Consider the following 61,042-nt stretch of genomic DNA (forward strand, 5'->3'; position numbering starts at 1 on the left):
CGTTGTGCGCGCGCGTGCGTTGAACTTCCTTCGCACCGTACGTAGCCAACCGTGCTAAATCGGAGGTGCGGGGGGGCAGGGAAGGACGACAAACTAAACTAAACACAAAAAGCAGTTGTCAAAGAACTGGCGCACGAATGCGTACATGCAGCGTCTCGCCGCGCATTATTTAGCGCAGGGGCGGGGAATGCAATCGTTTCCCAATGCAATAATGGGGCACTTGTGCGATAGGTCGCCCACACGGAGTCACCGGGGGTTTGATGCCTGTAGATAGGAGGCGTTGTACTACTTCGTAGGTTTTAGCAGTTTGTGTGGGGTAAAGCTCTCGCCACACGCTTACGGGGTTGCGCCCGCGCGTTGCTCTTGACCCCACGTCTGACCTTTCGCTCGTGCCGGCAGCTTCTTAAAAAAACTGAAAAGTTGTAAACGCAACCCTGCCCGTACGTACTGACATCCTGCACACACGAGTCCGCACGCATGCCTGTACAATTGATTGTATACCGCTAAAGTAGGGTTTACTCTGGTTCAAGGTATATCGGTTAGGCGCTGGACTTCATAATCAATCAGCATCTTTACTTAGACTGGAGGAATCCAATGAGCTATGAACCTCTTTTTAACAGACGCCCGGTACATAAACGACCGGACCTGTACACATTTACTTTGACGCTACGCCGCGAGCATCCCCGACGCCTGTAACCACGGCGACTTGAGCCGGAAACACGACTGCCGTTCACGGTCGCTCGCTCAAGTCGCCAACAGAGACGCCGTGAAGGGCGTGCCGACAAATAGCTCGAACAAAATAATGGGCCAAACTTTTAACCGTGAACCCGACGACAATCATTTTCAACTTGTAACACACCGCACGGTGTCCGCCGGCTCTCAAGAGTGTGGTTAATGCGGGCCTGATTCCTAGCAAAAGGTTTCTATTTGGTGTTTGAACATTGTTTTCACCTGAAGATGATTGCTTGTGTTGCGATCGAAACGTCGTGATTTTTAAAAATAATTTTTCTATCTAAATGACTTTACCGAAAGACCCAAAGAGTATCTTAACGCCTGTTTTATTGTCAGAAAGGGTAAAAACCGATTCTTATTTTTGTATACTTGTTGTTGTTGGTTGTTGTTGTTGTTTAAGATTGGTCCAAAAGTAACGATTTTGCAGGAATTTCTATCGCCTATATTAAACAATTTAAATAAGCAGGACAAGAAGCATCCATAACGTGATCCGTCCCTCTACAGAACACATATACAAGCAATTTAGTCGTCCAATTTAGCACATAATCCAGCGGCCTCAATTCGAGTATCTCTTTTCTCATTATCATCATTGCACAAACCACCGAAGGCCTTTCTAATGGGGGTGTCATTTCTCCACAGTGCCTTGGTTGACTCTACCCGAGCACTCCACCGAGTACTGGACAGCGATTTTAATGTCAGTCTGACATCTGTCTTCCAAAAGACTTTCCCTCATCTGTGTGTGGATGAAGAGCAAAATGTCTACAGTGACTGCAACATTTCAAAAGACCCGTCAGCCTCTGGGGCTACTGCCGTCTAAGGTGTTAACACCAACTAAATTAAATGAATGCACTGCGCAAGGCACATACTTTATCAGAAGTTGTTTTGTTTCAGGTGGGCCTATAGCCCATTGTATTTTCCTGACATGTTGCTTGCATTGTCATATGACTGACCTCTACAGTTTGAGAGGTCCATCCCAAGGCCCTCCACCATCAAAGTCACACAGTCAGCTAAACTTTTACCAGTGCGACTCTCAATTGGCTCAAAACCCAAAAATCGTTCCACCACATTCCTGCTGCTGTTGACAAACCGGAATATGAACGTCAAATGGTCCACATGTGACAGGTCTGGGGTGGAGTCAACAATTATTGAAAAATATTTGGCATCCCGAATCTCATCTGCTATTGTTTGGAGAGTTTTTCTGACCCATTAGCTCAATGAGTTCTTCACATATTGTCGATGACAAATAGGACACTGCGCCTCTTCCTTTTCCGCCAAACTTTTTAATATGTTCAGCTAAGAATGGGTCAAATTGTGATAGCAATTCTCGGATGCCAAGGAAATTACCATTATGGGTTGACCCATCTCCCCTAAACGCGAGTCCTCTTTCACCCAAGAACTTGATCACTGCTACAACTCTTTTCAAAATGTCCCTCCAGTATTTACATTCCGCATCAAGTTTCTGCATGAGATCTGCATCTATAGGAGGCCTCGCCAAGGTGAGGTAATTTACCCTTTTTACCGGGTAAAAGGGTAAAGGTGTCGACATGCCAAGGGGTAAGGTAAAGGGTAGGGTAAAGGTAGCGAGGAAGAATTACCCGGTAGGGTAAAGGTAGCGTGAAGTATTACCCGGTAAACACCTTGTTTACCGCTCGCTAAAAGCGCAGTCTGTGACCTCCATTTAAAATTGGAATCATCGAGAGTATTCTATACTAGCTTTACTACCCGGCTTCGCCCGGGACTTAGATTCTTGTTTTGGATTAATACACGGCCTACGCGGAGGGTGGGGGGGGGGATGCGTGACGTCAGCAGGCACACTGCGTGACGCTGCCGCATGAGGGTGACATCACAGATGTGACGTCACCGCTCACTTGTTGTGCAAAATATATACATTATTGTGCCCCCTCCCAAAAAAATATCCAAAAGTCTATTTTTATACTTTTTTGCATTGTGTACAGTCTGGAAGCTACCCACATGCCAAATTTAAAGTGTGTTGCATGTCAGGAAGTATGCTAAAGATTTCGAACAGACACACATATTCACAAATTTCCATTTTATATATATAGATGAATAAAGCGCTCTACCTAGCATTTACCTGTTATAAACCTTTTTCATGTGTAGTACCCCCCAGTAATTACCCTGTAATCGGGTAATTTGTATGGGGTAAGGGTAAAAGGTAGGGTAAAGGTAGGCTCGTTGCTTTTGACCTTTTACCTTTCCTCACTAAAGGGTAAAAGGTAAGGACACAGTGATTGTATTGTGGTAAGATAAAAGGTAGGATAAAGGTAGCCTCGTTGTTTTTACCTTTTACCTTACCTTGCCGAGGCCTAATCTATAGCACTGCCCTTTGTCCGTTGGTGCAAGATGCATGCATGATCTGTGTTCTGCACTCTTTTCGCGTTTCCCTATTCTTTCTTCCAGTCACTAAACCCCTGACTAAAGCCACCTTTTGAGGGTGAGTACAGTAGCCACTGTCTAGAAACCGTCTGCCCATTTGGCAATATACAGTTCAGAAGTTCATTGTTGAAATTTCTAGTTTTTCCACCAAACGCTCTATCTCGGACTGAAGCTAGGTACTATTCACTGCGGTTTTGGAAGGGGACTGCTCCTCTTTCAATAAGCACCGACTTAACAATGTCACTGGAAGTGCTTTTCCATAATGCAGGGTCAGTGACCACATAGCACCAGGAATGGCTTTGTTGCTGATTTGATTCTTGTAAACCGCCCAACTGCTCCTGAGGTGGAAATGATGGTTATTGGATACCATTAGCTGTTGAGGGTTTGCTTTCAAAGAATGGCTCTGGGGGAATGACAACATTACTGAAACTGAAATAGTGCTAGTTCCTTCCTCACAGCTGACAACAGTGCTGCTGTCATCATTATTACTACCAGTAGTTCTCAACAAACAACAAGCGCTCAGTCTCACTAGCTGGCTTTTTAGTGCAGCTAATTTGGTTTAAGCGCAGCTAGCTGGCAAAAATGACAACTAGCGAACTAATTTCTGTTAACAAGCTGAATCACATGGGCAGCTAACTAGGGAACATGCGCAGCTAGCTAAAATAAAGGGATAGCTAGTTACGGTAAGTCAAATAACGAATGGCTTGCCATAATACGACGCCCTTCAAACTGTCCTGTTATGCAGAATGAACTGACTTGTTGGTGAATATTGTATCATGTCACAGCGTATTGTAGCGTGTCAACGAGTGGCTCTGTTGTACAGAAGCACTGGACTCTCCAAAAGGCTCTCGTTTTCAGCATGCACTCTATATGTACCAAGGGGCCCAGGTGTTACGCTAGATGTAAGCACCGAGGGGCCTGGGGGCCCTAGTGGTCAGCTCACGCTTGAAGCACGAGGTGCCTCACATTGTAAGCGATGCGGGGCCTGGGGGCCCTAGTGGTCAGCTTACTCTTTAAACACCAAGGGCCTCGTGGTCAGCTTGCGCTGTGCGCACTGAGGGCCCTGGCGTTCAACTTCCTTCGAAAGTCTTGGGCCACGCACCACGCGCGGCCTGAGGCTTGGAGGCCCCCTGGAAGTCGCTTCCCCCGTCTCGTTCCGTGCCAACCCCCCCTCCATTCCCACCCCGCCACGCTCTCAATCTCTCTCCGCTACTCCTCACCCCCCCCCACCGGTCTCCTTGTGCACAGTCCCCCCATCTCCGCTCCTTTTCCCCACCACTGGAACAAACTTCCCCTCCACGTCAAGCAGCGAGAAGCACTCTGCTACCTGTCGAGTCTCCGCTCCTCCCTCAAGTGTCCCCCCCCCCTAAACCTCTCTCCCCCCCCTGGCCCCCCATTCCTTCCCTACATTCCTAGCCCCCCCCCCCCCACAATGCCCCGTATCCACTCACCTCCCTCTCCGTACCACCCCCCCGCCCCCCCATTATTCACCGCATCGCTCTTTAGCTACCCTCATTGTGGAACAACCCCCCTTGGTAGAGAGCGTCCCCTTGGATCAGGAGTGGGGAACGTCCGGCCCACGCGGGCCACATGAGGCCCACGAAATCATTTGGTGTGGCCCTGCCAATTTGGTGTGGCCCTGCCAATTTGGTGTGGCCCTGCCAATTTGGTGTGGCCCTGCCAATTTGGTGTGGCCCTGCCAATTTGGTGTGGCCCTGCCAATTTGGTGTGGCCCTGCCAAGGCAACCGCAGGCGGGCCTCGAAATTCAACAAATCTAGGCGCAAACCTGGAAAAGCAGTTGCGAGTAGCAGCAACATCATCAATACCAGCTAACATCACACGCCTCGCCAAAGAGAAACAGTTCCTGCCATCGCATTAGGGGTGAGTAAATTAAATGTTTGACCAAATTTCACGGGCTAATTTTTAAGTTGATAATTTTGTATGGCCCGCGAATGATGTTAAAAAATATCCAAATGGCCTTTGGCAGAAAAAAGCTTCCCAGCCCCTGCCTTTGATGTTTTGCCAGCTGCAGTCTGCACTGAATCCGCGACCACCGCCTGCAATCCATTGGAATTACACCTAATTTCACGAACACTGCAACGAACTCTCAGTCCAGCTAGCCAGGGTTTTACTGAATTATCTTTACGTCTTCATTCAAAGTAATTAATTTTGTCTCGTCATGAGGCAATACTCGGGTTAAGGTAAGTCGTAGCCGATTCATGATTTTCGTCCGCTCATCATCCATCGTTAACTCAATCGAAACTTTGTCGACCAATATTTTCGTCACTTCATTTCATAATCAATTACGTGAGACCATGGCCATGGAAAAGTAGGCCAAATGCCTCCTCTGTAGCGAACTCTCAGTCCAGCTAGCCAGGGTTGTACTGTGTATCTTCACGTTTCGTCTTCCGCCTGCCGCTAATAACCTTACTGAGTGTGCGTTTTCATTTAGATTGCAGTCGTTAATACAGGGTGCTTAAAAAATATTAAAACTTTTATGGGACTACCGTTTTAAATGAATAATTCACTGTAACATGTACGTTGATAGCTTCAAAAAGTCACCAAAAAGTCTCTACTTGTTCGCCATCATTGTCAACAGATGCCTGGAATCTTCTCCAGGTGATTTCCAGAGCTCGGAGGAAGCACATCTTACCTGTGGTATTCTCAGAAGTTTTAGAACATTTTTGATGCACCCTGTATGTCTCGGTGTGCTCTTGTGTTTGGTGGGTTGTCCCAACCAAGATTAATGATTTTCCTCCACTCTTAGTTATCTTACAACCTCAACAACAACAACAGCAGCAACAAAAACTCCACCACTTCATTGACGAATATATTCATCACTAATTTCACGAACAAACATGAACACTGCAATTTTTCATGGTTAAGAGCGTGGGAGAATTGGGTGAAAACGTTTGGCCTCTCCATGAGAAGGACGACGGAGCTTCCTCTCGGCAGCTTGTGGAGGCCCTTCCACCAGCGGTGTGCGAGGACACCTGCCGTCAAACAAAGCCCCCCAATAGTCCGGGCGTGTTGTGAACAATGACACGGCACGATTCGAAATCGGCTGGCGGAGATATGAAGGCGGCAATCTACACCCGGAGTGTTCGAAAGGTGTCGTAATAACGAAACGTCGCTCAGGCCGGTACTGTTTCTGCTGCTGCTGCTCGCTGCGTACCTGTGTTTGACTCTCAGACTCAGTGGACACGAGAACCATCGGAGGAGAGAGGAGGATGAGGATGAAGGGAGCTGCTGGAACAGCGGCGCGGACCGGGCGATGGTGTCTCTCTCGAGCCGCGCTCCGACTGCCGACTTCCTCGAAGCGGAGGGGCCGCCCCCTCAGTACAGACAGCGGGGGAGGGGCCTTGCTAGCGCCCCTCCCATATTCCCTCCTTAGCCCCTCCCATCTTCCCTCCTTGGCCCCTCCCCATCTTCCCTCCTTAGCCCCTCCCCCTCCTTAGCCCCTCCCATTTTCCCTCCTTAGCCCCTCCCATCTTCCCTGCTTAGCCCCTCCCCATCTTACCTGCTTAGCCCCTCCTCCTCCCACCACCCCCTCCCACCACCCCCTCCTACCCCCTCCCACCCCCTTCCACCCCCTCCTCCCTCTTCCCCCTCCCCTCCTTCCCCCACCCCCTCCCGCCCCATCCATCCCCCTCCTTCCTACTTCCACCCCCTCCTACCTCCTCCTTCCCCCTCCCCTCCTCCCCCCACTCCCATCATCCCTCCCCCACATCCTCCCCCCCATCCTCCCCCCTCCTCCCCCTCCTCCTTGCCCCTCCCCTCCTCCCCCCATCCTGCCCCCTCCCCCCCATCCTCCCCCCTCCCCCCCATCCTCCCCCCTCCCCCCCATCCTCCCCCCTCCCTCCCCCCCATCCTCCCCCCTCCTCCTTGCCCCTCCCCTCCTCCCCCCCCTTCTCCACCCTCCTCCTTGCCCCTCCCCTCCTCCCCCCATCCTCCCCCCATCCTCCCCCCTCCTTCTTGCCCCTCCCCTCCTCCCCCCCATCCTTCCCCCTCCTCCACCCTCCCTCTTGCCCCTCCCCTCATCCCCCCACCCCCATCCTCCCTCCCCCCATCCTCCCCCCTCCCCCCCATCCTCCCCCCCATCCTCCCCCCTCCCTCCCCCCCCCCCCATCCTCCCCCCTCCTCCTTGCCCCTCCCCTCCTCCCCCCCCTTCTCCACCCTCCTCCTTGCCCCTCCCCTCCTCCCCCCATCCTCCCCCCTCCTTCTTGCCCCTCCCCTCCTCCCCCCCATCCTTCCCCCTCCTCCACCCTCCCTCTTGCCCCTCCCCTCATCCCCCCACCCCCATCCTCCCTCCCCCCATCCTCCCCCATCCCCTTTGCCCCTCCCCTCCTCCCCACATCCTCCCCCCTCCTTCTTGCCCCTCCCCTCCTCCCCCCACCCCCATCCTCCCTCCCCCCCATCCTTCCCCCTCCCCCTCCTCCTCCACCCCCTCCTCCCTCCTTCTTCCCCCTCCCCTCCCCTCCTGCCCTCCCCCTGTCATCGTAAACAGCTGATTACCATAACAATGGGTAATCGTAACATCTCGACTTAAAGCTTTCGTGACTGCAATCATTCATATTCCCGGGGTCTTTCGGTAAAGTCACGTAGATAGATCTTGACCCTTCTGATTCCTGAAGACGACCGCTTGTGTTGCGATCGAAACGTCGTAGTTTTTTTTGTTATTTTCTTTGCACCTATCACGTAGATAGGTTCAACGAAAATAACTAGCCAGCGCCTCCCCAGCCGTTGACCTCACCGCGCGTCACTGGTCGAGTTGTGTGGCCAACACAGAAATGATGATGGGTGGGGAACGTACCATGTCTGTAGGATGGATTGCCCTTCAGTAATATTGCACTAATAGATGTAAGACAGTTCAATTAGAACAGTGGTGCTTAACCTGGAGTGCACGCACCCCCAAGGGGTGCGAGATGTCCTTTCTGGGGGTGAAAAACGTGACCACATGTCTTTCGTAGGTAAATCATCGAAACACAAATTAAGCACGGGAACAGAAGTACAACTACTTTGTTACGTCACACCGATGTATTTATTTACTACGATGAGCCAAGAATGTCCGTGTGTCCCGCGCGTGACGTCACTCCACGTCGGCCAGCCCCCCTCATTAATACTCATGAACAGGTGACGTCCTCCACATGGACCCCCCTCTCATTAATAATGAGCAGGTGACGTCACTCCACATCGAATAGCCCCCACAATAATAAAGAGGTGACGTCTTCCAAATGGACCCCCCCCGCAATTAATTAGGTGACGTCACTCACATGGGGGGGGGGGGGGGACGAGGCACCTCCTCCCCCCTCCTCGGCGTCAACTTACAACCCTCACGACAAAGGCAGAACCCTCACGTCACGTGATCTCCGTAACGCTGTTGAGACATTGAAGTAAAAAGGAGGTCGTGATGAACAAGGGATTATGACCTTTACATGAAATAAGTCTGTCACCGCGGCCTTACAAATTGCACACGAATTGATGCAATGAATATCACGTCGCGGTCTGCTTTTGGCTTGCAAGTTTCAGATTTATTGAAATACACCCGTCCTTGGACGGGCAAAAGGCTAGTAAACATATATTTGTTTACGATTTAGAACCTAAGGGGTGCAAGGCTGCAGTAAAGGTTAAGAACCACTGCACTAGGTAGTGCTTTGACAGATGGCGGCCTTGCTGACGCTTTAAACATTTTCACACAAAAAATGTTTTTATCACCCAACGAGCTTCAACTTCATGTTGGACAGTTTACAGACTTGTCACTCCAAGGCTACCACAATTTGTGTTGCACGTTTTTTTGACACCCAAGCCTTTTGAGAATTTAAAGATAATTCCTCACAAGTGGGAAATTCATTCACCAAAACGTTGCATGCAAACCAACAGCAACAACGTGAACTATCGCAGAGCGTGCACAAGAAAAGAATGACAAAAAACCACAGAAATATAGTTTACCCATTATTGTTTATTGATGACCAATTGAGACCCAAATATACTGAGTTACAATAGTCGAGCCACGACCCAACGATGCTGCAGGCGAGAGTATTTGTGATGTTGGAGGTGATGAGTGGACGTAGATGGCGGAGGGCCCCGATGTGGTAGTTGCAGGACTTGAGTACGCGGTTGACATGGGTGTCGAAGGAGAGTGTGGGATCCAGTGACGCCGAGAAATCTCAGATGGTCAGCGAACAGAACGAATGAATCGGTGAATCAGTGATTGAGATTCCCGAGGGGAATGGGAGTGTTGGCAAGGCGCCCGTCAATGCTTGATTGGGTCGTTCCCGGGCAGTTGAAATTGCCGGGAAGTACGAACCCATGGGATGAAATGGGAATGGAATACAAAAGGTCAACACAATTTTTGTTCCTGGGTAGTAAGTGTTATTTCGTAATTGCTTATGCCGAAAAAGTGACTATAGTCAGTTGGGGAAAAGCGTCCGGACAGCCAGTGATCATGGCCAGGACGGGCTCCAAGCCCGCAACGCCACTTTCCCTGCACGGAGGTAGTGGAAGTCCGGCTCCATGGACGGTTGGGGCCGCGTCCGATTCACGCCGACAACAACTGGGCAGCGGTGGGTGCTGGCAGCGCACGTGCGGCCAAGAAAATAATAGAATAGAGTTATGAACAGGAGATGAAAACGAAACAGGTAAATAAATACTGGGGAGGGGAGTATAGAAGAAAGGGAAGACTGGATAACTAAGCTCGATGGGAAGGAGAAGACGCGGCGCTGGAGCAGTCGGACGGCAGCCAGCTCGCGCGGCGCCATCCAAATGCTAAGATGCCATCCTCTTCCACTTATTGAGAAACCTCTGCTCTTAAAATTCTCCAGGAACAGCTGGAGAACTTAAACGCTGTAGACTGGGCGTTCCTCACGTCGGCTGCAATGCTTCCGCAGCAAAGATGTGCATGCTGGCTGGCCGCACCGTGCGGGAGGATCCAGATACCCTGGCTTGCAGGCACACACACACTGCTGCTGAAGCCGTGTCGGGACACCATCCTGGGCCTTTGCATTGCATCTCAAGCATGGAGGCGACCAAGCTCAGCGTGCCACCTGGCTGTGCCAGGTCAGGCAGGACAATGGGATCCCGATCAGCAAAGCATGGACTGGTGCCTCAAGGCTTGGTAACTGTGTAAGGCGGACGCTGTGGCCTCCTCGCAAGGCTTAAGCGGCTTAGCAACTGATCAATTTTGCCCGGGTTTTCTCTGAGATGAGTCTTGAACAGCAACACAACTTCATAACCTAATTTTAATCACACTGGATTATCTTTATGAAACCACAAAACAGACATACAAAGAGGGGGGGAATATATTAACTCTTTAAACCTAAAAATGTGTTTTAATAAAAACTCCCACAACCAAGTAGTTCCCAAATTGACTAAAAGCTGATTTGCGGAAAATACCAAATAATTTAACCCTTGACGAAAGCTTACAGTACTTAAGACATGGTTTCCTTGACCAGGTGGAGAATTTGCATCGGTGGAATTGGTCAGCCTCGACAAGTTAAACACAAGCCACCCAAATGAAAACAAGGGGCGTGCAATGGTTTTCTTCATCCCCAACATGTTGCGGTTAAAAGCTTCAGAAATAATTTTGAATGGGGAAAAACGCACTATCAGATACAGAAATCCGAGTTGGCATGTGTGCTTAATTGTCCTTGAAACTGCCCGATTAATGTACACCACCCTTTGGCAAATCACTGCTGGATGCAGGCATCCCCATGCTGTGTTGTGTCATATGGATTGCTTAACCATACTTCACCATGCCGATCATGGCGAGTTGATTATATGGGACCAGATCACGTATTGCTCACCAAATGACGCTAACCATTTCCAGGAACTCAACTCACTGGGTTTGTGGGGCAACGACGCTAACACTGTGCCAGGACAGGCGAGTGTCGCCGCAGATCGAAAATCGTGTACAGTAATTAAAGCCGAACGATTATCGAAACGTACAAACTGCGCCGCCGCCTAGAAGCCTGGCACGCCTGCGTGCAGCGTGTCGAGCAGCGTCCAGTTTATATTATTCATGTCCAACATTGAATCGGTCCAGTTCTCCTCCAGCTGGGGCAGGCTCAGTTCATGCAGAATCTTCTCAAAGCTGTCCTCGCCACATGTCCAGCTCGCTCCATCCACACCACCGTTGGCCTCCTTCGCAGCCTCCGCCACCCCCAATGCTGCCAGTTCCCCCCCACCGCTGCCCCCACAGGTGCTTGCCCCGGCTCTCTCTGCACCGCTGCGCTTGGGCACCATCGCCGCCACCTCCGCCACGGTATCCACATCTGCCAACACGGAACCACGAATCCCTTTGCTGTCATTTTCCACGTCTGCGTCTTCCTTCTCTATCTTAACCAACACGATATCCAACGGCGCTGATGGTGCAGCGGCAGAGGTTGTTTTGTTCTCTGCAACGCAACCAGCTTTTATTGGGGTGAATGACAGACTGACTCTGGGCACGCGGTCCCCCTTTGCGCGCATCGTCCACGAGCTTGGCGTGACGCCTCTCAGCCGGTGCGGGGTGCGAGGGGAGTGGTGGTAGGCCATGGCGGCGGTGGCGGTGGCTGGGCTAAACGGCGAGGAGGAGAATGGCAGCGGTGGCGGAGTGAAAGGGGGGCTCCACGGGGAGAGCAGGCACGTGGGCGGCTCCGTCAGGTGGCACGGCGTTGAAGTGGTCAGGCTGAACCTCCGCGTCGGGGTGGCAAACAGCGCCAAGTCTGCGCACTCCGCGGCTTGTTGTCCATCAGGGTCTGCACGCGAGAGGAGATGGCGCAATCAGTCGGACGTGCCTTCTTCAACGGTAATCCTTATGCTCAAAGGAGACCATGTGAACATTCAATTTAATACAGTAGAACCCCTCTTAACGACCACCCCTGTTAACAACTAATCGCTTAACGACAGGACTCCATAGAGCCCAATGTATAGTGTATAGCAGTGTAGTGTAGAGTAGTGTAGTGTATAGTAGTGTAGTGTACAGTAGTATAGTGCCTCCATAGAGCTCAGTGTGTTCGCTTACTGACCGTTCCTCCTGTTAACAACAGCTGTTGTAGGTACAGTAAATATTAATTAAAGCATGTATTAACCATGTTTCTTTAATCGTCATGTGTTTACGTTGTTAGTATCTTTTTGTATTAATATCCATTGTTTAATTAAGTTTATTTTTTTATAGTTTAAATTAATATTATTAAGTACGTTTCATAGTTTAAATTAATATTATTAAGTACGTTTTTTGGGTGAAAAGGGTAACTTTCAGTGCTATCGGAACGAATTAAGCCTTTAACGTGTATTTCCTCTGCTCGCTTCATGGCCAAATCACTTAACGACCGTTTCGTGGGACCAATTAACATCGTTAAGAGGGGCTCTACTGTATTTGAAGCTAATTTTGATACAATTGATTTATGTAAGATTATCATTCTACAATTAATATCTAGAAGCAATTTTTTTTATACAATCGATATATGAAAGCAACATATTATACGCGTCAAACATATGGTTTAATGTAAAGTTAGGCGAAAGATTGTTGAAAATTATGTTTGGGTTTAAGATTAAGCTTTGGTTGAGGATTGAAAGTATGACCTAAGGTTTGGGTTGGAAGTTAGAGGTATAATGTTTGGGTTTAGGTTAAGGAATGATGGTTGAGGTTTGGATTGTGGATAAAACTATAAGTTTGGCTCGGCTATGGAGTACAACTCAGGATAATTATGAAGATAGATCTTGCCGGATGGTGACGCGGTTACTGCGCTCAATTCACAATCTGCAGATACTACCTAGTCTGCATCAGCAGTAGGCCACGCTTTCCCACCTGATGACGGACGATTGTGTTGCGCCCAAAACGTCGTGATTTAATTTAGTTGTTTTCATGTATTTTATTAAATTTTTTACCTACGTGACTTTACCGAAAAAAACAAAGAGTACTACCTAGTCTTTAGTGACTAAGAGTGGCTGTGGATTTGGGACAGGATTATAGTTGAGCATGTAATGTGTTTGATCCATAGCCGCATTGCAAGCATCAACACCTCCACATTAACACGCTTGGCTACGTGCGGTGCGAAAGAAGTTACATATATACACACACATACAAGAGGCTGGTCGTGCAGCCAATTTTACCTCCCCATTCGGTTCCAGAGGGATCTTTGACCACAGACTCCTCCATGAACAGGAACTCTGACGCGGGTGTAAGATGCTGGTGCGCAAGGCTCTGCTTGCGCAAGTGACCCTGCTTACGCCTGCACTTTGGGGTACGGTAGAGCGCTTGCTTCTTTGGAGTCAGGGCAAGACTCTCGCCATCACTGCCCACTTCGCTGCGCTGCCAGGTGCACGCCGACGGCTGTGGATAAAAGAAAAACGCATTTTTAAAAATACAGAGGAAATAACTTAACATCACCGCACGGATTCCCGAAGTCTATCATTATACAATCACACTACCAGACTGAAAACTAATTCCCTTCGAAATTGCTTATTGTGTTTAGTTTGTTGACCTTCCCCCGCACCTCCGATTAGCACGGTTGGCTATGTACGGTGCGAAAGAAGTTCAACGTACGTACGCACATACAAGCTCACAAAGTGAAAAATTAACCCGTAAAAACAAAGTTTTTCACTCTAAATCCTTTATATGCGTGGCGGCTAGAGTCCTCTCGTCCTCTGGCTTGAGATGGCTGCCACCTATGGGTCAGATGATTGTCTGCCAGCATTAAGCAATTAGTAATTACATATTTTTAAAAAATTCCCTAAACAGTGTAAAATTTTGGAAAAAAATTTTCACGAAAATTAATTGTCACGCACAACGAGTCTGTGTGGAAAATGTCAGCTCGATTGGATCACGGGAAGTGTGTTAAAAAACGACCAAATAATTTGCACGGTCGTAAGCAAGCAAGCAAGCACGCAAGCGAACTTAATATAAAGGATTTAAAAAAAGCACCCATTCCAGTGACTACAATCCCACACACACTCATGAGGCTACGTCACGACAACAGTGGTGGTATAGATCACGACGGCAGTGGTGCTGAAGACAATGTAGGTGATGAAGATGTCAATGTATTTCGAAGGGATGCCTCTCACCGTGGCTGACGTGCTGGAGGCCAGGCACTCGTGCACCCTCTGTAGCGTCGGCTTCTCTTCCTTCTCCTTCATCATTTGTAGTTGTCGCACCAAATGCTCCTTCACTTGTTGCTCTTGCTGGACAACTTGCAGCACACTCTCATCCCGTACAATCCACTTATGCACTGTTTCCTGCTGCTCCTCCTTCACCGGTTGCTGTTGCTGCTGTATCTGCCGTGGCTGCAGTATCTGTCCCACCATTTGCTGTTGCATTACAATCTGCGGCTGCTGTTGTTCCTCCTGCTGCTTCATAATTTTTGCTGGCGCTGTGGACATGGGTTGAGCCTTCACGGCACGGTTCAACGCCGTTGCGACCTGCTGCTGCTGCTCCTGCTTTATGGCAGCAACAAGCGTGGGCTGAATAAAGTGCAATGAGGAAGGCGTCAGCAGGAGGCTGATGGGCTGTGGCTCGGGTGGGCGAGGCAGCAGAGGCTGGACCCGTCGAGCTGACGATGGTGCTGGTGCTGGGATTCCATACGCACGCACAGACACACAACAGATCCACTGCACGTGAGCACAGAGGTTGTACGGGCTAGGCCAGCATCGTGTACTATAACTTGCCGTGGGAGCCTTTATCAATTAAAGGGGCGCCATGGATGCGAGATGATATCATCCTCGCCTGGTATGCTGGAGGTCAGGGGTTCGATTTCGACCCTAACGCCTGTAAATTTGGAGTTTGCATGTTCTCCCTGTGGTCACGTGGATTTTTCTCCAGGTCCTCCGGTTTTTCCTTCCACTTTTAGAAACATGCAGTGAGATTATACAGATTATATTGGTGCTATAAATGTCCAAATGATGGGCCACTTTGTTGAGCTATCATTTGTGGCCAGGTTGCTTCTGAAAAATAAGTTCATACCTCAGTGGGCTTTGCCTGGTAGGATGGGGATGGTTTAGTTGTATTTGTATGTGTTTGGGTGATTCGTTTACCTTTCTTGTACTCTGCGCGACTATCATGTTTTTTTCTTTCAGACTCTTCTCGACAAACCTGTTCTCCACCTGAAGACGGCTGCTTGCGTTGTGGCCGAAACGTGGTGAGAATTATTTTATGTTTTATTTAAATTATTTGATTATTTTCCTTCTACGTGACTTTACCGAAAGAACCAAGAAGATATCGTGGTTTTGTTCTGTTTGTTGTTGTAACGTTCTTAACCCTTGCCCCTACTGGACATCTGTGGAAAGGAGCTTCATAGCTCATGGGATTGCTCCAGTATGAATAAATATTCTGATTCTGAATGAGCGCATACAACAGACAGCCTCTTCTAAGGGCTCAACGCATGATCAATTGAAATAAATAGTTAAGAAACCGTTGAACAAATGGTGTACGAGAGGTGAGGTAACAATTGCCATACCTATGAGTGCACTGTGGTTCCCTTGCGATGTATCCTGCAACACATGGGAGCCATGCGGCTCGATTATTCATTCACTTAAAACCAGGGGATAGGCCGCTGAAGCAGAAATGTCAAACATGTCAACGCAACCCAAGATAAAACATTACACGAGAAGGAAAATAACAAGTGTGCCACACGCCATTCGTCTATTTTGAGCAGGGGTTGCATCGAGTGAAGTGTGGCCGGAGTTTGGCGACATTATAGTGGCACAAAAACGCTCACATTTATACACAAAGATAAAGATCCCCCATATAGCCTTAGCAGACTGTAGGGGCAAGTGCTGTTAGCGAGCACCTATGAAGGCCGCAACGGTACACGAGGGGGTGGGTGGCCAGCACCACGCCCAACCGCCTTTGTCTCCCTAGTGGTGATGTTTACACACTGCACCAGGTACTAATTTGAGGCTGAGTCGACCTAGGGGAGGCCCAGGACCGGTTCAGATAATCGTCACTGGTGTTGGCCGTGAGCGGGAATCGAACCCGGTTCTCCGGGTTCATAGTGCAGCGCGCTAACCGCTTTCACACGCACACTCTTTCAGCACCCCAAGGCTGTGAACGAATGCCTTATCAAAATTCTTCATGTCAAGATGCGAGACGCAATAAATGCATAATTAATCCTGGCCCTGGCCCTGCTGGGCTCCCAGCTAGATTCAAATGTCTTGTGGGGCCAGCGTGGCACGGTTTGGATCATGGCGTGGGAAAAAAAAAAAAAATCACCCGTAATTTTGAGGGTTCCATGTTGGCTCGGCATGGATGTGCTAGTTTAAAAGAGGAATAAAACAGGTTACATGTGGACAAAGCCAAGCATCTGTCTTACTCTGAACGAGGCGTGCCGCCTGTGCGTACTCTCATTGGACACAGTCCAGAAGGACTCCTTGCTTCCTGGCACTGTCTCGCGCACAAACATTGTGTGCAGCGACAGGTTGTGTCGGATTGAATTCTGTGGGCAGAGCAGGTGACAGGGGAAAAACACTGTGAGTAGAGGCAAAAACTTAAAATACAAAAACAAAACTTGACTTGCAAAATTAAGCTAAAAACTATTTTATTGTACCAGGTAAGGCCCGCTGAGCTATATAGCTCTTTTCAGAATCGACCTGGCCACAAATGATAGCTCAACGAAATGGCTTATCATGTGGAAATGTATAGCAAATATTCTAAAAGTACATTGTTTTTTAAATGTGGAGGGAAAAACCAGAGGACCCGGAGAAAAATCCACGCGACCACGGGGAAAGAGACATGCGAACTCCAAATATACTGACGTCATGACGGTCAGGATCAAACCCACGACCTCCTGTATACCAGGCGAGGTAGTTAACATCTCACCACCGTGGCACCCATTTTCATTTATTTAATATACCCGAACATCAGAAAGTGAGCGTTACCCTCCATCCTGGCCGTGCTGAATGTCTGAAGTACGGGAAGCGGTGTGCAATCCAGGCATAGATCTCGCGCAGACTCATTCGCCCGTTGCTGCTGCTGTTGATCGCAAACTGGATCATGGCCATGTAAGAGAAGAGCGGCCGCTCCAGGTTCGAGTGGTTGTCCTGATCAACCCAACACCGGAAGGGAGAGAGGGGGGGGAGGAAACAAGAAAACCCAAAACGCACATTTCAGTAACAATATCAATAATTTCAAAATGTGCACTCATATTTCATAATAATCTTTAGCGAGAGAAATAGGTCTGATAGCAATGATTGACTTTGAGTTGAAAACTACACAAAAATCACCATGCGTTTTGAATGTTTGCGTGTGCCCAATCAGTGCATTCATTTCTACAATTTAACTTGAACAAAGCATATCAGTGGAGGTGGGTCATTGCCCTGACCAGGGAATCAGCTAAGCCACGTGGTAAACTCCCATATATGTAATACTGGCTTTACTACCCGGCTTCGCCCGGGACTTGTATTCTTGTCTTGGTTTAATACACGGCCTACGCGCAGGGTGGGGGGGATGTGTGACGTCAGCAGGCACACTGCGTCACGCTGCCGCATGCGGGTGACATCACAGATGTGACGTCACCGCTCACTTGCCGGGCAAAAATATATCCATTATTTCGCCCCCCCCCCCCCCCCCAAATACAAAAGTCTATTTTTATACTTTGCATGTTGGGACGTATGCTAAACATTTCGAACGGACACACATTACCTAATTTCCCTTTTATATATGCAGATTTCGGTAACAAACATATAGCAATGGTCAATTCATGGATGTTATGACATGAAAAGCATATGTATTCAAACAATAACTTTCACTTGTAAAATTATATATATATAAAAATCATGACCCCCACCTTTTTATTATCTTGTTGTTTTTTGCTGTTGGCAGTGGCAGCATCGGTGGCCTCGGTGAAAACACAGCTCTCCACGCCCCTGCCCTTTTGGTCGTTAGCCACCTTTGCTCTACTGCACGAGCTCAGACTCTGCTCCTGCTTTATTGTCCTGTCCACGGCGGGGTGGATTTCGGCAACACCGGGCAGCAGACGATCTCCCTCGAGTCGACCCAGCCACTGTATGCTGGTTAGGCTTTTGTTCATCACGGCATCTTCGACATTGAACGACGAAGGTTATCAAAGAAAAACCTAACACAGTATACGTTTGAATCTTGCTATTGTGACAGTTGAATATGAACCTTATGGCGGGACCCCGGGGTCCCGAATAAACCGAAGTCAAAATCGCAATTAATAAATTTATTTTTGGCGACTCCGTCCCACCGCGCACATAAACGCCGCGACCCACCTGACGCGGATCATTCTGTTGTCATGTCGTCCAAGCTCAGCGAGGACGAATGCGCAGCAGAAACAAAATTTAGATTAGCGCATCGTGTAGAGCTCGTCGAGAGGAATAGATTGCCGTATCGTTCGCCTTCAACAGAAATTTAATGACGTCGCAACGCAGTTTATGCGAGAGCCGGGGGCTTATGGGACCCCAGGGTCCCGACATAAGGTTCATATAATCATCATTATCTTTAACCATGATTACATTTTGTTGTGATCTAGTGATACTGTAATTATATCCTTATCTGCAACGTGCCTGACATTCTCCATCGCCAAAAATAATCTCTCACCAATTAGTCTGGCTTCAAGAGGTTTTACTACATTTTCATGTGAGAAATTCAACTTAAAAAAAAAACTGAAACCGGCTCGTGTTGGAGACACTGTTGGTAGTGTATTTTATGTTCACTTGTATAATGAAACATCAGTTCAATGTTCAATCGATCTTTCAAAAAGGTCCAAGGTTAAAAATCAAATTAACTGATAAACTCTGCCGGTGAGACTTGCATTGCTTCACTCTCAGCGCCAGGTAAACAAATGTATGCCCTTTCAGACTCATTAAACTGCACCTTCCCCTCAAATCACAGTCGATCTGTTTGCATTTACGGCTGCAGATTGACCCACTAGCAGGTACCCAAATTAGCTTCCAAGACTAATATGAATCTCAGCAAGTTCTCATCTGCACCTCCGATAGGCACGGATGCCTACGTATGGCGCAAAACAAGTTCAACATACATACATCTGCTAATAGGGTTTTTCCCCTTTTTTCTGGCAACAAAACTGACAACTTTTGCAAGGAATCATGCTTACCTTAACCACAATACTTGCAGTCAAATGCAAGTATCTGGTCGAACACCATGAGACTAGGCTCTAAAGAAAGCTGTCTCTGGTGTGGACCAAAGAGTTTCAAAGAAAATGCATAAATCATCAGAGTATTGTTTTTTGTTTGCATTTGACTGCAAGTATTGTGGTTAATGTAAGCATGATTCCTAGCAAAAAGTGTCAGTTTTGTTGCAAGAAAAAAGGGGAAAAACCCTATTAGTATATTTTGGTACTGGCAAAGGAGGTCCCATGATGATACATACATCTGGATCGCTCAAATATAACAACCGCATTATGACGTACCTTTCTCGATGCCTGCACCACAATTGCCCACAGTCGCTGTCCCAAAGGCACGCGTCGGCAACTTCGGCGCTGCAACAAAGCTCGCGGCGTGGCCGGCGGACTTCATCGGGCACGCGGTTGGAGCTGCCATGTTTTCCTTTCCAGGAAAGCAGGTCCGCCCTGCGTGGCGCGGCACAGGAGGGTGTTCGAGGAGGATGGCCTTGCGCGGCGGTGGATTCAAGCCGGCACCGCTGCAATCTTCTTCCGTGCGGTTGTGCTGCTGACGCCGTGCGAACTCCGCCTTACCGCAATGTGCGCTTGCGACTCTCCCCACTATCGGCACCTGTGCCAGAACACAGACATGCCTCTTACACTTTGTTAAGTTCGGCAGGCTACGATTGTGGTACAATCCTAAATGACGTCAAGAGTGCAGACAGGTGTCGGAGCTACTGTGTAACTCTCACTCTCGAAAAAAGTTGTTGCTAGGGATTATGTCTTCAATCCGTGTGCTTCAACTGGTCTGGGATTGAGGTATCTTTATATTATTAATTATATTAATATTATTATTAATGTTATTAATCATTGATTTTGGAATATATGATGTAATTGTATTAAATATTATTGGTTATGATCGACTTGTAGTTCTGACCACTCATTATAATTCTCATAACTTTTTGACACCCAATGACCACGCTCTCTCATACTTGCTCAGTTACGACAAATCTCGAATCAAACTTAGGATATTACTATGTCATAAGTTGTTCTGTATTCTGGCTTCTGGTGACCATGACTGTATCAAGGTCTAATACTCTAGAGTTTGGATGTAAGTATGTAAATTATATGTTGCATTTAAAGACAAACTCCGTAACAGCTGCAAAAGAATGTTGAACTTATTTCGCACCGTACGTCGCCAACTGTTATAATTGGAGACGCGGGGGAATCACAACAAAAAAAAGCAGTTAAAAAAAATTCGTTTTCAATTCACATTTTAAAATGCATAGCTCCAGCGGCTTCCTAATATCAGGACAGGCATTTCAGCCGGCCGCAGAAGCGCATCTGAAAGCGCGCGACGCAGTGACCGTCTTTAAATATCTGACTTTTGAAGGATATACCAATACCTGGGAGCCAGCCGTGGCAACGTCGTCTCGCATGCCCCCCTGCAGCAAGGCCCCCTTGGACGGTGGGCATTGCTCCCCGTCGTGCGGACGCTTCCGCCTAAGAATGAGTGGCCGTGGGCGCCCCCTGTCCATCGCCGCTGCTGTCCACGTGGGGTTTCAGGGCTGCGATCTGCTGGTGCTGTTAGAACAGGTGGTAAAAAAGTCACGTGAGTTTAATAAGTGGCTTTAACGGTTCATAACCCTCATTATGATGGGGGGGGGGGCATTCTAGTAGAAGCAGTTTGACCAAACTCTAAAATTAAAAACTGTTTGAAATGTTTCGATTTAAAGCTGTCGTGACTGCAGGGATTCATCTTCTTGGTTCTTTCGGTAAAGTCACGTATAATGGAAATAATAAAATAATAAAAATAAAACATAATAAAATAATAAAAATAAAACATAATAAAATAATTCTCACGACGTTTCGGCCACAACGCAAGCAGCCGTCCACAGGTCTGTCGAGAAGACATTTCAGACACTGTCTTTCCGACAGACCTGTTCTCCACCTGAGGACGGCTGCTTGCGTTGTGGCCGAAACGTCGTGAGAATTCTTTCATGTTTTATTTTTATTATTTCCATTCTACGTGACTTTACCGAAATAACCAAGAAGATGTTTGAAATGTTTTGATGAACTATTTCAACCTAGTTTCACATGAATGGTTTAACCAAATCTTCTGAAATTAAAGTGCACAAACCACCATGCCGGGAGAATGGATCGAACCGGTGACACGTGGATTGCAAGTCCTGTATGTGCCAACCATAACTCTGTTTCTCAGTTCAACGGATAGCATTTCACGTATATTGCCAATCGTATCGATATGTGCGAAAATCATTGTATGGTTTTTACTGGGTTTTTTATGCGGCCATAAAGTAATAAAAAAGGAGATTTTAACCACCCGAATAGAATGAGACCCAAATTAAGCCAGTGCACATGGGCAGCTGCATAAGCACCCATATGAATGCCTGAAATATTAATTCAGCATCTGCTCTTCTTAGTTTATTTTTATTTTTCATGTCCTCACGAACTTCAAAAAATGGGTAACCAAGCTGCAATTGTTCTGTGCCAGGCACATCCTTCACCTGCAAGGTATGTATGTTGAACCTATTTCGCACCGTGCCAACAACAGTAGAGATGTCGCAAGGGGCAAGGTATCACACCCGACCTTTGGACTACGATTTGATCACAAAGTGGTTGAGGATTATAATATTCCAATCAGGCTGTCTCTTCTCACCAGGGACTATTGCTCCTGATGGATGAGACGTATCAACGCACTCTAGAGGTTTCCCCTCGGGTATGCTTAGAACTTGTTTGGAGTATTTGACTGCTATACATTTACACGTGATAAACCACTTCGCTGCGTATCATTTGTGGCCATGTCGCTTCTGAAAAAGAACTATATATAGCTAGGTGGGCCTTATCTAGTACAAATTAAAAAAAAAACTTTCATAGTTTTAACTTCGCCATCACAGCCAACACCTTTCCCTCGTAGGATGGGAGCGTTAAAGGTGCAGAGTGCGTGACAGCCCAGGGTTGTTGACTATTTCTCCGACGCTAATGAGCACGTGTTGCCATTGACAGCACCGCACGCCCTTTACTGGGTACTCTTTTAGGCCGAGTATTAAGCGTTATGGCGAGGAATCTAAGCTAAGCAGGCCTGTAGAGCAGGCATAACCAATATGGCACTAATGCAAATATATTCACTGCATAAACAAACACCGCTCCGTATAGACGGTAAGGTAAGCGAGTATAGTACCCCTTTATACCGGTAGTAGTGGTTAACACATCACACAGAGCCGCATGTGCAACCCGCCTCTTAAACTACTGTTATATAAACTACAGTACTAACCATTGTAACTACAAAGCTTACTATATAGTGGTGACAGCTACGGATGTAGCTCAAAGATAAACTCGGGATGACGTGAAACCGATTTGACTCATCGTTAAACTTGCTTAAAGAGAACTAATAACTCGACGCATCTTGCAACAAATCTGTAAAACGCTGGTAGGTGCCATGTGTTTACTGCTTGATCTAGTCAACAGCAGGCCGCGATAAGCTACTACGGTTCACGGATGTCACACAGGACACGTGGTGGGTGGGAAGAGCTTCATAGCTCTTCGGATTTCCCCTCCAGTCTAAATATTCTGATAAACCCGACGCAGTAGTATCGGCTCGTAACGGGGTGATTTATTAGGAGACACACAACACACACGAATAACCGACTGCGAGAACATCGCCACAACCACCGAGTTACACGCGCGGCGTTTCGTTTGCAGTCGAGGGAAAGGCGCCAAAACGTCCACTCGCTCGCGTCTGCGCTCCTTCAACGAAGCAACAACAATAACAACAACAATGACAACAATAACAACAGCAGCAAACCTCGTCTCCCCCGCCCGCCAGATGAAGGCAATCGTCTCCAGAGCGGTGGCGAGCGGCGGCGAAGGCCAAAGCCTTGCTGGGTTACAGGCGACGTTGTCGCGCACACGACGGCGGTCACGCAAACACACGGCAGTCGCCACAGGGGGGTGGGGGGGGTGGGCACGTTACATTTCTAAGAGGTGACATTTACCGAAGGCATTCAACTCGGGGTGTTCGCGAGTCGCTGACAATCGTCGGGACGGAGAAAAGTCGCTCGCCTCGCCTCCATCAACTCACCCACAATTCAAATTCGGCGACCGTTAACCGATGGTCCAATCGGGCGCGAGCTCGGGATCACGTGGCATCGCAGGCGGCCAATAGGGAACACCCCCCTCCTCCTTGACCCCCACCCCCTCCGCCGTCGCCCCTCTGTCATCGCACGGATTCGCTATTGGTCGTCGAAGCGGCTGTCGGTGGTCACGTGGCGGGAAATTGTATGCGCATGCGCATGAGGTGACACCCCCCCCACCACCCCCCCCACTACCCCCCCCACTTCCCCCCAAAAAAGAGGAAGTGAAAGTAAGTCTCGATTTGAAGTTTTCGTGACAACAAGAATCCATACTCGTTGGTTTTATTCGGTAAAGTCACGTAGGTAAAAAATATAAAATGTGATTTAATTTAGTTGTTTTCAAAAAAATGAATGTGATTTAATTTAGTTGTTTAAAAAAAAAAGTGATTTAATTTAGTTGTTTAAAAAAAAAAAAGTATTTAATTTAGTTTTCAATTACATTTTTTTACCTACGTGACTTTACCGAATAAAACCAAAGAGTAAGTGAAAGTAAACAGAATATATAAATATATAAACTAGATTTGAAGCTTTCGTGACTGCAGGAATTAATCTTTGGTTCTTTCGGTAAAGACACGTAGAAATAAAAGTAATTAAATAATAATATAATACGACGTTTCTATGTTGTGTCTCTCTACTTGGGGCCGTCCATAAATGACGTCACGCGATTTTGGACGATTTTTGACCCCCCCCCCCTTCGTCACACGGCGTCAACAAAAGTCAGCTTCAAATCGCTTTATCCTATTGTTATTGTAGTGCGTATTTAATGTGGCGCTGCACTCTAATGTTGTAGGAGAAAACATTTATTAAAAAGTCTATTTAATTAAGTAGAACGTGTTGTCTATATTTATTTAAAGTTGCGCATTTTGATGCGACGTCACATTTCTAAAATCCCCCCTCGTCACACATCGTCACAAATGTCTGACCCCCACCCCTAGGTGCGTGACGTCATTTATGGACGGCCCCTTGTGTGTCTGTGTTTTGCCTCTCTCTCAAATGCAGCATTCTTCGGAAGAACGTTAATCAACCATGTTGACTTGTGTTAGCCGACTCTCTGGGTTGTATTGCATTATATTTCTAAGTTTGCTATGTTTGTTTTCGCATTCATTCGTACCTGATGATGGTTGCTTGTGTTGCAATCGAAACGTCGTATTCTATTATTATTACATTTATTTTCATTCTACGTGACTTTACCACGTAGATTTAACAAATAATAAAAATAATAATACAAATGTTATTATTTAGTGTAATATAATGTTATTATTTTTCTTCTTGGTTCTTTCGGTAAAGTCACGTAGAAGGGAAGTAATAAAATAATAAAAATTAAACATAATAAAATAATTCTCACGACGTTTCGGCCACAACGCAAGCAGCCGTTCTCAGGTGAAACCAGGTCTGTCGAGGCGACAGCGTCTGAATGAAACAGCACACGTGCTTCCAACCCAACTTATATATATGCTCCAAGCACGTGTGCTGTTTCATTCAGACGCTGTCGCCTCGACAGACCTGGTTTCACCTGAGGACGGCTGCTTGCGTTGTGGCCGAAACGTCGTGAGAATTATTTATTATGTTTTTTTTATTATTATTTTATTATTTCCCTTCTACGTGACTTTACCGAAAGAACCAAGAAGATGAATCCCTGCAGTCACGAAAGCTTTAAATCGAAAAAAAATATTATTTTTTATTATTGTATTCTATCTACGTGGCTTTACCGAAAGACCAAAATAATATTAATTCCTGCAGCCAGGAAAGCTTTAAATCAAGATTTAAACAGAATATGTATTCATAATAGAGTTATTTTTGATTAGATCGCGTAAATATATAAATGTGTCGTTAAAACCCGCCACCACCCAACACAGCCAACTAGTAAGAGTTGTCATGTTTCGTCACTAGTACAGCACACCGGTGTGTTGGAGAGTCAAGCCACAACATTTACAATCTGAGTACGACGTTTCGCCAGTAATTACAACCAGCTTCATCAGGCGACAGCCAGATTTGTGGAGAAGTCCACCTGTTTCGTTCCTTATATCGAGGCGTAGATGTGGTGACCACGCTTCTGCGCTCTTACTGAGTCAACGTACATTATGCATGTGCATTATTCGAGCCCTTTGATCATGTCCTTCCTGTCCATTGTGTTTATTAAAATAGCCCTACCAACGGTAATCCCTATTGAAGTATGCTGCCCTTTGTAGGCATGCATTTAAATAATGTCTTATTTGATGATTCGCTTCCACGCAGCACTAAGGCGGTAGCTATCCGAACGGTTAAAGTTATTTTTATTTCTGTCAATTTCGATAGATTATCTAATTAGTCTTGGCCAGTAGTAGCTAGTTTTGCATGGAACTTCAACATTATCAAAATCAATTGAGTGTCCTTGTTGGCACGCCTGTTCTGCTACTGCTGACAGTTGTATTTGGGAGCATTTAATATTTCTCTGATGTTCTTTTAGTCTCGTGCTGATCACTCGTCCTGTTTTATCAGCCCCTCGAAGCTGTAACTTTCTGACCCGCCCCTACTGGTCATCTGTTTATAAAAGAGCTTCATAGCTCATCGGATTTCTCCTGCAGGCTAAATAAAGATTCTGATACTCGCACGTTTTGTTTTTGAGGAGTGGTGTCCCTCATCATTGCAAATTTTGCACACAAAAAGAAGGGCCATTTCCTGAAACGTCGCCTGCAAATGTATTTCCTTCTAGGGAATTGCCAATGACAAAATTGTCAAGTTGTTTTGTAATTTGTGCTTGTGTACCACTGCCAAAAGATGTGATTGTCTAATTTGTAACAAGTCTGCATCGATAATATTTGGTATTTGAATTAACAAAAAAATAACATTGTAAAATAAAAAAGTGGAAAGTGTTGAGTTTTTGTCACATTATTACCACGCAACGTGCCCGAATATAAACTTAAATGAGCTCTGCTCTCTCATTTGCGATGAAATCGCACCAGATGGCGCTGTAATGCAAAGAGCCTTACAATTTTAGAACAACCATTCCTCCACACTTTATGCAACTCACTCCAGGAATACGCCTGCACCAAGATGTTGTTGCGGTGTGTTTAGTAATTGTCGATGTCAATCATCAAACCAGTCGCGAGAGGTTCAAACTCCTCTGGTTAACCGGTGTCCGTGTGATCCTGCAATGTAAAAAAATCTGAATAATAATCAAGCTCTATTTCACATACGTCCAGGAGGGGCGGGTAAGAACGTTACAACAACAAACGGTACGGAAACACGATAGTGGTGCAAAGTACAAGAAAGGTGAACAAATCACCCAAAGACGGAAGCTTGTGTTGCCTCCGAAACGTCGTGATTTAATTCAGTTGTTTTTTCATTATTTTTTTAACTACGTGACTTTACCGAAACAACCAAAGAGTGTGTAAATAAATCACCCAAACACACACACATACAGCACTATAAACCATCCTCATCCCACCAGGCACACTTAACACCGCTGCGTGTCGCACGGTACGACCAAAGGCATGCTCTGGGAATGATCCCCAGCCAAGGTGACATTCTGTGGCTTATAGATCAAAATTGTAAAAGCCATCATCATGACGGGAAGAAAAACATACTTCAGACCTGATATCCATACGTTTCAAACTACACACAAACGTGTACTAAAATGACTCACGTACATTATGCAAACATCCACCAACAGTTCTGGAATAGCTGCGTTGTGGTCTGCTTATCTGAGGTTGTCATCAAATACATTTGGGTAATTGTGACCAACTGACAGGCCCAGAGGTGAAATGTTAGGACACCACTGGAGCTATGCACGTTTAAATCTCGATTGAAAACGCATTTCTTTAGAACTGCCTTTTGTGTTTAGTTTGTTGTCCTTCCCCCCGCACCTCCGATGAGCACGTTTGGCTATGTACGGTACGAAAAAAGTCCAACATACGCATCTATATAAGCTCGCTCACCAATGACTGCACACACAAAATTACTGAAAATGTGTTCTGTGCACAATTTATCTAAATGGCATCTGAGATTAATAGTAATATAGATGGTGGACACACGTTACTCTCGGTCAGAAAGAGGATGGGAAAGTGCTGCCCAGTAATGTGTGGAAAAAAGGTTACCGGAAGGGCATTTAGCAGTAGTTTTGTGAGACCCGCTTCTGCAGACCACTCTCGAACAAGAAAGGTTGCATGACCTATCACTGCTGCGCTGGATAATAACGGAGGACTTCGTCTGGCTGCACGGCAATGACAGCACAGTCAGAACATTGGGGAAAACTATTTTTTCTAAAGTAAAATTAATTGTCCACAGTTTGTTGATGAGGATCAAGAGGGGTTTAAATCGATTCGGGATTTGCCTTGTATAGTCACAGACTACCGTTGGTTGATGGGTTCATGCCAATGTTTTTGTTTGCTCTTAAACGCTACTTTCGTGACTGGTTGACTAAAGTTAACAAAATAAGAACGACCACAAGCCAGGTGAGCCCACCTTGATCCAACAGGTGTCTTTAAAACAACACTTAGCACGATATACTGTACCTGATTATTTCAAGTAGGACCCTGGTCAGAGTCTGGGGGCACGAGGGGTGGGGTAACGTCCCCTAAAACTGGACATCTGTATTACTAATTTTTCAGTAGTTTACAATTAATATTTAAAATTATCTTCTTGGTTCTTTCGGTAAAGTCACGTAGGAGGGAAAAAATAAAATAAATAATAAAAAAATAAAATAATTATCACGACGTTTCGGCCACAACTCTAGCAGACGCTGTCTCCCCGACAGACCTGGTCTTCACCTGATGACAGCTGCTTGCGTTGTGGCCGAAACATCGTGAAAATTGTATTTTATTATGTTTTATTTATTTTATTTTATTATTTCCCTTCTACGTGACTTTACCGAAAGAACCAAGAAGATGAATCCCTGCAGTCACGAAAGCTTTAAATCGATATTTAAAATTAATTAAATATATGCACCCGCGATTCTTAATGTGAGGGACAAGGCGAACTCCTGCCTCCCTCCCCCCCCAAATATAGAAGTCAAACTCCGCCTATGAGTAGGACCCTTGTAAATGTATTGTAGAACTCCGTGAGTTTCTTTGCTAAACATTTCACAAAAGCAGAACTGTAGAAGGCCCTCTTGTCATTACTGTCAATAACTTCTAATTGCATGTTGTTTTGGTGATAAACGTGCCTCTTTAAATGTTGATTTTGTTTACAAAAAATACAAAGTGCAGGCCACTGGAAATGAGACGACTGGGTCAGTGAAGCAAAATCAATCTTGAGATAAATTGCAAAAGTTCTAAAAACAAACCCTTTTATTTTGTAATCATCCAGGTATTCCTCGTACAAGATACTGCAGACGCTACTTCAAACATGTTGTATTGAATTGATAGATATACGGATATAGTTTCATGAATTTATTTAAGACTCCAATTCCTCGTTATGATAATTCTTCTGGAAATCCAGCATCCACCTTTGCTCTATCCAGTCAGCACTTTAATCATTGAACACTTATAAATAGACAAACTCGTGACCTAGTAACACATCAGTCTCAATTAAGCGCAACTATTTTTTCCCTCCCCACAGCATTTCACGTTTAGTGTGTCACCATTTCTAAGTTATCCATTGGCTATAATAAGACGAAACTTAAAGGGAGCTCGCCACCGTGAACCAATTACAAGGCTGAGAAAATTCGAGCGACTATTCGTAGAGGTTTTGCGGGAAGGTGCATTCAAAGTTCAAAGTTCAAAAAGTGAAACATGTTGAATTTGTGGTTTAATCTCACGCGTTGTAATCATTAACGGTTTCCAAAAAAAGTAACCTCGGATCAAACTCCAAAATCTAATCTCAAAAGTGATTGATGGCTATCTTTGTTTTTTTGCATATGCTTAAGAACAAGTGCAAATACGGCTTAGTGAAAATATATCCTCAGGTTCTTGGTTCTTTCGGTAAAGTCACGTAGAAGGGAAGTAATAAAATAATAAAAATAAAACATAATAAAACAATTCTCACAGAATTCTCACAGAATTGTTTTATTATGTTTTATTTTTATTATTTTATTACTTCCCTTCTACGTGACTTTACCGAAAGAACCAAGAAGATGAATCCCTGCAGTCACGAAAGCTTTAAATCGAAATTTATATCCTCAGGCTCAATTAAAACGTTTTATATTTATAATCAGTAGGTAGCCCTCATAGAGCCTTCACCTGTTGCTGGCCTTCCAGACTGCTAGCCGGATTAGACTATTCACAAGTAAGCCTGGAACGTTGAGCCAACGTTAAGCAAACGTATGGTCCTACAGTTCTAACCACATGCCAGTCCAACGTTGCATGTTTACCAGGCTGTTGCTGTGCATATTGAAACCCTCTCTTGAGTTTGCATGCTACCCTGGGAATTGTCTGTATGTTGCTGTGAGCTCGAAATATCTTTCACCTTGGCGCGTGTGTGATGCTGAATCCGACCTTCACGTAAAATTACCCTAGTAAACCAAAAAAAAGTGGAAAATCGCACACGATAAGCGTTTAAAAAATGTGCAAATCTATTTCGTGCGCCTCAATGGATGAAATAGGAACGTGTTTTACTGTAGTTGTGTAACTTCAAATATATGTCCAACAAAACATTCTGGTAATCTTTAATTAACTCGGTGAAATTAAACAGGTTTTTTTACTGTACATAATACTTTTTTTCTCCAAAACAATAATGGGGAAAACTACAGTGGCCAAAGTACATCAATTATTTAACAATATACGTTTGGGGAATGCCGCATTTACAAAGTAGGACATTTGGGTTTTGCCACACTGACAAGATTTCATAACATCGTTAAGATCCGCTTTGAAGGGCACGGATGGTCATGCTTTTGTAACTAAATGACCCACGAAAAATTCCAGACGACGCAGACAAAAGTCGCCTGACAAATGAGTTTCCCTGTTAATTGAAAACCGCTACAAATTGAGTTTCAATTAGACATTCTAACCGTGTACTGTATTTGTTTGGGGGTGCTCTCTCTCTCTCTCTGAGCTGTGACACTGACACGAGGGTGGGGTGGTGCTCATCTCTGCTGGCTGCCCAGAGATAATGGTGAAATTCCACGTTCCTATGACAGGCGCCAGTCCATCCGTATCAGCAAAACAATGTGTGTCTCTCTATCGAATTGCATGGTTGATGTCCAAGAATTCACCGCACTGATTACAGTATCTTTTGAATAAATCGGTTGTGTTCAAAACAAATACGGTAGCTTACACTAATAATGATGATAATGTTTATGTTGCGTATTTTGTATTTCACGGGCAGTTATGTTCCGGGAAGCAGTCTCATATCAACATTGGGGAATGACTGTGGAATAAACAATACATATTTAATATACAAAACGTGGTTTTCTGGGTCATTTCAATGAATTAATCACTCAACTTGTTTTTAGCTAAACGAAGCCAAAGCACATTTTTGTGCATTGTGTGACCGTGATGAAGTCCCAAGACGAAAGGATCAGGAATCTCGTGGAATCTTTGGTGAGAGCCTAGGAATGTAATTCGAAAGAAAAACAACCCCGCTGTGGTGCTGGCAACAGTCGAAACGTAATGTTGTCGTGATAGAATTGGTATTTTGGTCTTGCTGTAGAGAGACCCCAGCAATCGTTTCCTGACAGCAACAGAGAAAATTAAGGAAACGCTCTCTATATCCGTATTCTAGTGCCATAAACACGTGCGCATTAGCCAGCGATGCAAAACATACTCGAACACCCGTTTGTCTGTACCTCTCTCTCCCTCTCTCTGGCCACAGTGTGCCACTAATATCGAGGGTCGAAGTTCGAAACGGCGATCTTTGTCATAGTTTCCATTTTTTTTCATGTTTGCCCACGAAGCTTGCGGTGGGTGGGGAGGGGCGTGGATTAAGCAGAACATTTTTTTTGCGTCGATTCAAAAAATTGCAAGAGAAAAAGTTTCAGGGCAAGCACACAAAAAAGGGGGGAAGGGTGATTCGCGGAGATTTCTCAGCCAATCGGAAGCGACGATGTGCCCACGTCGCATTTTTACAATGCCCCGGCTGGGATCATTAGCGAGCTGTGTATAGCAACAGTTGACAATGATCCTTAATAAGGCGGAAAAAAAACTACGAGAATAACCCCCCCCCCCCAGTAGTTTCCACGGTGGTTGATCGGTTTGCTCTGCTTTGTGTCGACCAGGGGCGGTTTCTTCATTAGGGCGATTGGGTGACGCACCACCAATGTCATTCAACCACAGAGTTTCGCGAGCCGTTACTGTGCCTCTGGATATAGTCCAATCAGCGTCATGTCACGTTCTGTGGATTACCGCCTCTTTTTGGGCGATTTCACTCTGGCTGAGAATCGCCCCGAGTGGCCCCATAGACTTACATTCAAAGATGTTTTTTTTCGAACGGCAGGCGCTGCAATGCATTCTCTATAGCTTCCGGGAGGGCTCGCACTAACGTGCTTACGTCATCATACGTAAGCACGTTTCATCCAACAATATTATTTGTCGCCACCTAGTGGAATCTTTAATTAAAGAAACTGAGTGGATTGTATTAATAGTGAGTATAGAAACAAACAAGATTTATTGTAAGAGTCACTTTATTTTTCATTAATATTAAAGAAGTGAAGTTGCCTTTACATGCTTAAGCTGTTAATTTATCCATTGCATGGGTGGACCTTATCCTTATCAATCATCCAGACATTTGCCCCCCCTGAGAGATGTTGCATGAGCCGCCGCTGGTGTCGACACTGCTAAGCGTTAAAGGTGTTGTGCATTTACTGGAACTCACAGTTTACCTGGGGTCTCAACATTTTAGTGATACTCTTGTAATGACACGCAACAATACAGTTACGGAGCCCTTCGTCAATACACTGCTGATTAAATGCATCCCCCCCTTCCCCTCCCCACGCTGTGTCTATACTTCACCACGCTCGTTACTGCGGGTTAGTGATAAAGGGAAGGGGGGGTTCCTCATATATTGGTTCGGATATTACTTCCCGGTGAACGTGCCAAAGCTGAGTCCAACGTTTGCACGCGGTTGGAATCCACGTGTGTGTTGACCCCAACGTTTGCACGCGGTTGGAATCCACGTGTGTGTTGACCCCAACGTTCGCACGCGGTTAGAATCCACGTGTGCGTTGACCCCAACGTTTGCACGTGGTTGGAATCCACGTGTGTGTTGACCCCAACGTTTGCACGCGGTTGGAATCCACGTGTGCGTTGACCCCAACGTTAGCATGCGGTTGGAATCCACGTGTGTGTTGACCCCAACGTTTGCACGCGGTTGGAATCCACGTGTGTGTTGACCCCAACGTTTTCACGCGGTTGGAATCCACGTGTGTGTTGACCCCAACGTTCGCACGCGGTTGGAATCCACGTGTGTGTTGACCCCAACGTTTGCATGCGGTTGGAATCCACGTGTGTGTTGACCCCAACGTTTGCACGCGGTTGGAATCCACGTGTGTGTTGACCCCAACGTTTGCATGCGATTGGAATCCACGTGTGTGTTGACCCCAACGTTTGCACGCGGTTGGAATCCACGTGTGTGTTGACCCCAACGTTTGCACGCGGTTGGAATCCACGTGTGTGTTGACCCCAACGTTTGCATGCGGTTGGAATCCACGTGTGTGTTGACGCCAATGTTCCAAGTTGACTGGGTCGCCACAACATAAGTGCGGTGATCGCTAAAACCCACCGTGCCACCGCTGCACGCAACCCCAGCCTCGATTGTCATAGGCACTTGAACATATGTATGTATGTTGAACTTCTTTTGTACCATACGTAGCCCACCGTGACAATCGGAGATGCGTGGGGAAGGACACCAAACTTAACACAAAAAGGCAGTTCTAAAGAAATGCGTTTTCAATCGAGATGATTTAAAAGTGCACAGATCCGGTGGATTCCTAATGTCGGAAGGAAGAGCATTGCTGACGATGGGGTGACCGTCTTTGTGCAATGGCTTAGCCCAAAAAAGATGCCACTGCGAGGATGAGCCGGAGTTCGTGGTGATGGATTTATGCTCCTTGACAAGGTTTTGTGGTGGTTTCATCTGTGGCAAGCACTTTGTGTGTAAATGATTGCGAAGACATTATTGCAGGGGCCGGGACCCTTGCAATTGGCTTGGGAACGTGGTATGTGGTCCCTAAACAACAACAACCACAACCCCAATTCGGTTTGAGACGGGGAACTCTCGCCCCATCACCCACCCGCACCACAAAGGAGAGAAAAAAATGGGGTCAAGCAATTTGAATTGGGTTGGGGTGTTTTCGCATTTTCTCTCTTTGCCGCCCATCCTCCCCACCGTCGTTCCCCACTGTGGGCAATGATTTGCGCGTGAGCGCCGCTTTTGCCTGTTTTGTGCGACTTTTTTTGGCGGCTCGCGTTTGACCCCCCCCCCACCGCCGCCCGCCGCCCCACTCCGCTTTGCGCGCCGCGAAAAATGTGAGCGCAGCGCGAAACGTGGCACGTGGCTGCCACCTGCGGCCCGCCCGCTCAGCGGGTTCAACTCAGCACCGCGCGTCTCTTCGGCAGGAGCAAGTGGGCAGAGGGAGGGAGGGAGGGAAGCCGGGAGGTGGGGAGGAAGGGGGTTCAGTAACTCCACCCAGCTCCTCGGTAGCGGGAGCTGGAGACGGAGGCTGTTGCCCGTTCAGATGGAACGGGCGGTGGTGGCACAACGTGGTTGTGCCGTACCGCCCAGGGTGTTCGTGACTCCTCTCCGATGCCCTCGCGGGGTGAAGGGAGTCGCGCCACATTTGCATGATCGATCCACCAAGCCTGACTGCTGCTTCCACAGTGCTGGATTACAGGCAGGCGCGTGCGAAGCCACCGCCGCACGGCTAATTTACGCAGACAATGTGTCACCACATATTCGTCTTATATAGATAACCCAAACGGCAATGGATACTCATGGCCATTGATATGCTTTCATTAATCCCCCCCCCCACACTTCGCTGAAGAAGAGCGCACAAGTGACGTCATCACATCTACGTCTCTATTTAAGGAACGAAACAGGTGGACTTCTCCAAAAATCTGGCTGTCGCCTGATGATGCTAGTTGTATTTACCTGCGAAACGTCGTACTCAGATTGTAAATGTTGTGGCTTTGCTCTCCATCACACCGGTGTGCTGTACTAGTGACGAATTGGCAATTTCTGTTTACGTGACAAACCTTACTAATTGGCTGTGTCGGGTGGTGGCGGGTTTAACGACACATTAATATATTTACGCGATCTAACCCTAAAAAAGCTGCATTATAGGCATATCGCTCTCTTCACGTAACAATGCAAGTGCATTTATTTATTCATTTAAACAATCTCACATGGTGTTGGACCAGATGACGCCAAAGGCTCTAAAGAACGCTGTCTCGGGTGTGGACCAATCAATTTCAAGGACAGTGCATACATTATCAGCGTTATGTTTTTTGTTTGCATTTTGACTGCAGGTATTGTGGTCAATGCAAATATGACTCCTTGTAAAAAAAGGTGTCAGTTTTGTTGCCAGATAAAAGGGTAAAAAAACCAATTATCATATTTTGCTACTGGCAAATGAGGTTCCAGTGGTGTAAATCCAGTAGCTTGACGGATATATAAGTTTGTACAGATTCACACGCCGCTACATACATCCCCTCTATCATGATCGGACAGTTGGTCGGCTTCGCTGTTGCCTGTGAACGTATTCTCACGCACATCTGGACGCGTGGATACGCCGCTAATCATCAACGACGAGCTCTAGCTTGACGCGAGACACACATTTGAGAAGAAGCCTTCGTTAATTCACCACGGAGCGCGTGCCTTGTTAAACCCGCGTGACTTCGACGAAAAACTCAACACTCGGTAAAGGTCACCGGCATCGCAAGGCGGTCGAGCAACGTTTTAGAATCCGGGGCAGCGGTGGTCAATGCACCGAGGGCGGCGGATCGTCCAATTCGGGTGGATTCTCAACGAAGCTTTGCAATTCACCGGAAAGCTCTGACCCACAGTTGCCCGGGTGCCGCGCCGGATGAAGCTAGTACTGGGCCTGTAGCTGATGTTATAAAGGGGCCCTAAATTAATTGAAAAAACACATAAACATAAAAAAAAATTGCTTGCATAGTGAAGTAATTGTATTTTTTCATTTGCTATACAGCCAGAAAATACGACAAATCGCTAACCTTGAACACCCAGTCGTTCGTAAAAGTTGAAGGCCGTATAGTACTATAGTAATAGAGTAAGTGCAGAATCACTTAACCGGAATTGATAGCTTGAAAGCATTTAACGCGGGGCCCTTGAAAGTGCAGGGCCCGTAGCTACTACATATGTAGCTACTTTTGCTACCAGGATAATCCGGCACTGCCCGGGTAGATTAAACCCCGCCCGTGGTGTCCTACAACCGTAAAGTAACTTGCGCGCCACCCACAGTGTGAATTCTGAGTCGAGGATTTTGTTTTTAGTGTTGATCTCTCCATCAGCCCGTAACGCAAAAAAAGTGTTGTACGCTAAATGATTTCGATTTAAAGCTTTCATGATTGCAGGGATTCATCTTCTTGGCTCTTTCGGTAAAGTCACGTAGAAGGGAAATAATAAAATAATACATATTTTATTTTATTATGTTTTATTTGTATTATTTTATTATTAGAAGACGCAAAATGATGTTCGTGTTTGTTTCCGATTTGTCCTGAGATGCAACGACCTCAGTTTTTGTTGGGGACCCTTCCCTGTATCGTGATCTTATTTGATCTTACATTTATAATGCGTCTTTATCCAAGGCGCTTTACGAGGGTTACGAGTGGTACAATGAGGGCAGCTAAAAGTGATTCGGTGAATAGGAGATGGGGTACGGGTTTAGTGGGTACGGGAATTACGGTGGGTAGCTAGGGATGGAGGGAAGGATGGGGCCAGGGAGAAAGAGGTTGGGGGGTCTTGATGGAGGAGAGGAAATTCGACAGGGAGGGTGATGCCTGAATCAGCCACAGGCTGCGATGTCGTGAACGAATCGACCCCAGTGGTCAGGTCACGGTGGTTCTGAACCTTTACTGCAGCCTGTGCACCCCTTGGGTTCTCGATCGACATGTTTTCATAATATTTCGATTTAAAGCTTCTTTCGTGACTGCAGGGATTCATCTTCTTGGTTCTTTCGGTAAAGTCACGTAGAATGGAAATAATAAAGTAATAAAAATAAAACATAATAAAATAATTCTCACGACGTTTCGGCCACAACGCAAGCAGCCGTCCTCAGGTGGAGAGCAGGTCTGTCGAGAAGAAAGAGTTTTATTTTTATTATTTTATTATTTCCATTCTACGTGACTTTACCGAAAGAACCAAGAAGATGTTTTCATAATGTTCATAAATACATGAGGGGTTTGATGAAACAAAGTAAGTTGTACTTACGTCCTCGTGATTAATTTGTGTTGAAGATGATTTACCTTCTAAAAATAAAATCTGTCCGTGTCTCGCACCACCAGAAAGGGCAACACGCACACCCCAGGGGGTGGCGTGTTGCACCCCGGGTAACGAACCACTGCTTTAAAATAAATATCCCTACTGGCCCAGAATTTAAACTGTGTTGTTCGGAGGGCAAATACGAACGCACACCGGCTGCGTGTGTGTTGATATTTTAGGGGCATTTGGTTATTCTTTCCTACCCCCCTCCCCTCCCTCCATTTAAGCAACCCGCTTTACCCCCTCTGTCATTGCGCCCCCCGTTCATGGGGACGCGGGCTCACTCCCCCTTCGTGTCTCCCCTCTCCGAATAAAAATGTCCCAGTCGCGTCGTGAACGGTAACCGTTTGAATGATGTGGTCGGACCGAGCACACCGCAACGTGCTTTATTTAATAAACAAAAATAAAAGCGTTGTTGTTGTTAAATTTCGAGTTAAAGCTTTCGTGACTGCAGGGATTCATCTTCTTGGTTCTTTCGGTAAAGTCACGTAGAAGGAAAATAATAATGTTTATTTTTTTATTTTATTATTTCCCTTCTACGTGACTTTTAAATCTAGATTAAAAACTAAGCGTGGCCTTTTGTTTGCATCAAATTGTTCCACCAAAGACCTCTTGCGAATGCCGAGCCAGCGATCCTGACCTCGGCGTTCGAGGACTGGATGATCGCACCACGCGGGCCGTCGAATGTTCGTGGGATCCAGCAACTCCGCCCCTCCCCGCACGTGTTCTTTTTTCGTGCAGCCGTCGAGGCAAACAGAAGGGATCGGCAAGATTATTTTTTTTGGGGGTGGGCACGAAACAAGAGAACGTCTCGATGTAAAGCTTTCGTGACTGCAGGGATTCATCTTCTTGGTTATTTCGGTAAAGTCACGTAGAATGGAAATAATAAAATACTAAAAATAAAACATAATAAAATTATTTTAAAGCTATCGTGACTGCAGGGATTCATCTTCTTGGTTATTTCGGTAAAGTCACGTAGAATGTAAATAATAAAATAATAAAAATAAAACATAATAATCATTCAGACTCTGTCTTCTCGACAGACCTGTTCTCCACCTGAGGACCGCTGCTTGCGTTGGGGCCGAAACGTCGTGAGAATTATTTTATTATGTTTTATTTTTATTATTTTATTATTTCCATTCTTTACCGAAAGAACCAAGAAGAAGAGAACGTCTCTTTCGTACCAAGTGAGCCCAAAAAAAAAAGATTGTACACAGGAGAATAAGAGGAATGAGACCCCGTGATGAGAAGGAAACTGGCACTGTTTGGACACATTACGTCGGATGGATAACAACGGGGTAATGTAAAGTGTTTTGGATCAGAAAAATAGAAGGAACAGGAACTAAACGAAGACCTAACGGAGAATGGCGTGACGACAAGGACGACGTGAAGAGTTTGGTACCAGAAAGATGTGTGGCCGCTTCTTGAGCACAATGGCACCACGAGACAGAGAGGAAAGTGGAAACAAAGCGACGAAATGTGCAGTGGGCACCTACGGGGGCTGTCTGCACCCACGAATCGCGACGACGACGCCGATGATGATGAACGTCTCAGCCCAGATGATCAAGCGGCGTAGGCGATGCACGTGGCCGCTGCCTCTGATCGGAACTGTGGAGGCAACAGCGAGAGTTGGTGGATCTCCGCACACACATATGTCGTAAAACTCCCTTTCCGTGGGCGTTGAGGAGGTGCCACCCTACCCTGGCTCGCCAGCAGAAGGCGGCACGGCAAGTGGACTAATCGCTATCAAATCTGAGCGGGGATTGAGTGTTGTCCCCTCGTGCAATGCGTGGGGTGTTCTCTGGGTGCTTCGGTTTCCTCCCCGCTCGTAGAATAATAAAAATGATAAACGCAACTCACCATCATCAATTGGCTCAGAACGTCTTAAAATAAATAAACCCAATGCAGCAGCAGGAGCCTCTTGAAAAAGTGTCGTACGACTGAGTGTGTTGATAAATAAGTAAAATAGAATTATTGGTGTGGGGGGGGGGAGACACAGCGAGCGAACGCACTAAGCGAATGTTTTCTCTCGCCACGCATCTGCCCAACACACACACACACCTCGAGTCCACAATTCTCAACCCTGGTCCCTCTGAGCTCACCCTCACCCCCAGCACCACCACCCCCCCAGCCCAGCCCCCCTCCGGCTTGGCACACACAGGCCAGGAGATTAAGAGGGAGACGCGCTGTTTGGTTTGACATGTCACTCCAGTTCGCCGAGTTTGACTTTCCCGTGAACAGATAAGACCACACAGCTTGCACATTTCCTATTGCCACAAACGGCAGAGTCTCTCTCGCTCTCTCTCTCTCGTTTTGCGTCTTTCTTTTGGTGGAGTTTGTTGGGTGGCGAGGGAAAAAGAGTGGGGAGGCAAGTGACCTGTCGTTCACTCCGTCATACATCGATCCTGTCGCTCGTTCTTTGTTCAACCGATACACTGGCTCGCTCACGACGTTCGCTCGTCCTCGAATTCACTCGTTTTCTTATCCACTCATCTAATGCTCTCATTCCGCAATTCACTCATTCTCGCTTTGTGTGTGTGTGTCTGTACGTTATGTTCAACTTCATTCGCACTGTCCATAGCCAACCGTGCTCATTGCAGTTGCACGGAAAGGACAACAAACTAAACACCTCTCATTCACTCCATTCTCTCATGCACTCCATTCTCTCATTCACTCCATTCTCTCATTCACTCCATTCTCTCATTCACTCCATTCTCTCATTCACTCCATTCTCTCATTCACTCCATTCTCTCATCCACTCCATTCTCTCATTCACTCCATTCTCTCATTCACTCCATTCTCTCATTCACTCCATTCTCTCATTCACTCCATTCTCTCATTCACTCCATTCTCTCATTCACTCCATTCTCTCATTCACTCCATTCTCTCATCCACTCCATTCTCTCATTCACTCCATTCTCTCATTCACTCCATTCTCTCATTCACTCCATTCTCTCATTCACTCCATTCTCTCATTCACTCCATTCTCTCATTCACTCCATTCTCTCAGCCACTCAGTCTCTCATTCACTCCATTCTCTCATTCACTCCATTCTCTCATTCACTCCATTCTCTCAGCCACTCATTCTCTCATTCACTCCATTCTCTCATTCACTCCATTCTCTCATTCACTCCATTCTCTCAGCCACTCAGTCTCTCATTCACTCCATTCTCTCATTCACTCCATTCTCTCATTCACTCCATTCTCTCAGCCACTCATTCTCTAAATCCACTCATTCCCGCTCTCACTCGTTAACTCGCCCATCCGTTCACGTTTGACGCTCACGGTGGTGGCGAGTTGCTTCGCAACTAGAGGCCGCACAAAAATGCGGCGAGCCAAATTCGATTCCCCGGCCGCGGTCAACATCGAAAATCGTCTGCCACCGCTCCTGGAGAATTCCCTGGGTCCAACTCGGACTCGGAGCAAGAGACGTGGACAAAGGCGTAGCTACGATATTTTGCGCCCGGGGACGAACTATAAAATTGGCACCCCCCCCCCCCCCCGTTTAATCACATACCAAAATGTAATTACATGACATGTAGGCTGTGTGTGGCAGGATATATAAACTTTTAGGTTGAGGTTGTGCAGTAGTTTCAGGCTGCCGCGCCCGCCGCAATAAGTTATAATGTGACGTTGTAAGCCTCATTTTGGCGCCCCTTTACCTTGGAGCCCGGGGACATATGTACCCCCCTGCCCCCCTAGCTACGCCTCTGGACGTGGAGCGATGTGCGATCAAGGGCGCAGTTCTGGGGAAGACACGGACACACAGTTTCAGTTTTCAGTTTCATTTATTAGGTATAGCCCTGTGAGCCATTCGGCTCTTGAATCGGGTGCAACCGCAACAAACAAAAAACAAAAACATGAACAAGAAAACATCTTAAAGTGACTATGTGACGATGTGCACGATGCTGGCCTTAATGGGTGCTCGCTAACAGCGCTTGCCGCAACGGGGTTTGGGAAAGGCGGGTTGTGAGTCTATGTATTTGAGAGTCGGTGTGTGTGTGGTGTGGTGTGAGGAGCGGTGGCGCAGCGGTTAGCGCTACGCTCCGCTCCGAACCCGGCGTCCCGAGTTCGATTGCCCGCTCACGGTCAACACCGGTGACGTTTTCCCCAGGCGGTCCTGGGCCTCCCCTAGGTCGGCTCAGCCTCAAATGAGTACCTGATGCGATGCGTAAACATCGCCATTGGGGAGACAAAGGCGGCCGGGCGCGTTTGCTGGCCACCCACCCCCTCGCGTGCCGTGCCGGCCTTCGTAGGTGCTACTCGCTCACAGCTCTTGCCCCAACAGTCTGCTACAGGCTACACGGGGGATCTTTGTCGTTGTGATGTGGAGAGCGGTGGCGGAGTGGTTAGCACCATGCGCTACGAACCTCGGTGACTCGAGTTCCGTTCCCGCTCACGATCAACAATCACACAGGAGAGCATCTGAACCTGTCGGGAGTGGGGGGGGGGGTGGGGGGGGGGCGGGCTTCCCCTACGTCGACTCAGCCTCAAATGACTGCTTGTCACGGTGCGTATGAAACACCAAGCACTCTGGGGAGAAAACAAAGGCGGCCGGGCGTGGTGTTTAGCCACTTCGCCCCGGCCGTGTGGCCCGTGCCGAGATGGCTCGCTAACAGCACTTGCCCGAACGGTCTGCCGAGGCCTATACGGGGGACCTTTGTTCCTGCCTTTGTGTTAACGAGTAAGCGAATATTCACGTGCGCGCGCGCGTGTGCGTGTGTGTGCGCGCACAGTGCGCAGTGTCCACAGGGCTGGGACATCAGAAGGATAATCCTCTGTGTGCGGCACGGGTGCAAGCCCGCAATGACATTTCCCCACTTTCAAGTTGTTTTCCTTTTGTTCACAATGTCCCACCCCAAAAGCCCCCCACCACCACCACCATCACCACCCCCTTCTGCCCCACGATCCATTAGTGTTTGCTTTAAACCTTTTGTCGCGCGCCGAAGACTTCGCGACGTGGAACTTTAAAACGCGACAATTTGGAAAGATCCTCGTGCATTAATAGCGCTCATTATTGATTATTGCGCGCGATGTCAGCAGCAGAAGCAGCAGCAGCAGCGATGCGGTTCAGGAGCTAAGTGCCAATGTCGAGGTCCTGCTGCTGCTGATCACGACGCGAGGGCTTCATCAGAGCCAGAGAGAGAGAGAGTTCGTGTCGTGTCGCCGCTCCTCCTCATCCTCCTCCGCCGCCGTGGAAGGAGAGCAGATCGCAGTGGGTTTACGATGCGGGCATAAAGTTTGGTTTGCATGGACACAATCGCGCTCCTGCGGGTTGCCTTGAATGTGCCACCGTGAGCTTTTCTGTGTATCTCGATGAGTCTCATGCGTTCCATGCGTCTCTTTGTGTCTCTATAATATCTGTGCGTGTGTGTGTTTGTATGCGGTGTTACTATATCGGTCCATAGTTTGAGTTGCATGGCCACAATCGCGCTCCTGGAACTTGTCTTTATTTTCCCATTTAACGAAAGAGATGTCGGAGAAAATATGTAAATATAATAAGAATAAAAATATTTTGAGTGGTGGGGATGAAACTGGAGACACCCCAGTAAGAAACAACAACAACAATAACAACAACAACAACACTCATTGCACAGGCACGGGACAACGCTCCGTACAGATGGGTTCCCAATCCCACCCGCTGTACCGCCATCCCCTCGCCACCTCGCAGCCCACGTGGGTTGGACGTGTCCCAGGTGTTTAACGTGATCTGCCCCCTCCAAAGCTTGACGACGACGTTGATGGTGATGATGGGGTGTGGTGTGATGTGGTGTGATGTGGTGATGATGTGGTGTTATGTGGTGTGGTGATGATGTGGTGTGATGTGGTGTGATGATGGGGTGTGGTGTGGTATTTTCACTCTTTGCGTCTTGTCGGGGGGCCGCGCTAAACGCCACCAGGGGGGCACGTGGGCCTTGCTATGAAGAACACTGGTGTAGTGTAGTGTGTAGTGTAGCGTAGGGTATAGTGTAGTGTGTAGCGCAGTGTATAGTGTAGCATAGTGTAGCATAGTGTAGCGTAGTGTAGTGTATAGTGTAGTGTGTAGCGTAGTGTATAGTGTAGTGTGTAGCGTAGTGTATAGTGTAGTGTGTAGTGTAGTGTAGTATGTAGCGAAGTGTGTAGCGCAGTGTATAGTGTAGTGTTTAGTGTAGTGTGTAGCGTAGTGTATAGTGTAGTGTGTAGTGTAGTGTAGTATGTAGCGAAGTGTGTAGCGCAGTGTATAGTGTAGTGTATAGTGTAGTGTGTAGCGTAGTGTATAGTGTAGTGTGTAGTGTAGTGTAGTATGTAGCGAAGTGTGTAGCGCAGTGTATAGTGTAGTGTTTAGCAGAGGTGGGACAAAGTCATTGTTATGCAAGTCCAAGTCGAGTCGCAAGTCATCAAATTCATGACTCGAGTCTGACTCGAGTCCAAGTCACATGACTCGAGTCCACATCTCATAGGTGGGACAAAGTCATTGTTATGCAAGTCCAAGTCGAGTCGCAAGTCATCAAATTCATGACTCGAGTCTGACTCGAGTCCAAGTCACATGACTCGAGTCCACACCTCTGGTGTTTAGTGTAGTGTGTAGCGTAGTGTATAGTGTAGTGTATAGTGTAGTGTGTAGCGTAGTGTATAGTGTAGTGTATAGTGTAGTGTATAGTGTAGTGTGTAGTGTAGTGTATAGTGTAGTGTATAGTGTAGTGTATAGTGTAGTGTATAGTGTAGTGTATAGTGTAGTGTATAGTGTAGTGTGTAGCGTAGTGTATAGTGTAGTGTATAGTGTAGTGTATAGTGTAGTGTGTAGTGTAGTGTATAGTGTAGTGTATAGTGTAGTGTATAGTGTAGTGTATAGTGTAGTGTATAGTGTAGTGTGTAGCGTAGTGTATAGTGTAGTGTATAGTGTAGTGTATAGTGTAAACCATTGTATGGGGTTTCACAGCAGCACGACGACGACGATGACGATGTGGGGTGGTGTTGTCACTCTTTGTGTCTTGACGGGGTGGCCTCGCGTCACGGGCCGCACTGAAGGCCACCAGGAGCCTTGCCATGAAGAGCGCTGCTCTATGTCCACCGCTGTGGTTCTTCTTGACCTGGGGGTGCACGCATCCGATGGAGGAGCGAGGGGGTGCGAGACATGGGCCCGATTTTTGCTTCGAAAGTAAATCATCGAAACAACACAACGTAAGCACGGCCCACGTAAATGACAACTTGCTTCGTTTCATGAAACCCCTCCGTGTTTATCAACATCGTGCATTGAAAATCAAAGGGGTACGAGGCTGCAGTAGACATGAAGAACCGCCGATGTTAACTCATTGGCCTTCTAAAAGTCCTCTCTTTGCCGCTTGCGTGGAACCGGGGGGAGCGGTGGTGCAGCGGTTAGCGCCACGAACCCGGCGACCCGAGTTCGTTTGCCGCTCACGGCCACCAACACCCAGTGACGATTATCTGAACCGGTCCTGGGCCTCCCCCTAGGTCGACTCAGCCTCAAATGCGGTGCGTAAACATCGTTCAGGGGGGACAAAGGCGGTCGGGCGTGGTTGCTGGCCACCAACACCTCCCCCCCCTCGTGTGCCGTGTCGCACCTTCCCAGCTGCTACTCGCTAACAGCACTTGCCCCAACGCGCTGTTCACAGGCTACACGGGGGACCTTTGTCTTTGGTGCCCTCGGCTGACTTTGCGATACTCGGCGGCGGCGGCGCCACAGCGACCCCTGTGGACGCGGTCACCGTTCGAGCCGTCGTGGAGAGGGAGGTGGGGGGTGTGGTGGGAGTGGTGGGGGTGTGGTGGGTGGGTGGTGGGTGGGTGTGGTGGGTGTGGGAGGGGGGTGGTGGGGGTGGGTGGGTGTGGGGTGTGGTGGGTGGGTGTGGTGGTAGGTGGGTGGGTGTGGTGGGTCGATGTGAGGTGTGGTGGGTGGGTGTGGGGTGTGCTGGGTGTGGTAGGTGGGTGTGGGGTGTGGGTGGGGGTGGGTGGGTGTGGTGGGGTGGGTGTGGTGGGGTGTGGTGTGGGTGGGGAGTGGGGTGTGGAGGTGTGGTGTGGTGGGTGGGTGTGGTGTGGGTGGGTGTGGGGGTGGTGGTGGTGGGGGTGGGTGGGTGTGGTGGGTGGATGTGGTGTGGGTGGGGTGTGGCGGTGTCGTGGGTGTGGTGGGTGGGTGTGGGGTGTGGTGGGTGGGTGTGGGGTGTGGTGGGTGGGTGTTGGGGTGTGGTGGGTGGGTGTGGTGGGTGGGTGAGTGTGGGGTGTGGTGGGTGTGCTAGGTGGGTGTGGTAGGTGGGTGTGGGGTGTGGTGGGTGGGTGTGGGGTGTGGGTGTGGGGGGTTGGTGGGTGGGTGTGGGGTGTGGTGGGTGGGTGGTGGTGTCTGTCTCTCCATGTCTACTGGACATGGAGAGACGGACACGGAGAGAGACACCCACTTAGACACGGAGACAGACACAGACTGAGGTATGGAGACATCAGAATCAGAATAGTTATTTATACTGGAGGAATCTGATGAGCTATAAAGCTCTTGCGACTGGACATCTGTGTGTCTCGCCATGTCTAAAGTGTGTGTGTCTCTCTCTCCGTGTCTCAGTGTGTCTCTCCGTGTCTGTCTCCATGTCTGTATCTGTGTGGGGAGCGGTAGACAAAGCTACCTACACGAGGTAGCTTTGTCTCCGTGTCTCAGTGTGTGTCTCTCTCCGTGTCTCTCTCCGTGTCTCAGTGTGTCTGTCTCCACGTCTGTATCTGTGTGAGGAGCGGTAGACAAAGCTACCTATACGAGGTAGCTTTGTCTTTGTGTCTCAGTGTGTGTCTTCTTGGCTGTCTCCATGTCTCCCGTGTCTCGACTTCTGCACCTTGCTGCGCCCGAATGTGCCCCCCTTCTCACGCCCGACCCTCTGTTCATCATCGCCTCCAGAAAACCTAAAAATCCATTCGTTCCGCTGATGGCTTGGCCGTATGTACGTGTGTATGTTGAACTTCTTTCGCATCGTACGTAGCCAGCCGTGCTAATCGGCCGTCCTTACTTCTCCGAGCCACCGGATAGAACGCGATCGAGTGAACAAAACTACTTTTGCACGAGGTCGTAATGAGCGGTTGTCCGGCTGCCTCGGCGTAGCATCTCACAGGGCGGGATGCTGCTGGATGCTTCGAGATGCTTCAGGAATGCAACTAACGCCGCGTTATAGGAGAAGAGAGCGTAGTTGGTTCATGTGGAATATTCACTCCTAGCTTAATGGTCAGTTGCATAACAGCGCTCTTCCTTCCGATAATAGGAAGCCACTGGTGCTATGCACTTTTAAGTAACCGACATTGACGAACTCTTTTTTATTAACTGCTTTTTTTGTTTTTGGTGTGTCGTCCTTCCCCGCACGATTGGCTACGTACGGTGCGAAAGAAGTTCAACACACATTCATGCACGCAGAACGCACCTTGAGTGGACATCGCCACTCAATTTCGAATGGGGCGTCTGAGTGAAATGTTCCACTTAAGTTGTTTGATGCATGCGACCGCTGAGAGCTGACCCAACGATCCTTGGAGCATGTTCCTCAATCAACCACCCCTAACTTCACCAGTTCCATTCAAATAGGTTGGGGTGGGAGTTGGGTGTAATCTACTTTCCTCGAATAAAACAAAACGCAGTTAAACTTCCAAAAAACGTGATTTGAAGATGTTTTCAACAACAACAACAATACCCAGTTATGTAGATACACATACTTAAAACGCTTTTCTTTATTTTGACAAATAAACTTTAATCGGCATTTTTGAGTCGCGTCCAATGCGTTATCATTTGAACCCAGAAATAACAGCGCGTTGGTGGTGAGTCTCAGTCTGGGGCTTGTCGCCTACCTGCTTTTAAATGCAAAGGAGGCAACAGCAACAACAACCACAATGACAAAGATCCCCCGTGTAGCCTGTTCCAGACTGTAGGGGCAAGTGCTGTTTAGCGAGCACCTATGAAGGCCAGCACGGTACAAGATGGGGTGGGTGGCCAGCACCATGCCCGGCCGCCTTTTTCTCCCTAGTGGCGATGTTTTACACACCGCACCAGGTACTCATTTGAGGCTGAGTCGACCTGGCGGAGGCCCAGGACCGGTTCAGATAATCGTCACCGGTGTTGGTGGCCGTGAGCGGGAATCGAACCCGGGTGGCCAGGTTCGTAGCGCACCGCCCTAACCGCTACACTGCCGCTCCCCAACAACAATACTAACAACAAAAACAACAACAACAACAACCATTGTTTTCCTGCCCTCCCGTCGCAGCCGATTTGAAATTTCAATGGACCTTCACCTGATTAAACAATGGCTCATTGAAGATACTTGTGTGTGCCCAGAGCTCTCTTGAGAGATACCAGAGAGAGAGAAAAATAAGGGGGCGAGGGTGGCATGGGTGGGGGACGAGGGCTGATAAATAGCATTCGGTGGGGGAAACAATGGCCTTGCCACGACCATTTTGACATCGTGGCGTCGAATGTGACCATTTTTTGTCGTTGATTGCTTTTTTGGTTGTTGTTGTTGTTGTTGAAGTAAACAAAGCCGGTGTCGTCCAACATTCTAAAACTCCCGATGCTGGGCACAGGGCAACGTCTCTTGAGCCAATATATGGCTGGGAATGCAGAGGAGGGGAGTGAGGGAGATGGGGGGTGGGGGGCAGGGCGACAAGGAGAGGTCGCGCTTAACCCGGACTTCAACTCAGCCCACACCCGTGAGGCTACACACAAGACAAAGATCCCCCATGTAGCCTTAGCAGACTGTTGGGGCAAGTGCTGTTAGCGAGTAGCACCTATGAAGGCCCGGCACGGGGGGGGGGCACCACCACCACGCCCGGACCGCCTTTGTCTCCCCAGTGGCGATGTTTTACACACCGCACCAGGTACTCATTTGAGGCTGAGTCGCCCTGAGGGAGGCCCAGGACCGGTTCAGATAATCGTCACCGGTGTTGGTGGCCGTGAGCGGCAATCGAACTCGGGTCGCCGGGTTCGAAGCGCACCGTGTCGCTAACTGCTGCACCACCGCTCCCCGCTAGACAGACACACACCGTCCTCGCTTGGAATCGGCAACAAGGACGCACTGCGACAATTGGCCAATTCCACGTTCCTATGGCGCGGACCAGAGCAATATTTATCGTCGGTCACAAACAAATTCGCTGGCCGGCTTTGAAGGCCTCTCCAAGTCGCTGCAGTCTCTGACGGTTCGTCATGCGACGTCACCGCCCCGTGATGTGAACATGACAAGCACTGTTGAAGTACTCGCTAATCGTTGCCACCGAGTGCGACACACTCTCACACATGACCCCAGAGGCATTGAACTCTGGTGGGGGGAGCTCGTAAATCTGCCCAGCTAAAGTGGCCCCTTTTCGGAGCCGTGGTTGCGCTGTGCCCACGCGAACACAGAACGGCAGGCGTGCGTCACAGGGGACGGCGCAGTGTGAAGGGCACGTGAGTGCCATCGAGGAACACAAATATGTATCTATACTGGAGGAATCCGATGAGCTATAAAGCTCTTTTTTCTTCTTCTTGGTTCTTTCGGTAAAGTCATCACGTCGAAGGGAAATAATACAATAATAAAAATAAAACATTATAAAATAATTCTCACGACGTTTCGGCCACAACGCAAGCAGCCGTCCTCAGGTTTTTCCGACAGACCTGTTCTTCACCTGAGGACGGCTGCTTGCGTTGTGGCCGAAACGTCGTGAGAATTATTTTATTATGTTTTATTATTTTATTATTTCCCTTCTACGTGACTTTACCGAAAGAACCAAGAAGATGAATCCCTGCAGTCACGAAAGCTTTAAATCGAAATTTAACTCTTTTTTTATTCTTTAAAGATGTGCAGTGGAGGTGGTGGGTGGGTGGGGGGACGCACGGGGTGAGAACGTTGCAGCAACAACAAACAGTGCAACGATACGATAGGAGTGCGAAGTGTAGGCAAGGTAAGCGCATCGCTCAAACGACATCAAAGCAACTATTGTCATTTTAGCAGGTAAATCCCACCGAGGTATGATCATCGGTAGGATTTACCTGGGTGAGATCGAGGCGATGTCTGCGCCGGGACATTGCTGCACGACAGCGTGCGGCTGAATGATTCTCTACTCGCGTCAACAAACACAAATCGATGGAAAGATCGAACGTGGAATTTTGTCCTTTTTTTTCGTGTGCAATGTTCTTCTTTCGAGCTGTCCAAATGAAGGCAATGTTGCGTCATTATTTTTTCGCTCATAGAAACTTTCTTCAATTCCACTCCTGTGCTCTGAAAGGAAAACGAAATGCGGTGATTATTTTTTTATAAAATGGTCCGCCTTCGTGGCAGAGAGTTTCCGTCATGTCTCTGCAGCAGCAGCAGCAATAAAAATAATACAGATTATTAAAATAATACTAATTATAATATTTCCGCAATGGATTTTGATGCCTGCTAATGAAGCGGGGCCATAGAACAGAAACCACGACCGATCATTACATTTTTTTTCCCACTCATACTTTAAGGTAGCGGAATGGTTCATTGACATAGTGTTAAGTTTAGTTTTAGTTTATTTTAGTTTGTGCTTTGTGCACCAGCGCCCGAAGCAGGCTCACCATTTCCCCGTCTAAATTGTAACGAGACTACATAATACAAAGGGGGGGAGGGGGGGGGCGTACAGTATTTCAATAATAATAGTAATAATAAATTACATTGTACAAAAGTCGAATTGAAATGCTGCCCGGATTTTCAGGGTGCACGTTTACGCCCTAGGGGGCTTTGGTGGCGCCTCCATTGTTCCTGGAAATTCTCAGAAAGATGCCGCTGCTGCTGCTGCTGCTCCTTCACCGCTACAAAGCCTCGTGCGAGCGAGGCCTGCAAACTGCATGCCCCCTGATCTCCTCGCCTGCCTCTCGCCATCTCCCGCTTCTCTCACTCTCTCTCTCTCTCTCCCCCACTCTCTCTCTCTCATACATGTTTTAAAAAAAAATAAAACTACTTTTTTTTTGGAATCCTCGGTGAAATTCTCGCCCTTTAAGTTGAATTCTATCGGCCGCGCCCGTTTCATGCCCCGCTCTTTAAATGCGTTCGACATCGCAGACTGCGGGGGGAGGGGGGGTTGGAAGAGCGGATTAAGAAAGGCTGCCGGTGGTGGTTGGTGGTGGTGGTGGCGGTGGTGGCGGCGGTGGTGGTGGTGGTGGCGGTGGTGGTGGTGGTGGTTGGTGGTGGTGGTTGATGGTGTTGGTGGTAGCGGTTCGCGCACTGCGCACGAACCTGGCTACCCGGGTTCGATTCCCGCTCACGGCCAACACCACCAGCCTCAAATGAGTACCTGGTGCGATTGCCTAAACATCGCCACTGGGGGAGACAAAGGGGGCCGGGCGTGGTGGTGGCCACCCACCCCCTCGTACCGGTCTTCATAGGTGCTACTCGCTAACAGCACGTGCCCCAACAGTCTGTTAAGGCTACACGGGGGAGCTTTGTTTCTGGTGGCGGCGAGACAGCGAGGGGGTGGACATTGTAAGCCAGACGCACCACCACGACCCCCGCCTCTCCGCAGTCTACAGCCGCACGCGGCTGCGACGCGACCCCATCCCACGCCCCCCCCCCACCGGCCATCCAGCAGTGGATAGGGAATGGCCGATGTTGATGTAGGGATACATAGAGGGCGGAGAAATTGCCAAAGCAGCGTTCACCGCGCCGCTTGCACGGTGAACGTGAGAAGATCACAACGCACGTGGCGTCATTCGTAAAACTTGAGCCGTTGTGCGCCCGGTGTCCATGAGCCGTTACAAAATGAAAAAAAATATCCAAGCCGGTCCATTTATAGATACCCCACTGTTTTATAATGACCCCCCCTTCTCTTCTCAGTTTCGTGAACGCAATGGCTCTGCATATCTTGGGGAGGCGACGAGTGTTAGAGATTCAATGAAGTGTATGGAGATTGGTGGAGGACACGTGCAGGCTTTTAATTAAAACGCGGGGTTTTTTTCTTCGGACGATCTCCCCCTTTTTTATTTTTAACACGGTATCTATAAATGGATCGACACTGCTTATTTATGTTAAAATTCCAAATGTATTCCCTTGAATACCGAGACCATCCGGTCGCCTTCTCAGAATTGAAAGTGAAAGGAATCTGCCTTGGGTCCAATAAAGGAGACAGAGTTGAATACAATGTTGGATAAGATCACTATGATGATAATCGTATTATTATTATAAGTGAACGCATGATATCACAGATCTCAAAGCGCTGTCCAGGACACAGCAGCGGCAGCAGCAGTCACTCAGCATGAACATAATATTATAAATACTTTTTTAAAGAATAATTTACGAAATGAACTGAAAGTTTCATAGGGTACAAATAAGTCTAGATTTGAAGCTTTCGTGACTGCAAGGATTCATATTCGTATGTTTTTTCGGTAAAGTCACGTAGGTAAAAAAATAAAATTACAATGGATAAAAGTAACATAAAATATAAAATAAGACTTACTTACTTGATTCAGCAGTCGTGCTGTGACGGTTCCACCTGAAGACGGAAGCTTGTGTTGCATCCGAAACGTCGCGATTTTTATTTTCTTTTTTATTTTACTTTTATGAATTTTAAGTTTTTTTATCTACGTGACTTTACCGAAAAAACCTAAGAATAGGGTACAAATAAGTTTCAAGGCGCATTTTTTAAATGCCCACAGACTGAGATAGACCTTGACCTCTGATACTTCGTGGAAGAGGTATAAAGTTGATTTGAAGCTTTCGTGACTGCAGGAATCCATACTCTTTGGTTCTTTCGGTAAAGTCACGTAGGTAGAAATAAAATAAAATAAAAAATAAAATTATGCAGAAATAAAATAAAATTAAAAATTAAATTATTTTATTTTATTTCTCCATACGTGACTTTGCCGAAAGAACCAATGAGTATAGTAATTCCTACAGTCACGAAAGCTTCAATCCTAGATTAAAGTTGTTAACGTTTAAATTTCGATTTAAAGCTTTCGTGACTGTAGGGATTCATTTTCTTGGTTTTTTCGGTAAAGTCACGTAGAATGGAAATAATAAAATATAAAACATAATAAAATAATTCTCACGACGTTTCGGCCACAACGCAAGTATCAGGATCTCGTTAACGTTTATTGTATTTTGTTACATATTCCTTTGTATCCGCTGTCACACTACCTTTGTGCTGTGAACATTCATATTACTTGCCCTAATTGCCTCATTTTATTATTCAAGCATATCACCAATTTCAATTTTACGTTTAGAGATAACTGCGCGGTTGTCGTTAACGCTTTATGAACCGTAAACTAGAAATTACGATCTTGATTTGAAGCTTTCGTGACTGCAGGAATCCACTCTTTGGTTCTTTCGGTAAAGTCGCGTAGGGAGAAAGAATCAAATAAATCACGACGTTTCGGGCGCAACACAAGCGTCCGTGTTGCGCCCGAAACGTCGTGATTTTTTTTTTATACTTACGTGACTTTACCGAAAGAACCAAAGAGTATGGGTATAAAGTTCCATAGCCTGGGAGCTCCACGGCAAAAAAGCTACGTCACCCATCGACCGAAACCACAAACGAAGGTGTATTCCCCTCGTCTTGGTCGTGGACGTTGTTTGACCATACTTCACCACGCTGGTCAATGTGTCCTGATCGGAATCAGAGTCTTTGTTGATCCTGAAGGAATCCGATGAGCTATCAAGCTGTTTTTCATAGATGTCCATCACAGATGATGGGAGATGGGTGATGTGGGGGGGGGGAGACTCGTCAGGGACGGGTCAGATATCATTTGCCGTCGATGTCAGCCGTCGTTCAGGAATCAGACTAACATGGGGGTGCGTTCATCACAATGCCACTGCACCAGCCAAATATTGAAAAAATAACATTCGCCATCGTGTATATTGTTCACGAATATCATCGCCGTTGGCAATGTGTCTAACATCCATCCGTCTTCCTCTTCTCTCGTATGGCATTGTTAGAAGCAAGCAATTGTTATTTCTTTATTAGCGATCGTCAGAGATGAACGCAAACGGTTTCCCTCATCCAGTCCAACGGTGTGGTTTGACGCAGTGTGGATTTAAGCGACACCTTCAGGATGCCCATGGATGGAGCCATTCGTCGGCGACCTGCTTGGAATGGTTTTGACTTCTCCGCGTTTGCGGTCGGGCGATTTACTTGATCGCGTTCGAGCGCGGTTCAACGGGGTCGTGCAAGAGAGAATCCTGGAGATTCCACCGTCGGATCGTGAATGATTCAGGAGCGATGCACGCGGAATCGAAGTGTCATATAAATCAGCGGTCCCCAACTTGTTTGGCACCAATTTTTTCACGGACCGGGGCGGCGGGGGGTGGTTCATCATTGGGTCTTTTCCCCTTTTCAAAGAAGCTCTCCAGCGACGTTTGCTATTTTTACTAATTTTGGCCCGGGGTTAGAGCTTGTGGGCTTACCACAACTGTGACTGAGACAAGTGCATAGTGCGGGAAAGAGGCGCGGACGGAAGTGGGGAATAACACTGGTCAACAAACAAAAAAACATTTTTTTCTGGCCTGGACTTTTGCAACTGTTTTAGACTAATTTCAGGGTGCCGATTCCAAAACTGATCTCAAATTTGCTCTATCACATCTAATTTTTATGCTATCCGCATACCCCATTTTCATTGATTTTACCCGAAATTCACTCTGTCACTTATGATTTCAAGTTGTTGCGAGTCAGTGACTGCTTTAGTGTTAAAATATGGTGCTGTATTTTTAGGATAGTGTGTTTATAATATAATTTTATGTAGATATCCACATTTATTTAATATTTTTCTTCTGCAGTTTTTATTGAAAATGCAATATTTGAAATCTCAAAAACCTAATGTGATGGGCAAAAAACTGATGCCACATTTGGAATCAGCACCCCAAAATTACCTTAACACCGTTGGAATACCTTGTGCCAGAAAAAGTGTGTTGACCAGTGAATAATAAAACAATGGGGACGGCCCACGCGCGGACTCACCGCTCTCGCCTCCTGCTGCTGTGCGGCCCGGTTCCTAACAGGCCACGAAGCCGTATAAATGAATGTCAACGAGTTTGTTGCAGTCGCTAATGATCGGCTCTGGTCTCGCTAAGTGCTCCTTCTCCCCGCTGCGCACAATTCTATGGGCACACGGAGCGGCGTGATAGAGAGAACGACCACAGAGAGACACGGACAGGGCCTCTTGATGCGAGCCGGACAGATGGGGGTGAACAGACCGCCCGCGTGAGATCGATTGACGCTCATTACGTAGCGTGCTCTCGAACACGTGGGTTAGATGCCCGGCCACGGCTAACGTCAGCGACGAGTGTTGACTGAACTTGTTCTGCCCTCTTCCCACTCCCTCCCCCGGCTCTGCCCAACCTGCTGCCCTTCATGTTGACCAGCGTGGAGAGGTATGGACAAATAACTTTCTGTAAGAATAGGTTTTACCCTTTCTGGCAACATGTTTTTTGTTTGTTTGCAAGTTCGCCACAAGTGTGTGTGGTTCATGCAGACATGATTCCTTGCAGAAGTTTTCAGTTTGGTGTTTCAACATTTTAACTCAACTGTTATAATGCCAGAAAGGGTGAAACCTATTCTTATATTTTGATACTGGCAAGGGAGGTGAAATAACCTTTTGTTATCGCACACGGCGTAGGGGAGGCCTTCATCCAGCAGTGGATTGACGAAGGGCTGCGGAAATGTAATGCGTGAACAAACGAAGTTAACTATTTTGTTTCATTTTACAAGGTAAGGCCCTTAATTCTAGATTTGAAGCTTTCGTGACTGCAAGGAATCATATTCTTAGGGTTTTTTTCGGTAAAGTCACGTAGGTAAAACATCAAAATTAATGAAAATAAAATAAATAGCTGCATATTCTCAGGTTTTTTCGGTAAAGTCACGTAGGTAAAACATTAAAAGTAATGAAAGTAAAATAAAACAAAACAAAAATAAAATTCACGACGTTTCGGAGGCAACACAAGTCTCCGTCATCAGGTGGGACCGTCACAGCCAGATTAGCTGCATCAAGTGAAGCAATGATTCAAGATGTAATCCCTTATAAGCAAGTTGAAGGGGGGGAGGAGAGGGGGGGGGAGTTCATCAGAATGTGGTAGCCAATGAATGGAAACGTATCGGGAGGGAGGGGGGTGGGAGGGGGAGGGAGCCAACAAAACATTTGGCGACGGCTTGGACGCGGCTGCTGCGCACGCCAACACAATGGACAGAGAGGGGGGAGGGGAGGTCTGATACACATGATAGAACAAAGGAACGAAAATACCCATGTTTATACCAATGCAGGCTGAAAAATGAAGAGAGTACTGTTAAAAATAACTGGGGATGTTAACACTCGGTGAAGTAAATTAAAATAGTGCCTGTCAGATAAGATGGTCCAAAAAGTGTAATTAAGTCTTTTTTGCGTGGTTAATAACATCTTTCCAGTGATTTCTGAGTTTGTACCCATCATCACGGTTGAAATTATGTCTGTGTTTGTATATTTGTATGGCTTCGTGTACAAACCTTTGATGGTAGCCAGGAGGCTTGCAGAGAACCTTGGTCTCGGAAAAGACAATTTCATGAGAGCCCGCCGAGTTGTAGCAATGATCGGCAACGGCCGAAGAATCAGTTCTGCCGTGTTTCAGATCTGACTTGTGCTCGCGGACACGATCAGCAACATGACGTTTTGTTTCTCCAATGTAGCAATTTTTAACAGTACTCTCTTCATTTTTCAGCCTGCATTGGTATAAACATGGGCATTTTCGTTCCTTTGTTCTATCATGTGTATCAGACCTCCCCTCCCCCCTCTCTGTCCATTGTGTTGGCGTGCGCAGCAGCCGCGTCCAAGCCGTCGCCAAATTTTTTGTTGGCTCCCTCCCCCTCCCACCCCCCTCCCTCCCGATACGTTTCCATTCATTGGCTACCACATTCTGATGAACTCCCCCCCCCTCTCCTCCCCCCCTTCAACTTGCTTATAAGGGATTACATCTTGAATCATTGCTTCACTTGATGCAGCTAATCTGGCTGTGACGGTCCCACCTGATGACGGAGACTTGTGTTGCCTCCGAAACGTCGTGAATTTTATTTTTGTTTTGTTTTAGTTTACTTTCATTACTTTTAATGTTTTACCTACGTGACTTTACCGAAAAAACCTGAGAATATGAATCATTGCAGTCACGAAAGCTTCAAATCTAGAAATAGCTGCATCTTGATGCAGCTAATTCGGCTGTGACGGTCCCACCTGATGACGGAGACTTGTGTTGCCTCCGAAACGTCGTGATTTTTGTTTTTATTTTATTTTATTTTCATTAATTTTGATGTTTTACCTACGTGACTTTACCGAAAAAAAACCTAAGAATAAGGTAAGGCCCGCTGAGCTGTATAGCTCGTTTTCAGAGGCGATCTGACAATCACTAATGATGACACAACGAAGTGGCGGCTTGTCGTTATGTCGACATTTATGGCAGCCAAATGCTCTAAACGCGTGATGTCGAATCTTAATGTGAAGGAGAAAACCAGGGGAAGCAGAGCAAAATCCACGTGAGAGAGAGAGAGACGCAAACCCCAAATATACAGCAGCAGGCGTCAGGGTCGGGATCGAACCCACGACCTCCTGTACACCAGGCGAGGTCGTTAACATCTCCTAGCCACCGTGATGATGATGAGAGAAAGACACGAAAACTACAAATATACAGGCGTCAGAGTCGGGATCGAACCCACGCCCTCCTGTATACCAGGCGAGGTCGTTAACATCTCATAGCCACCGTGATGATGATGATGAGAGAAAGAGGGACACGCAAACTCCAAATATACAGCAGGCGTCAGGGCTACTATCGAACCCACGACCTCCTGTATACCAGGCGAGGTAGTTAACATCTCCTAGCCACCGTGATGATGATGAGAGAAAGAGAGACACGCAAACTCCAAATATACAGCAGGCGTCAGGGTTGCTATCGAACCCACGACCTCCTGTATACCAGGCGAGGTCGTTGACATCTCCTAGCCACCGTGATGATAGAGAGACGCAAACTCCAAATATACAGCAGCAGGCGTCAGGGTCGGGATCGAACCCACGACCTCTTGTATACCAGGCGAGGTAGTTACCATCTCCTAGCCACCGTGATGATGATGATGATGAGAGAAAGAGAGACACGCAAACTCCAAATATACAGCAGGCGTCAGGATTGCTATCGAACCCACGACCTCCTGTATACCAGGCGAGGCCGTTAACATCACCTAGCCACCGTGATGATGAGAGAAAGAAAAAAAATAAAAGAAAAAATAACATATCACGACGTTTCGATCGCAACACAAGCGGTCGTCCTCAGGCTCATGTTGCGATCGAAACGTCGTGATTTTTTTGTTTCATTTAATTTTTCTACCAACGTGACTTCACCGAAAGAACCAAAGAGTATGGATTCCTGCAGTCACGAAAGCTTCAAATCAAGAATGGTGAATATCGTTCGTTTGCGAAGATTTGCTTCATTCAATTAGCATATACAAAGACAAACTCATTGTTCGAGACACGTGAGGGTTCTGGATTTTGGTGGCCAAGTGTATTTCTATTTTTAAATTCCCTCTCCAGGACAACGGCTGGTCTTCTGGCGGGGCCTGTGAGCACGTGGACGAGATGAGCACGTGGACGGGGTGAGCACGTGGACGGGGTGAGCACGTGGACGGGGTGAGCACGTGGACGGGGTGAGCACGTGGACGGGGTGAGCACGTGGACGGGGTGAGCACGTGGACGGGGTGAGCACGTGGACGAGGGGAATATGTCCGCAGAACTCTGCCGTTTAAAGGGAGGAGGTTGAACGCCGCAATGGTCATTGGATCCCTCTTACCGCCTTCCAGGAGGGGGAAACTCAACATTTCAAACCCAAGTCGGACGATGAAACGAGCACGCTCACGGCACGTTGTAAAAGCCACGTGCGCTGGGAAGAGAGAGAGAGGAGAGAGAGAGAAAAAACAGGGCAAACAAACACCGAGAGTGACACGGGGGCTATTCCAGGCCAGCGGACATCTGCAGGGGCCATCCCAGGTGAAGCCGGCCAGGTCCTGCGAGGTCACGGCTGGCTGGTGCAGCCTCCTTTCTGGTCGTTTGAGGTCGTCACCGTAATTTCGTCACCCTCGGGACACGCGGCTCTCTGTCGCGAGATAACGCGGGGGGGGGGGGGGGAGACTGTGGTGCTCGTCGCTGGGGGCATTTTCGGGAAGAAGGCAGCACGCATAACGGCGGATTTGACGCTGGCACGCCACTTATATGCTACCTTGCCACTTGCTTAATTTTTATTTTATTTTTGTCAGCTAAGGCCCACTTGAGCCGCGTAGCTTTTTTCTTATTTCTTTCAGAAGCGAGCTAGCTATCACAAATGATAGCCCAACGAAAATGGCGTTTCATCACGTGGAAAACTCAGAGCGGCCAAATACTCTAAACGCGTGTTTCTAAACGTGGAGGGACAAACCGGAGGACCCGGAGAAAAATCTACGCGACCACGGGGAAAGAGACACGACGGACTCCAAATATACAGCAGCAGGCATGATGGTCGGGATCTAACCCACGACCTCCTGTATACCGGGCGAGGTAGTTAACATCTCCGAGCCATCGTGATGCTGATGAGAGAGACGCAAACTCCAAATCTACAGCAGCAGGCGTCAGGGTCGGGATCTAACCCACGACCTCCTGCATACCCGGCGAGGTAGTCAACATCTCGCCCTGGCAACAGACACCAACGCAGTCCCTGTGAGAATGTGTTTGTTGCACTCATGCATGGTGCACATTCCCGCAAACTAAAATTTGCCTCCAAATTGTATTTTTATTCCGCTCACCTTGACGTCCGGTGTATTATTATTTCCTCGACAGAGAATGCCCCCTTGGTATGTAAACACGACGATGTTCTCGTGAATATGAATGGACAAAGTTGCACGACGCGGTAGTGAATACAAGGAGCACCGATGTAGTTTTTTTTAAAACTTGCTTTACTTCGAGATAAAACAACAACGACGACAACAACAGCGGACAGCGAAGATCAACAACGTGTCAGGCTACCCCGAAAATGCATCCCGATGAACTTGATGAATTTACGTCGGTCTATTTAAATTCCGCTCCCGTCTTTTACCGTTTTTGTTTGTTGCTGTTGCTATTTTTGTTTGTTTGTAATGTCGCAAACGACCGTTGTCTGGACGGCGTTCGTCACGGGGCGCGACGTTTCAAGACCGAACGGAACACGGAAAGGGGAGAGGGGCAGTTGTTCCACCAAACAAGCGATCGATGGTTCGCGCTCGCACGTGCCACTCGGCACCGTCGACGAATGGCGGCGCGACGACGTCACACGCACTCACACATGACGTCACAAACATTCACACATGACGTCACCCACTCACACACGACGTCACCCACACTCACACATGACGTCACCCACACTCACACATGACGTCACCCACACTCACACACGACGTCACCCACACTCACACACGACGTCACCCACACTCACACACGACGTCACCCACACTCACACATGACGTCACCCACACTCACACATGACGTCACCCACACTCACACACGACGTCACCCACACTCACACAGACGTCACCCACACTCACACATGACGTCACACACATTCACACATGACGTCACCCACTCACACACGACGTCACCCACACTCACACATGACGTCACCCATACTCACACACGACGTCACCCACACTCACACATGACGTCACCCATACTCACACACGACGTCACCCACACTCACACAGACGTCACCCACACTCACACACGATGTCACTTACACTGTCACACGACGTCACCCACACTGACACATGACGTCACCCACACTCACACACGATGCCACCCACACTCACCCACACTTACACACACTGACACATGACGTCACCCACACTCACACACGATGCCACCCACACTCACCCACACTTACACACACTCAAACTGACACACGATGTCACCCACACTCACCCACACTTACACACACTGACACATGACGTCACCCACACTCACACACGATGCCACCCACACTCACCCACACTTACACACACTCACACTGACACACGATGTCACCCACACTCACCCACACTTACACACACTGACACACGATGTCACCCACACTCACCCACACTTACACACACTGACACACGATGTCACCCACACTCACCCACACTTACACACACTGACACATGACGTCACCCACACTCACACACACTCACACACGACGTCACCCACACTCACACACGATGCCACCCACACTCACACACGACGTCACCCACACTCACACACGACGTCACCCACACTCACACACGATGCCACCCACACTCACACACGACGTCACCCACACTCACACACACTCACACACGACGTCACCCACACTCACACACGACGTCACCCACACTCACACACGATGCCACCCACACTCACACACACTCACACTCACACACGACGTCACCCACACTCACACACGATGCCACCCACACTCACACACGACGTCACCCACACTCACACACGATGCCCCCCACACTTACACACACTCACACTCACACACGATGCCCCCCACACTGGTGGAGGGCAGTGGCACTGGACAGGGGGTACAGGAAGCGTCGCTGCGCCGTGAATGGCCATCGGATGTCCGTGGGTGGGTGGCTTCATGTCTGCCAGCACGGGCGGTAGACGCGTCCAAGCATGCAGCGCGTTTCTGAAAGAAGGAAAGGAAATGAAGCAATAACATGAAGCAGAGAAGATGAAACGAAACAACAACAACAACAACAAACCGGCCACGTGTGCGGCTCACGTGGCCTCGGGGTTGGCCGGTTTGGGGCAGGAGGCAGAACGCTGGATTCGTTCGATGCATTCTACACGTGTAGTGGTGGTGGTGTACACGTGTAGTAGTAATACTAGTGTACACGTGTAGTGTTAGTGGTGTACACGTGTAGTAGTAGTACTAGTGTACACGTGTAGTGTTAGTGGTGTACACGTGTAGTAGTAATACTAGTGTACACGTGTAGTGGTAGTGGTGTACACGTGTAGTAGTAATACTAGTGTACACGTGTAGTGGTGGTGGTGTACACGTGTAGTAGTAATACTAGTGTACACGTGTAGTAGTAGTACTAGTGTACACGTGTAGTGGTAGTGGTGTACACGTGTAGTAGTAATACTAGTGTACGCGTGTAGTGTTAGTGGTGTACACGTGTAGTAGTTGCAATAGTGTACACGTGTAGTGTTAGTAGTGTACACGTGTAGTAGTAGTACTAGTGTACACGTGTAGTGGTAGTGGTGTACACGTGTAGTAGTAGTACTAGTGTACACGTGTAGTGGTAGTGGTGTACACGTGTAGTAGTTGTAATAGTGTACACGTGTAGTGTTAGTAGTGTACACGTGTAGTAGTAATACTAGTGTACACGTGTATTTTACTGGTAGGAACCCACTGGTTCCACCAGCCCACAGGGGATTATTGTGTCCG

The 61,042-nt window shown here is 47.6% G+C and overlaps 2 protein-coding genes and 1 long non-coding RNA gene across 3 annotated transcripts in view; all 3 read right to left on the reverse strand.

The window, feature by feature from the left end:
• Positions 1-11,086: 11,086 nt before the first annotated feature.
• LOC144942451 (uncharacterized) lies at positions 11,087-19,558 on the reverse strand. Its single transcript, XM_078869320.1, has 8 exons — positions 19,492-19,558; positions 17,887-18,137; positions 16,979-17,140; positions 16,414-16,536; positions 15,559-15,592; positions 14,171-14,673; positions 13,220-13,439; positions 11,087-11,862 (listed from the first exon to the last, which is right to left on the reverse strand). The coding sequence occupies exons 2-8, from the start codon at positions 18,127-18,129 to the stop codon at positions 11,087-11,089; spliced, it is 2,061 nt and encodes a 686-aa protein (XP_078725446.1). The 5' UTR covers positions 18,130-18,137; positions 19,492-19,558.
• Positions 19,559-19,594: 36 nt separating this feature from the next.
• On the reverse strand, positions 19,595-23,275 carry LOC144942539 (uncharacterized). The gene is made up of 3 exons (XR_013639390.1): positions 23,196-23,275; positions 20,589-20,766; positions 19,595-19,813 (listed from the first exon to the last, which is right to left on the reverse strand). It is a non-coding gene; the product is annotated as an uncharacterized LOC144942539 (long non-coding RNA).
• A 36,836-nt stretch (positions 23,276-60,111) lies between these two features.
• PMCH (pro-melanin concentrating hormone) overlaps positions 60,112-61,042 on the reverse strand; it is a 5,077-nt gene continuing 4,146 nt past the window's right edge. The window contains exon 3 of the mRNA XM_078869401.1: positions 60,112-60,277. Within this exon, the coding sequence (XP_078725527.1) occupies positions 60,228-60,277 (50 nt within the window). The 3' untranslated portion in view covers positions 60,112-60,227. The remainder of the gene's footprint in view (positions 60,278-61,042) is intronic.

The sequence above is a fragment of the Lampetra fluviatilis genome, chromosome 27 (assembly GCF_964198595.1).
Source record: "Lampetra fluviatilis chromosome 27, kcLamFluv1.1, whole genome shotgun sequence".
NCBI classification, from domain to species: domain Eukaryota; kingdom Metazoa; phylum Chordata; class Hyperoartia; order Petromyzontiformes; family Petromyzontidae; genus Lampetra; species Lampetra fluviatilis.

Excerpts from the sequence above, each read along its gene's own strand:
- LOC144942451 (XM_078869320.1), bottom strand. The coding sequence starts at position 18,129 with ATGAACAAAAGCCTAACCAGCATACAGTGGCTGGGTCGACTCGAGGGA. Across the intron at positions 16,537-16,978 it reads CAGCACGGCCAGGATGGAGG|AATTCAATCCGACACAACCT; the intron begins GTAACGCTCACT and ends CTCTGCCCACAG. Across the intron at positions 13,440-14,170 it reads CCTCCAGCACGTCAGCCACG|CCGTCGGCGTGCACCTGGCA; the intron begins GTGAGAGGCATC and ends TTTTATCCACAG.